This window comes from Salvia splendens, chromosome 16, assembly GCF_004379255.2.
Source record: "Salvia splendens isolate huo1 chromosome 16, SspV2, whole genome shotgun sequence".
In the NCBI taxonomy this organism is placed as follows: Eukaryota; Viridiplantae; Streptophyta; class Magnoliopsida; order Lamiales; family Lamiaceae; genus Salvia; species Salvia splendens.
The window spans coordinates 9,721,709-9,793,797 of NC_056047.1; the positions used below are offsets into that span (position 1 = coordinate 9,721,709).

Genomic DNA, 72,089 nt, shown 5'->3' on the forward strand with positions numbered 1-72,089 from the left:
CTATGAACAGTATTTCCCCTCAACTTATTCACCTTATTAGTTATAACAAACAAAATAGGTGAATGAATTATGAAGGGGTCGATTTTTAAATATAGGTGAATGAATTATGTAAGGGTCGATTTTCAAATAATGCATGACAATTTACTTGATTTAAAACTTAATCTAATAGTATTATAAACTACTTTAATAATGTCTCCATTTTTAAATAAACTTAATTAGTTGCCACTCAAAATCGTGATTCAACATCTTCATGCTAGATTTTTTTTAGGTGCATGCATGCATTGTTCTATTGAAAAATGGAGTACCTATTGATCAAGAAAGATTGTAAACTATATATAAATTTATTTACCCTAAGTGAAAACTTCACCCTTGTTTCATCACTACTTGGCATAACCTTTGCAACTTCGATCCTTCTTGATTTAAGGCAGGCTACATATAGCCATTTCATTTTCACCCAAACCCAAATAAGAAAATATATAAATGTATTTATGTATATTAAATTATACTAATCCAGCTATATGTATTGGTGAGAATATATCATAAAGTAGAAAAGGTGCCCATTATTGTCCTGTGAGCAGCGAGGCATTGTACAACCTCAGTTCCAAATTAAATTATACTAAATGTATTATTTTTCTTTGCAGAGATCATGAAAAAGATGATTTGTTCAATGTTGTTTTGTATCTTTATTATACTTGATTTACATTCACCTTTTCTCGCAGTAAGCTTGGACCATCAGTAGTTGGGAGTCATAAATCAACCACCATATTGCATTTCTGGTTTTCTTTACCTTTTTCTATTTACTTTTTGCGGTTTTAGGTTTGAATTTCAAAGAGAATTTTATTATTTGATTAATCTTTTCACAATAAATTCTTCATGTATCACAGAGAATTCATCATATATTTATACTTTATAACTTATTTTAAAGTAAGCTTTAAGCTTAACCTTCTCCCTCTATATACATTTTTAATGGCTGAAAATCTTTGGGCACATCATGTGATATGGAAATTAAATTATGGTGTTGTATTATTTAGGTTAGTTCATGCACAATTTGTAGACATTGTGGGCCAACACGAAATAATCAATGATGACGTACCCCATTAGGCATAATCTTAGACTATGGATGTTTCGACACGTATTTGATGTTACATTAAACGCAAGCTTAATCAAAATTATATAGTAGTATGACACGAATAAATAAACGGGACATTTTATTCATAACATTTGGTTTGTGCATGCCGAATGAATTAGCAAAGAACGCCAGATTTAAATTGTTTGTTCATGTTGCTACATACAAGGAAATTATTCCTTTTCTAAGTTCAATTATATGGAGTATTTGTCAGTTGTAATAATATGTGGACATATATTTAATGATTATTCAATAAGGTTATGAATAATTCTCCAAGAAATTTAGCACCACTTAGTTTTCTTTAATTGAATCATGATTTGACTAAAACACTACATATACATAAACTAATGGATATGTTGTTGTATACATCCGCACTAGATTTTGTGGAATGAGTTATTTATTTATTTATTTATTTATTTATTTATTTATTTTAATCTATGTATTTAGAAGATGAAGTGAAAGTCAAACATATTTTATTTTTATGAAATTTTTTCTGACAGCAACATTTTACCTTAAATTTTAATAGGCAAATGGCATGAGAAAATCTATATAAAATCCATATATTATTAAATGTTAGCTAGTTTTAATCCTTGTACAAACAATAAGCAAGATCCTTTTCATCTAATTATCATCATTTCTCAATTCTAGCCATCCTTTTCTCATCTACACGAACACACATATATAATTTGGAACCGGCCTTCATCGTGGTTAATTATTACTATTTGGTTGTAATTAGTAATGATTTAACTTGGTGCATGAATTTGTCCAAATAATTGGAATAAAACTTCGCCTAACTAGCTAACTGCATGCTAATTTGTTGGTACACCTACTTCAAGAAATATCCTTGTTCTTTTTTTCCATAATTCAACCAAATTAACACCAAAATCATGTAAAAACGATTATATACTTACAGCGTATAAATAAATAGGATAAACACTAATGGGAGTAAGCTACGAATCATAGTTAAAAAAAGTAAACTCCTATTTGGTTATTTGTTTTTAATGTTTGGACCAATATATGTTTCTTTCAAGGATTCCTTTCTTTTGGAATTAATCCACTATATTTTATCTATAGTACAATCATGGTTGTCTTATTATACATTCCTTTTCTAAACCATTTCCAGATAATTATGCCTTATGTTTATTGTCTTTCGATAATCTCTCTCTCTCTCTTGCACGTGCAGCTCCACCATGTCTTGTATAAATCAGTACCTAACATCCACACTTGATTTTCCTAGTGCCCGTTTAATTTTTGGTAACTATACTCATGTTTGTGATGATGATATATTTTTATATTATGGTTGCTGTTTTAGATGGTAATCTAATATAGGTTTGATTGATTGTACGAAATCTCAATCTTGTGAAAATTATGTGTAGATCTGGAAACATTGAAATGGGACCCACAATTATAATTCATAAAATTAAAATAACACCGAATTCACCTAATTGGGGATAGATGGGTTAATGTTACAATGAAGTTTTTCTGGTTTAAATGTCTCAAGCTCGAATTTCATCAACGTGATTCTACATATCGAATAAGTAGCGTGGGGGTGGGGGGGGGATTCCCAATTACACATCTCACTGCATTTTTTTCCCAAGTAAAAAATGAATGTTAGCATTGATGAAAATAGAAAGCACGATCAAGAACAATCAATCTTGTATTGAGAAAAGAAGATTTTCTATTGAGAGAAAAGTGTGTTTCAAACTTTATTAAGCTGGAACCAAGAAGTGATTACAATCATCTTTCACAAAAGATTAACTACTCTACTTATACCTAACAAGAACTAAAATGAGTGAACAAGTCTTCACTTAAGAATTAGTTACAACCGCCACTTTCACTTTTGAGCTCCAACGGCTAGTAGCCATTAGTTAACTACCTTTTGAATCTTGAAACTTCTTGCTTAGGTGAGATGCATTTCATACTTCACTTCCATGCACTTGCATTGCTTCCTTAGCCATCTATCCATAACAATCTCCACCTTGGATAATGAAGCAATCACTCATAGTGTCACTGCATGCAATCCCACCAATCTGCAGCAATATTTGAATTTTTCTTTACTCGGAGGCTTAGTGAGCATGTCAGCGGGATTATGAGTTGTTTCAATTTTAACCAGCTTCACCCTCCCGCTCTCCACCTCATCCCTTATGAAATGCAGCCTCACATCAATGTGTTTGCTGCGTTCATGGAATATCTGATGTCTTGCAAGGCACAATGCCCCATTGTTATCACAGTGTATTGTTACCCCCTTCTGCTGCACTTCAAATTCAGCCACAAGTCCAAGTAGCCATTTGCCTTCTTTCACAGCTGAAGTTAGGGATATATACTCAGCTTCAGTTGTTGATAAAGATACCACGTTTTGCAAGCTTGACTTCCGACATATTGCTGAACCGAATAGAGTGAAAATGTAGCCAGTCTGTGACCTCCTTGTATCAATGATTGCAGCATAGTCTGAATCACAGTAGCCCATCAAAGAGTCTTTCTCAGCTCCACCTTAATCAGCAAACAATATGGCCAGATTACTTGCACCTCCCAGATACCTCAATGTCCATTTTAGAGCACTCCAGTGTTGTCTGCCATAAGCTGCCATATGTCTGTTTGTTGTACTTATATCTTGTGCTATATCTGGTCTTGTACATATCATTAAGTACATCAGACTCCCAACAATGTTTGAATATGGAACCAACTCCATTTCCCTTATCTCTTCATCAGTTTTAGCTGTCTGATCTTTTGACAGTTTGAAGTGCATAGCCATTGGAGTTGCCGTGCTCTTCATGTTATCAACTCTGAACTTCTTTAGAATTTTCTGAATATACTCAGTCTGAAATATCCATAGCTTATTCTCATTTCTATTCCTGATTATATCCATCCCTAGTATTCTTCTTACATTGCCAAGATCTTTCATTTCAAAGGTTGTCATCAGCTGCTCCTTTACTTTTCTGATTTCATTTGAATCTGCCCCTGATATGAGCATATCATCCACATACATGGGAAGATAGATAGGTGCTTTGTTCCCTTGCTTCTTAACAAACATACAACCATCATATAAAAGATCTAGCAAAGCCCAGATTAGCTAAACTCTCACCAAACTTCAGATACCACTGCCTGCTGCTTTGCTTAAGGCCATATATACTTTTCTTCAGCATGCAGACCTTCTCTTCAGAGTCAGGGACCTCAAAACCTTGAGGCTGAGCCATATAAATTGTTTCTTCAAGATCCCCATTCAGAAAAGTTGTCTTTACATCCAATTGTTCAATATCCCAATCTATTTTTGCAGCTACTGCCATAAGCACCCGAATGGAGTTATGTTTGACAACTGGAGAGTAGACTTCATTGAAATCTATCCCTTCTTCTTGGTTGAAGCCTTTTGCAACGAGTCTTGCTTTAAACCTGATTTTCTCTGCAGCTGCTGACTCTATTTTCTTCTTGAACACCCATTTGCATCCAATGATTTTTCTTAATTCAGTCTTCTCAACCAAGATCCAGGTCTTGTTGTTTATCAGGAACTAAACTTCTTCTTTCATAGCTTGAACTCATTGATCATTCTCTTGTCCATTCACAGCTTCAAGATAGGAATTAGGGTCAGCAGTTTCCAGTTGTTCGGCTATATGTAGAGCATAGTACAACATTTCATAATCATTGAATCTTGCTGGTGCTCTCACATTGTCTCTCCTTGGCCTGTCCATTCCAATTTGATAGTTAGGTGTGCTGGCCTGCTGATGCTGCAGATCATCAATTTCATTTCCTTGAACTTCTAGTGCTCCACCTACTTGATCATTCTCCACACTTATGCTGTCAGACAGAGGGTCTTGATCATTCTGAATCAAAGGAGCATTCTGATCATCATTCTTGTTGGAAGCCTTGCTCAACAGAAGAGGCATATTATCCTCAATGAATACAACATCTCTGCTAATAACTATTCTTTGATTTTGCGGCTCAATGCACCAGAGCATGTATCCTTTCACTCCCTTCTGATAGCCTAGCATGATGCATTGCAAAGCTCTTGCGCTTAGTTTCCCTTGATTTAAGTGTGCAAATGCCTTGCACCCAAAATGTTTTAGCCTTGAGTAGTCTGGTTTTGATATGTACCATCTCTCATCTGGTATAGAGCCTTTTATGCCCGAGGAAGGGCATTTATTAATCAGATAAGCCGTAGTACTGACTGCTTCTGCCCAGAATTCTTTGCCTACACCAGAAGAAGACAGAAGGCATCTTACCCTCTCTAGAAGTGTGTAGTTCAATCTTTCTGCCACCCCATTTTGTTGGGGGTTGGATGGGACAGTCATGTGCCTTCTTATGCCCTTTTCCTTACAAAAAACATCAAACTCTTTGGACAAATACTCTAAACCGTTGTCTGTCCTGAGCACTTTAGGACACAATCCCCTTTCATTGTGCATCTCTGTGCACCAACTCTTAAAAGTCCCAAATGCCTCAGATTTTTCTTTCAAAATGAATACCCACACTTTCCTAGAGAAATCATCTATGATGGACATATAATATTTTCCTACACCAAGGCTCTTGACTGGAGATGGACCCCATAGATCCGAATGAACATAATCTAGAGGTGAAGAATAAGTATGATTACCTGCTGGGAATGGCAGTTTCTTTGATTTTCCAAGCAAGCAATCTTCACATTTCTGCATCTTATCTTGACTGCTTACTTCAATCACCCATTTCTTGATCATTTCTTTCAAGGTGCCCTTAGCAGGGTGTCCTAGTTTGAGATGCCAGGACTTTAGATCATTGTGAATCACAACATTTGATTCACCAGAAATGACAACAGCATCCAAATAATACAAGCTACCTTTCCTGTGAGCCACCATTTTAATCCGTTGTCCCTTGCAGACTTTCATCTCTCCATCTCCAGAAACAAAGCTGAATCCCTTCCTTTCAAGAGTGCCAAGAGACACAAGATTCCTCTTGACTTCAGGGATATATCTCACCTCAGTGAGGATCTTAACTAATCCATCATTTAATCTGAGTTTTATGCTGCCAATTCCTCTAATGCTACAAGCTTTGTTGTTTCCCAGCAAAACTGATCCATCACACTCTTTTAGATTAGTGAACCAGTCCAAATTTGGACATATATGAATTGAGCAGACCGAGTCCATTATCCAAGAGCCTTTTTCAATTCTGTCTATGACATTCATTACTTCAGCAGCCTATTCCCCATCACTGCTGACAAGGTTTGTATGAGACTTATTTTCTGAGGCCATTTTCTTCTTCCAGCCAAAACAGTCCTTCTTCAAATGCCCTGGCTTCTTGCACCAGTGGTAAGATCTAGTTTCTTTAACTACAGAGGCTTGATGCTTTTGCTCCTCAAACTTCTTGTTGAATTTCTTCTTGTTCCATTTCTTAATGTTAAGGGACTCAGGCTGAAACTCAACCTTTCTTGAGCTGCTTTTCTGCAACTCCTTAGCCATTAGAGCAGAATATACCTCATTATAGGTAATAGCCTTGTCTCTGCCATAGAGGATTGCATCCCTCAATTGATCATAGGAGCTAGGCAAAGCATTGAGCACCATGTCTTCATCATTGATCTTGACATCAACTGCCTCAAGATCATCAACAGACTTGCAAAAGTCCTCCAGCTACTCCACAATTGATTTGTCCTCTGAGAAACTATATGAGTAGAGTCTCCTCTTCATATACAAACGACTAGCAAGAGACTTGGCTAAGTAGACATCATCTAGTTTCTTCAGGATGCCTGATGCAGTAGTCTCACCTTGAACTTCTCTCAACACCTTGTCTGATAGGAGTAAAGGCTGATGAACAAGAATATAATATAGAATTTGGAATCATAAATGCTCGGCTTTATTGAAAGAAACTGAATAGCAAAACAAGAAAGGGAAATCCTCCGCAGAGGCCTAATCCTCACGAAGGAGGCCTACGAGAAAAACTCGTCCAATAATGATCTCTCCAAGATGATCTCTCTATTAGGAGACTCTCTCTATATATAGCCAATTCTAGTGCTAAAATAAAGGAAACCGAATAACAAATATTTGAAAAGCATAAAAATAGGAATCAGCTCTCTCCCTTAATCTTCTCCACCCGCTTCCTCATTTCTCTCTGTCGGCCCAACCATCTTTCTCTCTCCCCCTCCTCCAATCCGTATCAACTGCCTCACCCTCAAAACAGCCTTGCCCTCAAGGCTGAGGTCTAAATCTGGACCCTAAGTACTTCGTCTGGTGGAGGTTCAAACTCATACTTTTGGATAGTAGCCAGAGCATTGGACCATAGAAGATGGCCAACTATATGAAGGAATAACAGCATGGCCTGATGGGAGAATGGAGCGTCAACTGCTGCATATGGGGGGTCCGGAAGGGAAACTATCGACTGCATAGACTGGTGGGCAGCAACCAAAACTAAACCACGCAAAGGCTGAAGCTGAATATTGGGGCTGGAGGACAACCGTGGTGTTGACACCATGGTTGTTGTAGGCGGACCAGAAGAAACCAAGAGTTTGGCATGGTCCGCAGTAGCCGCAGGATCACAATGTTGCAACAGAGGCAAGACGGAAGGTTGAAACTGTGGCATAATAGTGCACGAGGACAGCAGCGGTGCTGTCATTGGTGCTAGTGTAGGTGGAGTTGTTGGTGTAGGTGGAGTTGCTGGTGTAGGAGTAGGTGGACTAGAGGGCAGCAATGGGGCTGTCACCGTGGGTAGGATAGCCGCAGTATTATTGCTGGGTGTGGGAAAGGTCCTCAGATGTGCAGCAAGGGAAGCCCGAAACTCCCGTCTGAGTTCATCTAACTTAGTACTCAAATCCTCGAATTGATCTGTCCTCCTTTGGGACCGCCACTTCAACTCTGCTACAGCCTTCTCCAATTCGTCCAATCGCGTATCCGTCCTGGAATTCATCCACGTTCACCGCACCAATTGATAGGAGTAAAGGCTGATGAACGAGAATATAATATAGAATCTGGAATCATAAATGCTCGGCTTTATTGAAAGAAACTGAATAGCAAAACAAGAAAGGGAAATCCTCCGCAGAGGCCTAATCCTCACGAAGGAGGCCTACGAGAAAAACTCGTCCAATAATGATCTCTCCAAGATGATCTCTCTATTAGGAGACTCTCTCTATATATAGCCAATTCTAGTGCTAAAATAAAGGAAATCGAATAACAAATATTTGAAAAGCATAAAAATAGGAATCAGCTCTCTCCCTTAATCTTCTCCACCTGTTTCCTCCTTTCTCTCTGCCGGCCCAATCATCTTTCTCTCTCCCCCTCCTCCAATCCGTATCATTGTCGAATGACAGCACTATGAGCTTTCAATTGCATCTCATCATGCTTGGCCTGAGCTTTCTCATCTAGCGTAGGAGCCTTTCCTTTCCCTTCTGATTCAGCCGAAGTCAGAACCGCAACAAGCCCCTGCTGCACAAGAACAGCCCTCATCTTCATTTTCCACAAGCCATAGTCATTCTTCCTCGAGAACTTCTGTGCCTCGAGCCTTGCTGCCATTATTACACTCTTGATCGATCAATCGCCTTTCCACAGACGACGCCAATTGATGAAAATAGAAAGCACCGTAATCAATCAAGAACAATCAATCTTGTATTGAGAAGAAGATTTTCTACTGAGAGAAAGTGTGTTTCAAACTTTATTAAGCTGAAACCAAGAAGTGATTACAATCATCTTTGACAAAAGATTAACTACTCTACTTATACCCAACAAGAACTAAAATGAGTGAACAAGTCTTCACTTCAGAATTAGTTACAACCGCCACTTTCACTTTTGAGCTCCAACTGCTAGTAGCAGTTAGTTAACTACCTTTTGAATGAAACTTCTTGCTTAGGTGAGATGCATTCCATACTTCACTTCCATGCACTTGCATTGCTTCCTTAGCCATCTATCCATAACAAGCATTATAATAAAACAATATTTCCGTAATAATTGAATTTTATCCTTGTCACTCTCAGTCCGGTAGCATAAAAATGTAGTCTCTACATTTATTTGTCATCTAGTGACGTTTTTACCGAAATACTTGAAAGCCTTGAACATTTAGTGGCACAAGCAATTAAAATTGGCCCCAACTAATTGTTGAGATATTTTTGATTTCTTTGAAATTGAGAAGTTGCCAATTTGGTATGTGGTCCTATTGTCCAATATTGTTGTTACGTAGCCTATATTTAATGGTTGTGATTTAACTTTTCAATGTTATTTTGAGTTACATGGCAAGAAAACTTTATTCTTTGGCTGACAAAATTCGTGCAAATATTTATGACATGAAAATGGAGTTGATGATGGACGTAAGTACGCACCGATGATTTCTCTATTTTATTATTGGTGTATGTCTATGACCTCAAGGTGGTACGAGTTTCGTGGATTCCGGATCCATCGGGCAAAGAATGCATGCATCTTATTTTATTGAATTTGAAGCCCCTATCGGCTGATTCTATTGCCTGCCTGCCGGCCCGGACTCCCACAGGTGCCGGGCAGCCGTGGGGAATCGTGCTGCTTGCGGATGTGGGTTTAGCTGCTCGATTTGGATTGGCGTCTCCGAAAGGATTTGGAGCTCTTTTTCTCTCTGAACTAGGCTTGCATATCTTTGGTTTGGAAGAATGTTTCACGCCCTCTATTTTGTCACATAGTGATGGTAAAATACGTGAGCTAGTTTGCTTCGACATTTTTTGATGGAGTACGTACTAAACAAGCCCAACAGCAGTAAAGCCCATCAGCCTAAAGCCCAAGAAAGAGTATCAGTTCGGCATGACTAAAGAGTATCAAAGTTCAGTTCGGCACAACCAAAGAGTTCGGCCCCAGCCTACAGCTCGGTTGCTCTCAGGTCGGCATCAAGCTCTACTCTCAGATCGGCAAAAGCTGCTCGGCCATAATTCAGCAGTTCGGTCTCAGTATTCGACCGAACTAGGAGATAGTGGACTCATGCAGGATTTCCACCTCCACCACCCACGATCTATTTAGTGGTGTCAAGCAGTCATTAACTCATGCAGGATAGTGGACCCATGCAAGATCGCCACGATCTCCACGACATCCACTACCTAGTAAATGGCTGCATGCCACGATCTAGGTTCAATGTATAAATAGAACCTAGATCAGATAGATAGGGTTAAGTTCTAAATAGACTCTCTCGCTTTCTAGAGATAAAATACAAAATAGCAAGTCTGTATTGTAAGCTGTAAGAAAACAGATCAAGCAATACAACTCTGCCCTTATTTCTTCCCGTGGACGTAGATTTACCTCAGTAAATCGAACCACGTAAAATCTCTGTGTCGTGATCTGTATCTTCCTGCATTCATCACCATCAAAAATTCGCCCATTCATCACTGGCGCCGTCTGTGGGAAACAGAGAACCAAATTTGTGATAAAGCGAGTTTTTGATCCTCTTTTACCAAAAAAATGCATACCAGATCACATAACACCCGTGCCTCCGTTCGTGATAACCATGAGGAAGCTAATCCAGCAGCCCATAGGCCTGGAAAGCAGCCTCGTGAAAAATCTACTTCCAGTTCTCACGGAGAAGGAACAAGCCGCTCAAAAGGTCCACACACCGAGTCTTCCCAGCAGCCTGATTTAAATGAAGCTGTCAAGCTGTTCTTGGCCGAGAAGCAGGAGGAGTTCTTAACCTTCCTGCAGAAGAGCCAACAGCCGGAGAAGACAACGGCGGATTCTCCCTCCTCATCCAGACATGAAAGTCACTACCGCAGTAGTGACGTGTCTTCCAGGAGAAAGAATCCTCAACCCCGACATGTTCCTGTTCCTCCTCGGTACCGGAACCACAGGAGAACTCCATCTCCTCCGTACCGAAGAGATGTCGGGTTCGCCATGTACGGAGCATTAAAGACTCCGTTCTCGGACGATATCACCCGAACTCCTTTGCCGCGGAACTACCGGACACCGTCAATGACTTATGACGGGCTAGAGGATCCTCATGACTTCTTGGGACGCTATCAATATAATATGGCGAACCAGGGTCTCAATGAGGTCCATATGTGCAAGCTGTTCCCCGAGCTGCTCATCGGGAACGCCAGAAGGTGGTTCGACAGCCTTCCTCAAGGCAGCATTAGATCCTACCGAGATCTAATGGATGCTTTCCACAGGAGGTTCTTTCAGAAAGCGGAAGCCCGGATCACTTCGGCTCAGCTGCTTTCTATACGTCAAGGTCGCGACGAAAAGATCAGCGACTTCCTGACGAGATTCCATAAGGAATGCCTACAAGTAGATAATCTCAATGATCTACTTGTCATTTCGGCATTCCAAAATGGAATCCTGCCCGGAGCTCTCTACAGAAAGCTCGTGGAATGCAGTCCGCAAACAGCTCAAGAGATGTGGGACATTGCGGACCAGTTTTCCCGTGCGGATGAGGCAGACCGTCGAAAACGGTCTTTAGACAGCTCATCCCGAGGAGACGAAAAGAAGCCCGATCATAGCGATCAGAGGCTTTCTCGCCGAACTCCTTTTGAAAGAATTCAAAGGGCACCGGTACAAGGCAGATTGGGACCACGTCTCAATCCTGAGAAGCCGCCCGCTCAGTTCGTACCCTTAAACAAGTCAAGAGCGGAAATTTTCGAACTACATTCCGATATGTTCGAAAAACCAAGGCGGATGACGAAATCGGCCGCGCGCCGACCTCAGGATCAATATTGCTCCTTCCATCAAACCCACGGTCACGATACCGAGGAGTGCCGAAATTTGGCTGCAGGTATTGATGTTCTTGTGAAAACAGGAACGTTAAAAAAATACCAAAGCAAGCAGCCGAAAAAGAACAAAAGGCAGAGAGGTGCGAACTGCAATCCTCAGGATCCGAAAAGGCATGAGGATCCCGAAGACGACGACGAGCCGCAATATGATGGAGTAATCCTGACTATTGATGCTCTCCCTGCCGGGAAGACTAAGTCGTCCCTAAAAGCAGAACGCAGAGGTTCCAATCAAGAGGAGCCAACACATAAAAGGCTGAAAAAAGACGAAGTGATTACATTTTCAGATGCCGATCCCGTCCCAGCCATCTCTCCTCACCAAGACGCTATTGTCATTCAAGCCGGAGTGGCAAACAAATTGATCCACAGAGTATTTGTGGATACAGGAGCGTCAGTCAGCATTCTTTTTAAAGAATGTTTCGATAAAATGGAAGTGGATCCAGCTCGGCTCAGTCCGGCTCCACTTCCTCTGAAAAGTTTCGCCCAGGAGGACACCCGCCCTGAAGGTATTATCAGCCTTCCGATCACGGTGGGAAAAGCGCCTACAAGCTCCAATACGATGATCGAGTTCTTTGTGGTGAAAGCTCGGTCCCCGTACAACATCATCCTGGGGAGAGACTGGCTCAACACAGTTCGGGCCGTTTGCTCTACTTATCACCTCACCATCAAGATCCCCACTAAAGGTGGGATAGCGGTCATCCGAGGTGATCAAAAGAGAGCAAAAGAATGTCTGCAGATTGCGCTTAAAAGTGCCGAACAATCAGTTCGGCACCATCAAGCATAGCAATCACAGCAACCGGAGTCAGAGGCAAGCGAGATGACCGAAGTCACTTCAGAGCCGAACTCAATGACCGTTCAGTTATACGAAGATGATCCATCCAGAACGGTCAAGATCGGCTTCGCAGGAACGCCTCTACTCCGGGAAAAGACCATTCAGCTCCTCAAGGAGTACAAAGATGTCTTTGCATGGTCTCCGTTGGACATGACCGGAGTGCCCCCCGAGGTAATCACTCATCGGTTAAATATTGATCCTTCAATCCGGCCAGTAAAACAGAAGCAAAGACTCTTTGCGGCAGAAAGAAGCCAAGTCATCCATGACGAAGTCCGCCAATTACTAAAAGCGGATGTACTATACGAGGTGAAATATCCTTCTTGGGTGGCCAATCCTGTGATGATCAAGAAAAAAGAAGGAGGATGGCGGATGTGCATAGATTTTACCGATCTAAACAAGCACTGTCCTAAAGATTGCTATCCCCTTCCGAATATAGATAAAAAAGTAGAAGCTTTGATCGGCTTCGAAATTTTCTGTTTTCTTGATTTATACAAAGGATATCACCAAGTGTTGATGGATGAGAGTGACGCTCCGAAAACAGCTTTCATTACCGATTTCGGCATTTTCGCTTATAAAAAGATGCCATTCGGTTTAAAGAATGCCGGAGCCACTTATCAAAGGATGGTAGACAAGCTTTTTCGGCACCTAATCGGAAAGCAGGTTGAAGTGTATGTTGACGATATAGTCGTCAAAAGCAAAAACACTTCGGAGTACGAGCTCAACCTCAAGTCCACTCTCAACGTGCTCAAGAAAGCCAACCTCAAACTTAATCCCCAAAAGTGTACCTTTTTGGTAGATTCGGGAAAGTTTCTGGGTTGTTGGGTTTCAAAGGACGGACTCAAGGCAAACCCCTCAAAAGTTCAAGTCGTTCAGAACATGGCAATGCCGAAGTCCATACATGACGTGCAAAGGCTAACCGGATGTCTAGCCGCACTGAATCGATTCCTTTCCCAAGCAGCCGAAAAGCAACTGCCGTTCTTCAAGGTGTTGAAAAAGGCACCAAAATTCGAGTGGGGAGCCGAGCAGAAAAAGGCCTTTGACGAGCTCAAAAGTTATCTAGCCGAGCTTCCTATTCTCTCTGCTCCAACCGAAGCCGAAGTAATTTTCTTATACTTAGCGGCATCCGATCAAACCATTAGCGCGGTGCTTGTACGAGAAGAAGGCCTAAAGCAGTTTCCCATCTACTTTACAAGCCGAGCATTAAGAGGTCCAGAAACAAGGTATCAACCTCTGGAGAAAATTGCTCTGGCGTTAGTAAATGCAGCAAGGAGACTGCGGCCATACTTCTATGCTCACAAGGTATGCGTCTTAACCGATCTGCCTCTTCGGCAAGTTTTGACCAAGCCAGAAGCATCAGGCAGAATCGCCAAATGGGCCATAGAGCTGGGAGAACACTCAATCGAGTATCTACCTCGGAAAGCCATCAAGGGACAAGCCTTGGCAGATTTTCTTACAGAAGCAAAGTTCGATCAAGCAATTCCTGTTATTGCCGAACAGAAGAATTCTGCCAATGCCGAACTAGCACAGCCCTTGGAATCCGAAGTAGAGCCGCCGGACTGCTGGAGCGGATTCGTAGATGGAGCTTCAAACAAGATGGGAAGTGGAGCTGGTATTTTACTTGTCGCTCCCGACGGACACGAGGTAACCTACTCACTTCGGTTCCTATTCCCCACTACTAATAATGAAGCCGAGTACGAAGCCCTCCTGGCCGGACTCCAGTTAGCGCAAAGTCTGCTCGTCAAATCTCTCAAAGTCCATTGTGATTCACAAGTCATAGTAAATCACATGTTGGGTACAAGTGAAGCTCGTGACGAGAGAATGAAGAAGTATTTGGACAAAGCGCAAAGCATCAGCCGAAGTTTCTCCTATTTTCGGATAATCCGCATTCCCAGAGCGGAAAATAGCCGAGCAGATACCTTAAGTAAGTTGGCATCAGATCCGAGCTCAAAGGCGGAAGAATTAATGCATCAAAGCATTGATGAAGCCGAGGTACATTCAGTATCCAGCTCGCCGAACTGGATGACGCCGATCTTGCAGTATCTGGATCAAGGACAATTGCCCGAGGATAAGAGAGAAGCTCGGAAGATCACGTGCCGAGCACTTCGGTACGAACTTCATGAAGGAGTCCTCTTTAGAAAGTCTTACCTCCAGCCGTTATTGCGGTGCGTAGGACCAGAAGAGACGGACTACATCCTCAGAGAAGTTCATGAAGGATCGTGCGGCAGCCACATCGGAGCTAGAGCCTTAGCTAAAAAAGTTCTAAGATGGGGATATTATTGGCCAACCTTGGTACAAGAAGCAGTGCAGCTCGTCAAGACCTGCCCGAAGTGCCAAATCCATGCAAATATCCCAAGGATGCCGCAGACCGATCTATCCACTATGCAGAGCCCTTGGCCTTTTATGCAATGGGGCATAGACATAGTGGGACCACTTCCTCAAGCTCCTCGGCAAATGAAATTCCTAATCGTTGCCGTGGACAACTTTACGAAGTGGGTGGAAGCTGAACCATTAGCTACGATAACGAGCTCGAGGGCATTGGATTTCGTCTGGAAGAACATAGTGTGCCGATTTGGCATACCCCACATCCTCATCTCGGATAACGGGACTCAGTTCACCGACAAGACGTTCAAGAATTGGTGCCAAGAGCTGAATATTCAACAGCGGTTCACTTCGGTCTCTCATCCACAAGCAAACGGACAAACGGAGGTAACAAATCGTATCCTGGTGAAAGGGTTAAAAGCTCGGTTAGAACAAGCCAAAGGACAATGGGTAGAAAATCTCCCTCAAGTCCTATGGTCCTACCGAACTACACCCACAACCTCCAACGGTGAAACTCCGTACAGTCTGGTGTACGGCACTGAAGCCGTAATTCCGGTGGAGATCGGCGTACCCAGTCCCCGAACTCTAAATTTCTCCTCAGAAATGAATGACGACGGACTGAGAGCCGAGCTAGATCTTGCCGAAGAAAGAAGAGAATTGGCATGCATAAAAGCAGCCAAGTACAAGGAGCAAGTAGCCCGGTATTACAACCAAAGGGTGAAGAAGCTGCAATTTCAAGTGGGAGATCTCATCTTGAGAAACAACGAAGTAAGCCGAGCAGAAAAGCTGGGCAAACTCGAACCCACATGGGAAGGTCCGTATCGGGTGTCAGAAGTCCTCGGCAAAGGGTCTTACAAATTGGCTCACATGTCAGGAGAACAGGTACCCCGAACATGGCACATTTCCAACCTCAAAAAGTTCCATTTGTAAGAGACAGTCCGGTCAGTCAGTCTTGAGTCCTGTTCGGTCAATGTGCTTTATTTGGTTTGCTTGGTCTTTGTCTCTATGTGCTTTTTATTTGTCTATATGCGTTTTGTCTGTCTATGTGCGTGTCGTCTCTTACAAATGTTACTGAGGTATCTTGTTCTTCGAAGGCTGATCCCCTTCTTAGAACATATACAAGCCAACAATTGTGAGTCAAAGCTTCTAAAGAGGATACAAGCCCACAATTCAGCTTAAACAAGCAGTTCGTCTGAAACGAGCTGCAACAAGCCAACGATTGTGAGTCAAAGCTTCTAAAGAGGATACAAGACCACAATTCAGCTTAAACAAGCAGTTCGTCTGAAACGAGCTGCAACAAGCCAACGATTGTGAGTCAAAGCTTCTAAAGAGGATACAAGACCACAATTCAGCTTAAACAAGCAGTTCGTCTGAAACGAGCTGCAACAAGCCAACGATTGTGAGTCAAAGCTTCTAAAGAGGATACAAGACCACAATTCAGCTTAAACAAGCAGTTCGTCTGAAACGAGCTGCAACAAGCCAACGATTGTGAGTCAAAGCTTCTAAAGAGGATACAAGACCACAATTCAGCTTAAACAAGCAGTTCGTCTGAAACGAGCTGCAACAAGCCAACGATTGTGAAGTCCAAGCTTCTAAAGAGGATACAAGACCACAATTCGGCTTAAAAATCAAGCACTTCGTCTGAAACGAACTGCAACGAAAGTCCGATTCTCGCGATAAAACTTGCCTGAATTAGGACAAGGGAAAGTCCGATCCACGCGATAAAACTCGCCGAATTAGGACAAGGGAAAGTCCGATCCCCAAATTAGGACAACGGAAAGTCCGATCCGAGCGATAAAACTCGCCAAATTAGGACCAAAGACGAGTCCGGTCAAAGATGTTTATTTCATCAGCCCAAAGACGAGTCCGGTCAAAGATGTTTATTTCATCAGACCAAAGACGAGTCCGGTCAAAGAAGAGTTCACTTCATAAGACCGAGGACAAACATCAACTTACCCCGTACCTTTTTCCAGAATGCCGAAGTAATTCACTTCGCTTTCCGGGGGGGGGTAGTGATGGAGTACGTACTAAACAAGCCCAACAGCAGTAAAGCCCATCAGCCTAAAGCCCAAGAAAGAGTATCAGTTCGGCATGACTAAAGAGTATCAAAGTTCAGTTCGGCACAACCAAAGAGTTCGGCCCCAGCCTACAGCTCGGTTGCTCTCAGGTCGGCATCAAGCTCTACTCTCAGATCGGCAAAAGCTGCTCGGCCATAATTCAGCAGTTCGGTCTCAGTATTCGACCGAACTAGGAGATAGTGGACTCATGCAGGATTTCCACCTCCACCACCCACGATCTATTTAGTGGTGTCAAGCAGTCATTAACTCATGCAGGATAGTGGACCCATGCAAGATCGCCACGATCTCCACGACATCCACTACCTAGTAAATGGCTGCATGCCACGATCTAGGTTCAATGTATAAATAGAACCTAGATCAGATAGATAGGGTTAAGTTCTAAATAGACTCTCTCGCTTTCTAGAGATAAAATACAAAATAGCAAGTCTGTATTGTAAGCTGTAAGAAAACAGATCAAGCAATACAACTCTGCCCTTATTTCTTCCCGTGGACGTAGATTTACCTCAGTAAATCGAACCACGTAAAATCTCTGTGTCGTGATCTGTATCTTCCTGCATTCATCACCATCAAAAATTCGCCCATTCATCATTTTTCGTCGAGAATGTCGACTTACTTTTCTAAAAATAAAAATTTAAGAGAAAATGTCAATTTTCACATGAAAAGATTGGGATGTAATTATGTGGACCCATGGTTTGAAGTTGCCTGCTCCACACCCAAATGTGGACATTTGTTGATTTCTTGATTTCTTTTACACATTTAATTTTATGTGAATATATGATGATGATAATAATAAACAATATAAGTATAAATTGGTTGGTTGATGTCGCTTTACTATATTATTGTTTTTTATTGCGTAAGATGTAGCTAAGTTTAAATATAGTGCCTGTGGTTGGATGGGCTAGGCCTGTTCTTATATTTGGGTCAATTGGGCTAAGGTCTAATATTGTTTTTATAAAGAAAAGAAAAAAAATCAGACATTTCATACTTAGTTGAATTTGAATATCAATATTAATTATTCTTTAAAATAATAATGCATACTCGTATTACTAGCCTTATTAGCGTTTCAGAAGAGAAAAAAAAACGCACACTGGAACTTATTTATAAAATAGACCGTGATGTGTAATTTAGGTAATGTAAATATTGATTAAAACGTTATAAAAGGATTGGGTCAAATAAAAAATTGGAGTAAAAATGATTTATAAAATTAAAAGTTAAAACATTGTACACGGTTTGAGGTGGTGGGTTGGTGCCCTCACCAATTTTGTCATATTTTTTTATTTCTCACCTTTTTAAATTTTTATTTGTCTTTTCTTTTTTCTCAGTATATATTTAAAATTTTGCTAGCATATTAATAAAAGTAGCATATGGATGTAAGATAGATTTTAATTTAGATTATGTAATGTGTTCAATAAAATACTACATACGATTTTAATTATGTATTTTTTAGTTTTTAATCAAATGTATATTTAGAATTTTAATAAATTTTGTATTTGTATTAAATTGGAGTTAATAAATTACTATAAGATAAAAATAACTATAAAAAAATAAAAATAGATGGAATCTATCAATAATTAAATGAAGGAAGAGTGTGTTGTGGGTGTTGTTTTGAAATAAGATAGAACTACCTCAAAAGTTCTTAACTTTTCGGTTTGTGACACTGCAGGTTCCTAACAAAAAAAATCGTCAGATGACACTAACTTTAAACATAATCACAAATCATGTTTTTAGCCACTTTTCGGACGAAAATGCCCAAATGGCTTGAAGGGCATTTTTGGCAATTCCTAAATTCGCTGACCTATGAATTCTGTCACATTTATGTCAACAACTTTTTATGTGATATCCTAATAAATTATGATACTTCATACTTGATTAAAATTTTGTCAATATTTGTACACAAAAAAAACTTCTTATATTCCTCTATTTCTAGTTAGTGGTAACAATATACTAGTTATATCATATAGGAAATTCATTGAGAAACAACAAAAATATGGAAAAGTGAAGTTATTTATGAAATAACATCTGAATCAATAATACACAGAATAAAAAATATTTCATATTTAATTAAATGATACAGTATTATTTTCTTGAAACATTGACATTTAAAATATTTTTTCAGTATATATCATCGAACTAATTTGTTAATGTACTCCCAACTTTAAGAAGATTTTATATTTATTAATATTTTATTAAGAATTTTAATTTAGCTCAAACTGAAATGAATATTCAATCTTTATATATAAATTTGCATAGTTTCTTGTCATTCATGATAAAATTGAAACATGAGTTATAATTTGAAAATATTCAAGCATGTGGCATTAGCAATTTAATCCTTGTAGATTTTTTTTATTAAAAGTATCTTAAATTAAGACAATGTAAATTTATAAATTAATACTGCAAAATTGGGATACAGTCATGATAAATAAAATCGATCGATAAATCAAGGTAAAAAATAAATAAAAAATAGTGGATATAGAAAACATTGAAAAATACCTGAAAATGAGTTTTATAAGGAAGAAAGAGTCTCATTTTATTATTTTCATATTAATTAATGCAGATAATGATAAATATGTATATTATAAAAAAATAGAAAGTGTAAATAATGACAAAATTTTAATTACGTATGAAGTACTAGAATTTATTAGAAAATTACACAAGAAGTTGTTGAAAAAAATGTGGCAGAAATCACATGTCAACAATATAATGAAGTGACAAAAATGCCCTTTTAGGGCCTGAGGGTATTTTGGTCCGAAAAATTATGATTCGTGATTATATTTAACATTAGGGTCCTCTGGCGTTATTTTTTTTTGTTAGGGACCTGCAGAGTCACAAACCGAAATGTTAGAGACTTTTGAGGTAGTTCACTCTTAAAGTATAGAGTAGTATAAAAAAACTATAAAAAATACTAATCCATGTCTAAGAAGAATTTTAGAAGGGAGTTTTTTATATTTAGTTGTAACTTGTAAGTAAGGGCAGAACTCTCTTTCTCCAGTTTTAAAAGTAGACTCTTTAAAAGTTATTGAAATATAATAGAAAAATTAATCAAAATAATTCAAGTCCACTCAAGAAATGTTCTAAATATAACACTCTTTAAAAGTGTTAAAATATTTTTATGTTCCATTTAAAATTACAAATAGTAAAATTTTAGTTTTTCATAAGATAAACCCTTCAAAATATATATATTTCATTATTAAACTTCTTTTATTCTAAGTTAATTAATTCGTATTCTTTTTCTGAATATCTCAAGTAAAATAATTAATTTATTTTTTACATAGACAAAAATATTTTTTATTTCATTCTACTATTTTATTCTATTTTATCTCTTCTATTTTATTCTTTTCAATTTTCTCTTATTTTATATCATCTCATACTTTATTCTCTCTTATCTCTGTTAATTTATTTTCAATTTTACTTTATTATCTTCTTATTATACTCATTCAATATTTTTTACTTAATACCTGTACTAGGGCTGACAATTTTTGACACGACACGATAACACGACACGAACCGGTACGAAATTAATGGGTTTGGGTCAGAGCTTATTGGGTTCGTGTCCTTATCGGGTCGATCCGTTAAGGACACGAAAATTTCGTGTCGTGTTCGTGTCGGGTTCGTGTTATCCATTAAGAAATAATATTATAGTATTATTAATTCTTATTATTTTCATTTTTGTTGGATTTTTGTTGGATTTTGTTACTAAGAAATTTTTGATGTTTTATGTTTAGATCAGATTTTGTAATTAGCAATTGGATATTTTTAATAGGTTTAACCGTTATCAGATCGTGTTGTTATCGAGTCGTTATCGTGTCATCTCATGTACGTGTTGTTATCGTGTCGTGTTAACCCGAAGTGGTTCGTGTCGTGTTCGTGTCTGAGGGTAGCGAGTCGTGTTCGTGTTCGTGTTTGGGATTTTCTTAACAAGTCGTGTTCGTGTTTGTTGTTATCGTGTCGACACGATAACGACCCGACACGCACAATTTGCCACCCCTAACCTGTACCAAATTAAATGCGTCGTTTAAGTCAAACGGGTGCGGGTGGAGTAACTAATTTTTGAATTGATGATTAATATTTTGAAGAGTCTGTTTAAATTTTATATAGCTTTAGCTCGATTAATTTGCGAAACATGAATATTTGGGATTCTATAGTACTACTAACTTAATAATATGTAAGTCCAATTAATTGCATTTGATTAGCTTGCAATCTAAGCAAAATTAAATTGAAATTTGATGGCCTGAGCTGAAATCTATTTGAATTGGTATTGAGTAACGTTGAAGGTACGAGGATCTCGCATTTTCAACTGCAAAATTAATCAGCAAGTTTCCTCTAATCTTCTCTCTCTGTGTGTCGCCCCCTTTGCTAATCGTTAGGTGCAATGTTGGATTAATTTCCACATTAAATTATCAATTTCCACAACTTTAGTTTGTTGGATATGAAGACGACAATTGCGTCGCCTAGTGGCTACTATATAAATGTCAAATATTTGCAATTGGAGCTGGAGACGTGTTCGAGTTTCACTACTAGAAAATTCTATTACTTCAGAGGTGATCAAAGCAAAGTTCTTTCAGGTACCGCAATATTTTCATACTTGAAGATCGAGTTTCCAAGTGCTCAACTTTGCATACACTTATTGATAAATGTTACAAGAAAATCTAACAATTAGATAAAGTAAACTGATTAAAATATGGACATAGGTTGCTTGATTTTACTATTTTATCAAATTGAACTTTTTGAAAATTAATCACAATGTTGTAGTAATTGGCAGTAGCATGAAGAAGGGACTTGCTTTGGCTGTATGATTTTACTTACTTTTCTCTCACTTTGTACATCTTGTACTAACTCACCAACTTGATGACAGGCAAACATGAGAATTCTGGTCACCGGTGGGGCTGCATTCATTGGCTCCCACTTAGTTGATAAACTGATGCAAAATGCAAAATGTTTTTGTTTCTCATTGTGTTTGTTGCGCAGGTGATTGTTGTGGATAACTACTTCACTGGCTCGAAGGATAACTTGAGCCGATGGATTGGCCATCCAAGATTTGAGCTTATTCGACACGGTGAGCATTCTTTATGGTTCATTAATCATACATATCTTAAATAAGGTTCCATGATTCGATTAAGTTTAACAGCTAAGTAAACTTTTAAGCACCCACTCCGGATCAAATGGATATTTGTGTAGATTCTGAATTGTTGGGCTTCGTTTTTGTCCAAATACGTCATATATACGTCTTACTCCTGAATACAGTTTTTATTAATAAGTTTATACAACTAGAAATCATATTATATTGTTGAGAAATTTGTGCATGGTATTATGTCTCTTAGACCACCCTATCCTATTTTGTGGAGTACTTATCAATGTTTTCGTCTGCAGATGTGACAGAGCCTTTGTTAGTCGGATCTACCATCTTGCTTGTTCTGCTTCACCGATCTTTTACAAATACAATCCACTGAAGGTCAGTCAACTGTCATGCCTTACTCTCCTTCTCTAATTATTTCCCTATAAAGTTCATGTCTTTGCCTTTCCCTACAAAGTTGATGAAGACATCTAACTAACTATCTTTTCTACATTTTCTTGAATAAGACCGTACACATAGTGTCTACATTAGTTGCATAGTAGAATTTGTGAATCAATGGTTGGCAAATTTTGTGTTATTTTCTGATAGTTCTTGTCCCTGCCATGATACACAACAGGCAATAAAGACTAACGTAATGGACACACTGAACATGTTAGGAGATCATACAGGGCCAATCAACATTGGCAATCCAGGTCATATCCATTTACTTTGATTGTTAAACTTTATTTCTTCTGTTTCATATCACTTCCATCTCGTTTCTTGGCTCCCGAATATCTAACTCCTCAAGAGATATATTATATCAGGTGAATTCACAATGCTTGAGCTGGCAGAGACTGTGAAGGAGGTTCTGCATATTTTTTACACATAGTTTAACGCTGATGCTATCTCTATACTGTAGATGATAAACCCGAATGTGAAGATCACGACCGTTGAGAACACCCCGGATGATCCTCGCCAAAGAAAACCCCTTGAATTTTTTTCGACGTTCTTCGTTACCCAATGCCCGAAATCTTGATATCATGAATCTAAGGTTATCAAGGCATTATTGTTTATCGATCAATGTACTCACTTAATTGAATCTAGGTTTTTGGTTTCAATAAAGGTTGAGTTTTTTTTTCTTCTCCTGCTCTCGATTTTGTGGAATTTGGAATCTTTCATGATGAAATTTATTCTAGTGTCTTGGTGGTTGGTGCTTTCTTTGACGAACTAGATAAATATTGATCTCTGGCAAAAATTGTCAATGCATCATTGCGGGGGTAGGTTTGATAAGAATCTCAAACAAATTTGAACATGAATGTGTATGAGACAAGATTTGAAGTGGAGATTGAGGTGGTCGATGAGAAGAAATTTTTTTTAGATGATCGACAATAGTTCTTCATTTATTTCAAACATAACTCAAACCTCTCTTGCCTATTAGATGAATGAGAAATATCTTGATAAAAAGAATTCAAAGTAGTTTGACTAAATTTCATCACCTCGATTTAAAGACAATCAAATATATTTTCAAAACTTAGTTTTATGAAAGCAAGCCTAATGCAAGGGAACTATGATCGTGACGGTAATTTTAATGATACAGAGATTTGAAGTGATAAGAGTTCTCTGAGATCAACAATTGCCTCCGTAGCATAGTGGTAGTGCGTTCGCTTCGTAAGCGAAAGGTCGTGAGTTCGATCCTCGCCGGGGGCTTTTGGTGCTTTAATTTCATATGTTTTCCTTTTATCACGGAATTGATACTCAAATTACATTGACTAAATGAAAAAGACATCTAATCTGCTGAGAAAATATAGTGAAAACTAGGAGTGTATAGGTAAGTTCTAGAAATATATACTCACAATCATTTACTCATATCTATGCTTATGATTAAACAAATAGTACTAACTAATTAATACCACAATATGTGTTACTCCAAATCCGATTTTTAACAAAATCCCCAAAAAGTAAATAAACAAAAAAGTAGAGAATTGATTGGAGACTAAATATTGAGAAAAGGGAGAATAAAAGAGAGCATATATATGGAGTAATTCATATGATGGTATGATTAGAGAGAGGCGCATGCACATCGCATCACCGAAAAGAACAAGCCAACCAATTTCATTTATCCTTGTTTGGGAATCCACTACTCAAACTACAATTATAAGTACTTAACTTGCCCTTTTTAAATATTTGTTATCCTATAATTTTATTGATCTTAATTACTAACAATCGCTTCACCATATACCACCTAGTACTGAGCAATCACTAATTAATAATCTCCCAGTCCTAAACTTAATTCACTTTACCAATTTGAGTTATTCTTTAAAAATAATCTACTTTATTTAGTACTCCCTCCGTCCCTAATAATTCGTCACCATTGACCCGGGGTTTTAAGAAATGTAATAAAAAATGGGTTGGAAAAGTTGGTGGCATGTATGTCTTAATTTTATATATTAGTTTTATACTCCATCTGTCTATGAAAAATAGGACACTTTTATTTTCTGCAGTTGTTTTAAAAAAATGATAATAAATAGTTAAAGTGGAGAGAAAGAAAAGTAAGAGAGAGAATAATATAGACAAGAGACTTCTCTACATTATTCTCTCTCGTACTTTACTTTTTCTCCACTTAAACTATTTATTAGTATCATTTTTTTCAAAACGAATACAGAAAATGAGAGTGCCATATTTTTCGAGGACGGAAGGAGTAATAAATTGTGAGTGCCAGTGAGTTAGTGATGAACGAATTTTTAGATGAACAAATATAGTGCCAGTGAGTGCCAGTATGGTCTACTACCAAAAATAGTAAAAGTGAAATGTGATGAATTTTTAGGGATGAACGAAAAAAGAAATAAGTGACAAATTTTCATGGACGAATGTAGTATTTTTGTCTAATAGAAAGGATCACATGTTCTACTAACCATACTAGTACTAATATTTACTGTTCAAAAAATAAATGAAAAGAAAACCTTGTGGTCCATAGATTAAGTAATAAAAAGAAAATGGTTTAAAGTAGTCAATAAAGTAAGCAAAAAATAGTAAAGTAGGGTGAAATTTATTTAGGAAAATTGACTCCAATGATTAGTATCACACATCAGCATGGAATGATGATGATTGCAGCATGCATCATTTACAAGCGCAATGCATTTCAATTTATTTTCGCCTTTCGGTAATTATTTTCATTTCATTTACCTTTATTGTCATAATAATTAGTTAGAGCATCTCCAATGCCGGCGTCAAAATCGCGACGCCGATTTTTTCGCCGACGCCGGTTCTGACGCCGAACCGATTGTGGGTCCCGGATCGGCGTCAAACCGGCGTCAGATTTTATTTTTTATTTTTTTTTCTTTTGAAAACACTATATATATGCGCTTTGAACGTCATTTTCATTCGCACCACTTGTTTTAACGAGTACTCTCTCTCGAAGATGAAGGTGTACAACTGACTGATTGGGCCAACATGATTGTCGAAGATGAAGGTGTACAACTGACTGATTGGGCCAACGACGATAATGAGACCGGTCCAAGCCACGGCGTCGCCACCGCCAACGTACGAGGTGGGGTACCTCACGATGAAGAAGCCCTCCTCCAAGCACATGCCGACATGCGTCAGACGGAGGCTCATATTCGACTCCAAAAGGATTTAGTTGAAGAGTTGTTGGCGCGGAGGATTGCAAGACGTTAGTTTTTATGTAAATTTATGTAATTTTTTTAAATGTATTTTTTTTAAATTATTGTACTTTTTGAAATTTTAATAGTATTATTCAATTTAAATGTATTTGTCTCGTAAATTAAATTCTGTATGTTGATACGATTGTAAATTAAATTATATAATTGTTATTAGTGATGTGGATATGTAGTGTGAAGGCTATGTGAGGGCTATTTGATGTCCAGTTGATGTGGCAAGCTGATGTGGCAGGAGAATTGTAGTGCTGATGATGTGGCAGTGTGAAGGCTATGTGAGGGCTATTTGACGTCCAGTCTTACTGGATATGCTCTTAAATAGTACTACCAATATATTTCTTGACAAATGCGTGATCGGATGACCACAAATATATTTCTTGATGAAAGGAATACTCCTTCCGTCACATAAAAATATGTGCACTTTTTATTTTCCTCCGTCCCACAAAAATATGTGTATTCTATTTTTAAAAAGTTATATTAATTTAATAATGTAGGTTCTACTATCCACTAACACTACTTTAACTATCATTCTCCTCATCTTTCTTACTTTACCATACCATTCTTCTCATCTCTCTTATTTTATCATACCATTCTCATCATCCCCCTTACTTTACCAATTTTTTCTTAATTTCCGTGCCGTCCCAAATGAACATATTTTTCTGGGACGAAGGGAGTATGATTTTATGACCAAATAAAGACCTTGTGCCAATCACATATTGATGCTCACATGCCAAGTGATGCAATGATTGAATAATTTTGCATTTCTTGAATTGAAGTCAGCCTGAAATCTGATTCAGAATTCTTAAACATGGATTAACTTCACTTTCAATATACAAACATGTCAATGTATAAAGTTAATTCAGAAAAGTGGACCACACTTGAAATCTCACACACACAAGATAAAGAACATCAGTTAGATTTAAAATAAACCTCGAATCTATTATAAACTCCATTCCATATCGATAGTGACTAAGCCATAAATAAGCAATTTTACTCTTATTATCCATAAATATTAGATTTGAAACTAAATAAAGCAATGAATCTTGCTAAACAAGATTTTTAGTACTAATATTTTTATCGCAAGTTTTGAAAGAAACACTTATTCAAGGAGGGATAGATTACAAATTTCAAATACGGCAAGACCTTAATTTCATAAACTATTGCACCACTATTCCAACGCGCACACAACAAATATAAACATGTGCTCTTGCCATAAAGCAACTACTCTACATGCATCACATTAAAAGAGATGAGTATTCTACTTCCATCTCTCTTTTGCACTCCCTATAAATTGAGATGCAAACCAAATCTTTCCTCAACACATCTCCCACCACACTTGAAACACTAAACACACACACACACACACACACACACACCAAAAATGAAGAGCAAAGTAGGGTGTGTGGCCATATTTGTGGCAATAGTGGTGGTCCTTGCAATTGGTGAAGTTGAGGTAGCAAGGGCTGCAGTGACGTGCAACCCACTGCAGCTGACCCCCTGCGCGGTGGCGATCACAACGGCCGGCAGCCCTTCCACTGTTTGCTGCACCAAGATAAAGGAGCAGAGCCCATGCCTCTGCCAGTATATGAAGAACCCTAATCTGCAGAAGTTCATCAACTCACCTGGTGCGAAGAAGGTGGCCACCTCTTGTGGGACTCCTTTTCCAAAATGCTAATTTCTCTATATGCATCTCATATGTTTTGAATTTTAAGTTGTGTTTGAGTGTCCTAATGTAATGCACGACTCTGTTGTTTAATTAAATAGTATCTACTCCGTATGAGTATTTAAATGCTTGTAAACTTGCTTATGTTTAATGAAAATGTGTCAGTGTTACTGTGCTTCCAGTTTTGTTCTTTTACAACATTGCTTTTGGTTTTATTTTAGCAGATCAATTTCTTAACAGTTTGACAAGGTTGGAAACGGTATATTTGGACTTGATGTTTAATAAAAGAAATGAGAAGGAAAATTACCAACATCCAACTTTGTTTACCAGCAAATTACAGAGTATGAACTTTATCTGCATTGAAATGATGAAGCCATGAGATGAAGACATGATTTGTCAATGCCATAAATTATAAGAATGTTAGAGGATAAACTATAGGAAGAGGAGGAGTAACTCTATATATTTATAATTCCAATATCAGCTTCAAAAATCTTTAATCAATTTGGAATTCCAATATTTGGTAAATATGTAAATCTCAACTTCAAATTTGAAAAAGAAATTAGAGGGAATGAATTTGCAACAAAACGAGAAATTGAGACATTCTTCGAATTTAAAATGCCTTAAAGATCTAAATCTAAATTGCAATTTGCGCAGCTCAATTATAGGAGATCAAAAGTAACAAAAATAAAATAAAATTCTACAACAGATATTTATATACTGCACTTAAGTTAGCACATTACAGTGCAGACATCTTTGTATCATTTCAGACATGACAAACAGTACTTAAAACCTTTGTTTAACAATCAAAGATTACGCTGTCTCATTCACCGGTCTTCATCTGATGCTGATTCTCGGCAAAATGTGAGGGGGTTAATCCGACTCCTTCATTTTGATGCTTTTCCCATCCACCAGTATCAGCCTTGGTGTGCATCCAATAGTAAAAAGTGGTTGCCGTCACTGCTAACAATGTTAAGGCAGCACCTGCAGCAAACACACCCTTACGAAGAGTGGCACAAGATAAGTGCTCTACGTGAAAAATTGCTCGATATTTCGTGTGGTAAGCATTCCGAGCTGATCCTGCCAGCAAGCATGCCTCCGCAGCTAGAAAGATGACCCTGTTGTTTTCCCCATTTTAATCCAAATAGAATAGAAGATTTACGAGTAAATCTAATTGTATGAATCCCACAAATATAAGAATACAAATACCTCGTGTATGCATTAATGTGTATTATGGTTAGCCAGTCCATATGAATAATATTACAGAAAAAGGGCATAAGAAATTTTTTGTAAGAAGCTTCACATCATTGAAGTTTTTACTTACTTTACATTGGGGAGGGGAGAAAGAGTAATTTGAATCCTACACCCTTTACAAAAGAGAGGACACATATATTCTAGAGAACAATTAGAAGCAGGGGGTTCTAGAAATGAGACAAGTATGTTCACCAATTATTGTCATGTCGGTGACTATGTTTGCTAGAGTAATGGGTGGGTACTGATTTCATTGCTTCTTATTATGTCAATTAAATGATAGGTAGTGTACAAAACATAGCTCCATGAGTAGGACTCTCCGCTCTTACTTGGTTTTCATATATGCAAAGGGGTAGTTCTCGTAGCCAGTCTCAACTCCTACTTGGCTTGTTGTTGTTGACATTTCATAAATTTCATGCCATGTGAACTTCCAAAGTTTCTTGTTTTTAGGTTAGATAAACTGGTGAAGGTACTTGCTTGTTCCCCATCTAGGTAATCTCTAATTTCTTATTTTACAATAGTTCACTCCTACAACTATATGATCAATAGTTACTATCGCAATTTGAGCACAGTAATGAGATACTATACTAAAAGAAAGCCTTTACTCATGCAATGATCAAGTAATTATGCTCTAAGCATTTAACCAAGAGATCGAGACAATTAAGAAAATATACAAATCTAGCCACTCTTAATAAGTTCAAAGAAAATCCTAATTTCAATACTCGGAATCAAATTGCAATGCAGTATTCAGTTAGTTTCTAAAAGGTAGATTAAAGCTAAGAATTTCACACTTTTGTGCCGAAACCTGGAAGCATGAATTAGGAAAGCCAAGTGATGTTAAATGAAAATAGGGAATGTATCGAGTAAGAATGATAGATGAGAGTGAGACCATGGTTGCAGTTGGATAGTACATGAAGGTGAACTTAAATCCATAAGTAGGAAATCTGTTGGTTGAAGGTTTGGATTGCGTAAATTTCTTGACGTATTTAAATTCCACACTTTACTTCAAGTCAGGGTACATAATCAAAAGTCAGGGATACTTGAAGATGCAAATAATGGATCATTGAAATTTACAGGGTCCTTGTGCAAGACTGCAACTCATCGCCCAGATTTTACACAGAACAGATGGTGATATACACTCAGTTGAGTTGATAGTAGAGAATTGTGGCAAAACTAAGTCCAAAACACCGGATAATAACTTCAATTTCTGTTAGCAGTAAGCTATATACTCCCTTTCTAGCCCTATTAATAGGAAATCACGGATTCACAATAAATATATTCCTGTAGTTGAAAGGAACTTATAACCATCAAACTAACACTGACAAAAAGAAGCAACAATCTCAGGCGCTAAATAAAATAAATGCCAATTTTGCTACAATTAGAACACACAACAGAACTCTATCAAAATTACCACCAAATTCAAATTCATTAACTCAATCACAACAGAATCCACCACGTGTATAGGACCTACAACACACAGAGAAGCACATCTGCAGAAGTGGTAGAAATGGTAAATAAGGTAGCTGCAGAAGGAGCAGGAAGTAAACTCACCATGAGAGAACAAAGAAGACGACCGCGCGAGTAGTAGAGCGGCGGCCGCCCATCATCCCTCTCCCGAAGCAGAAACACTTGGTAACGCCGTGAATCAACGCCTGCGCAATCAGCAGCAGTCCAAACGCCGCCAGCCCGTACACCGTCGATGCGTCGGTGTCGTACGCGCAGTAGGTTCTCTCGTCGTACTCATCTGGCTTCACCGTCGCCTTCACAAGCACAAAAAAAAATTCGAAATCAAATCAACCGCCGCTAAAAAAAATAAATTAAATTAAAATTAAAAAGGAATAACACAGAAATGGATAAATAGAGCACCGTGCTACGGCGTCGTTCGGCGCCGACGGCGAGCACGAAGGCAATGAGGTGCAGAGAGATGGCGATGGCGAGAATGGGAACTGAAATCCCCATTTTTTTCAGCTACTTCTTACTGTGTATTTCCAGTATTAGTTGGTGTGAGAATGTTCCAGCTGTGTGAACTCAACTTTTAACTGATTGCTTGAGTCACAAAAGCAAGTATAGGAATTTATGGCTTTACTCCGCTTTAATACCATGGAAATGGAAAAGAGAATATAGAAAAAAAAATTGACACCTGCTTTAAAATTAAATAAATAAAGCATACGTGTTATTGCGATATTTGAGTATCACATTATTTAGTGCATGGTGATAAATCAAAAATGAAATAAGGTCGCTTCTTTTAATTCTGGATATAAAAAAATGATTAAGCATTCTGATCAGAATGATTGGATTGCAATTAGTGGGATGATGATATATTTACTAGCAGTATTATTCAGTGTCTTAAAACAAATTTCAACACACTTTTTCCCAACACATTCCCAAAATCTCTATCAGACATTCCCCCAACTTTCGCTGGTAAGAGTTGCGTCAAATAGCATAAAGATGGAAGAATATTATAAATAAAGAACATCTTTTGATATTGGACATATTTTTTAGTACTACTAATATTTTAATAAATAAAAATTTAATTTTAAACAAATAAAAAGAAAGAGGAAGCTCTAAATAGTCACACTAATTGTGCTTGCTGGCCATCTGTCTGATTCTGTTTTCAATTTCACTATATACGAAATATTCATATTTTGCTGAAAACGAAAAGGAAATGAGAATATTACTTACTATCTTAAATTTCCAATATTGAAAGCTATAATAAACTAAACACCACTTTCTATATATGTCAAATATACATAACATGAAATTATCTACCAAAATCCTCATGTAAATAACTCCATCCTACAGTTGATCATCAGCACACCAAAATACCCTGCTCTGTCTTCTTAACATTATCAACTACACCCTTGTCTTTCTTTTTTCTATTTTTATCACTTTCTTTAAATATTCATCTCATACATTATTATAACAGAGCAAAACAACCTAAGGTTAAATGGGCAGCATAGTTATTATCTGCGGCAGAAGAAGGAGAAATCAGGGTGATTCACTCGGAGCAAGTTTAGCCAGTTATCCGCAGCTTGCAGCAGAGAATTTTCCAGCTGCCGCTGATGCCCTGTCAGCGGAGTCCACAGCGATGCTTTGTATTTATATGAAGCCAGCCCGAATACCGGAAGTGAAACTTGAGGGTCATCATCGCTCCCATTAGGGTATGTCACAACTGGGGGATGCACAACTTCACTTCCTGTGACAAGCAAAAAAGTGAGTCGGGCTCAAAAACTGAAATCATTAGATATGGCTGTGAGCCTGTGACTGGTTTAGCTACCTGTCATGGGTGTGTGAAGAGAATGGAAGGTCAAGAAGCAAGCATCCAGATCTCTGAGAGTTGGACCTGTAGGTATTCTGTAAATCGGGTACCTACAGTAACAATACTCACCATCAGAGAAACAAAAAAATAAGCAGAGTCAAGAAGTAACGACGTATTGTCTAGAAAAGATACCAGGCAACTGAAATCCAGCTTGATGGAAGTAAATCACAGCTCCTCAACGTTTTTAGTTCAGGGCAATGGAGAGCAAGATCAGATATCTGTGAAAAATGAATTGTTAAGTCCTCTCTCAGTGAATTGTTTACCAAAACAAAGCTCTTGACACGATATGACAAAAAATATTCATGATTAAATAGACATGGGACCTTGTTTGCCAAAGGCTCCCTAGAATATGGGGGGTCACGTTCGAGATACTCAAACAACAAGCATCCCTGAGAGCTTCCAGTTTCACCTTCGTCACTAGAGAAACCTTCTTGAAATGCCATTTGATCTACTGTGAGAGGACTGTTACTGCTCTGGAGGTAACTTGGTTGCTCTCTAGAATAGTTCAAGCCACCCCTCTCCTGTTCACTATCACTGCTTCCATCACTACTAGAATCCCTAAAATATTCACCATCACCATCTTCACCAGATCTCCTAAAAATAAACAAAAATCAGACTTGGAAGAACATAGCTACAAATAGAATAAAAATAGTACCTAATGAATTTATACAGTTAAGACATTGAGTACGAAGAAAAATTCCCTACATGGCTAAAACCCAGACAGAAAGATGATAACATTGATATCAACTTAGTCACAAACACAACAGTTTTTCATCTATCTTCATTCTTCAGCATATAAAACAATATGGTAGTGCTTGAGTTTCCAAGCAAACACTTTAGATATATAATTTTGTGTGTGCATTCACAATTTTGAGCATTTACCCAACGATCCTTTCAAGGTTAAACAGGCTAATAAATGCATCCATTTCAAAGGAAACAGGTATGGCAGAGAGGTCCGTGTTCTTCAATTATTGGAGACGTTGACATCTCACTATAAGAAAATCACTACACTAAGGACATACCAACACCAAGACATTAATAGAGAATGAGCACAGAGCAGACCAAATTGTTGCAAAAAATAGCAAGGAGTCTGATTTGATAAGAGCTTTTGGTAACTGACAGAAGTGCATCTCCCAATCGTGAAGATAGTGCATAACACTCAATGGGAAATCCCCAAAGTTGAAATTTTTCCATGATGAAACCAATTAAAATACATCCATTACATGAAGTAATAACAATGCCCTCCAAGTTACCTTACATAAAATACATTATAAGCCAAAAGACAGATACCTCAATTTCGCTGTGCTCTTTGAAAGGTCAGCGTACAATTGAATGCCCGATAGGTAGGGCACATAATACTGAACAACGCCATCACAATCATTCAGTATCAAAGGCACTCCCACACCATATGCACTCCATTCTTTAAACGACTCCCACAGATCACTTAGCACAAAGAAGGGCTGAGATTCTGCATTACTTGTTCTCCAACTCCTCACTTTCATCTGTTACATTTGACAAAATATTTAAATAAGGAAAAAAAACAAAACTTTTTTGTAAAAGCTCAATCTTTTGTAGAATTTCCAACAGTGTGATAGCAGAAAGAGTAACCAACACAAGTAAAGGAACTAAGTATATCTTCGAGATACAAACTACGCTGTATTCTATGCTCAATCAATAACAATATTATAGACTGCAGTCTGTAATTCTGCATCCTAAGTATAATATCTTTGCTACCAAATGCAGGAATAAAAAAGGAAAGTATGTATTTATAATGATTTCGCATATGAAAGCATAGCACCATGAAAAAATTAAAACTGCATATTGCCGACCTAGCACAACATTGAATTGACAACTTAAAAATCGTCAATCACAATCCTCAAAGAAAACTCAAACCTTCATCTTTGCAAGTATTATTCGGGCAAGTGAAATCAGCCTCCCCCAACCATAAAGTAAAATATTATTCATCATCGGCAGGTAAAATACCAAAATAGCACTAAACTCAAAATTTGCTCAAATCGGCTAAATTAGTAGTAAATAATAACTCCACGACATATAGAGAACAACAAGTTAGGGTTTCTCCCAATTCAATCAAACCCATAGGTCTAGAAGAGGCAAACCTTGGGTAAATACTGCGCCGGTAAAGATGGCGTGACAGATTCCAAGAACCTCTCCAGATTGCACAAAGGAGAGAGCTCCGACGCCGGAATATCTTCATCCGACTTCTCCGGCAGCGGCTCATCTGGTTGACTCTTTGAACGGCTAGGCGTGACATCACTCTGAGCCCTCCGCAAATCTTGACTCAGTCGAGCCTTCGCCAGGCTGTAAAACCGATCTTCGCCGTTTCTACTCCTATTGAACTGCAAGCCTGGCCCCAACATATTTCCGAACCAAAACTAAAATAAGACCAAAAACCCTAATTTATCGAAACGCAATTATCTGCGTTTATCAAAAAGGAGGTCACAGCTCTATCCACGGAAAAACCTTTTCCTTTTCCTTTTCCTTTTCCTGCGATATATATCCGTCGATTTTATGGAAATTTCCGAGTTTTATCTTGATAAAAGGCGGATGAGTCAATGTCGCCGATCAAATCCCGCTATTAACGTCGACGAAATGCTGAGATGCCAACTGAGATCAAAATTGCTACGCAGAATGTATGTAAATGGGGGTGTAGGTTTAGAGAGAGAAAGAGATGGGAGGAAAATGGATGGGTATAAGAAGAAAGGAGGAGGAGAAGAAACGCTTAAATTAAAATAATCGATTAATTTATGAGATAATTATTTGAAAAAAAGGGAAAATGGTGGTGTTTATGGGGAAAATGGTGGTGTTATTGCGCGCAGCAAACACCACGCTGTTTTTGGTGGAGATGGGCGACTCAAATGACACATTTGCCACCGGTTAGATTTTTTAACTTTAATGACGGTTAAAGGTTAAAAACAAGCCTTCCATTAGTGTATTACACTGGATTATGTATTATGGATAAGAAGGTAACGTAAATTAGATATGGTTGAAGTAAATCGCTAATATTTCTTGAATAAACATCAATTGACATAAACTTACATGTATGTAATACTCGTATATTTTAAATTAAATTGGATTAGATTTATTGTCACGATCAAGAGGGAAAGTATCAGAATTTGGATTACGGCGACAAATATACAGTTTTTTATTATGATAATATTATTATGTTCTATGTTGCAAATTATTTAATGATTAAACTATATTTAGCATACACCTTAAAGCAGGAAGTAGAAACTACTACGGTTTTACGTGTCATGATATCAAATTTGACTTTAACGATAAAAAAAACTCTCACTAAATTGACATATAATTAGTGCATCCACAACAAATCTTCTCCATTGGTTGTTGGCCATTTCGCGCGGCTCGTCAACATTCATTGTTGGACTTGGCTGCACTTGCCGCTCATAAGCCATGTTTTTTCCGTTATTTTCTCTTTTATCGATTTTTTTTCGTTTTTTTTATATGAATATGTTATATGTATATTCAATAAGTACACAATAATAAAGTTCTTTCCTCTACACGCTCTAAAGGTTGAATTAGCTTCCAACATATCTGAATTGCATATGGTTTCTGCTAACAAATCTTGGTCACCTTACATAAATTCTTGTGGTCTAATGTATAATAACAATATATTGAGAAGTTATATACTCCGTAATTTATATGAACATCGGTTGTGAGTACTACTCTTAAATTTACGTTAATATTAATATTTATTGTATTTATACAGTTATTTTGATATAGATATCTTAAAATTATTCGCATTATCTATCTTAAAAATTGCATAAAAGTCGAAGTTCAATTTATTATTTTGACTTTAATATTGGCTAAATAAAAGTGATATTTGCTGATGATGCTCATATTTGATTAGATGTTTAGTATTAAATAATTATCTATTCAGTTATTTTGTTTATAGCAAACTCAGTCACGGGGCATAATAGGGTATTTTGTAATGTGAAACCCCACCTTTAGATTCGTTCAAATAAAGCCAAACGCTATTAGTAAATTCTTAGCTTGGTCAAAACTCAAGAATTGCTTTTCTGGAATTCTTCTAATTTAATCCAATTAGCAGGTATTCCATCACTTTTAATATGTACTTAAAGAAATGTCTCTTCTTTATTTGTCAAAATCGAAAACTAAATAGTTTGACAACCTACAATCAAGGGAAATTTATTGATTATAGAACCTAGTTTGGCTCGCATAAACATTGACTGAAACCGTGCAAATATATGTCTACCCAATGCGTCTAAAATAGATCACAGCCACGTATTTATTTGATATAGCCTATAGGCTAAATCATTAATTTAGTCCTGATCCGAAACCACAAATAATATTCATGAATATTGGGCAGCCTACACAATATCTATTGATTGCATGTAACTATATTCAACATTCAAAAAATTGATTACAATATTGTGCTAATGTTAATGCAGAGGTTAGAAGAGGTGTTTGTACTTTGGTTGGAGTATTTGAAAGAAAACAATCACAATGTATTCAAGAGTTTATTTTAATATCCTAATTAAAATGTGACCTTATGGTTTGAAATCAATTATTCCAATGACCCAATATAAGCTGGGATGTATCCTTCAAACCGAACCTAACCACTTAGAATTGACCCCTTCATAGCTATGTTGTCAATTTATTGATAAAGACATTGCTATAAAATATTCAATCACGTTTAGAGTTTTGTTTTCTTAAATTTGAATTGGTGATACTGATGAATCCATTATTATTTTAGAAACTACTATAAAATTTACTTGTATTTTACATAAGGAAATGGGCTATAGTAGTACAATTTTATATATATAAAAAAAGTTAAGTTTCTTTAAAAGAGTTTTGTATGAGATAACTGACAAATCTTGACTCGTTATGCAATCTATAACAATTCAGACATAAACTTAAACTTAACTATACTTGATAAATACTAATCCCTCTTACAATCTTACACACATTTTGATAGCATATGTCTGTCCGCATCCATGTTGGTTACATTATGGGATACTTTTCTTTGGCCATTCATTTTGGGAAGCTATTCCTTAATTAGAGGTTAATTTCCTAAATTTAATTGTATTAATTTAGCAGAGATGGTATAATGATATGTATATGCGGTATGTATGACACTGCCGAGTGCCGACCGATCATTAATGAGGAGAGCAACGATTGAAGATTAGCATTAATTAATTGATTTAAATGAAATGCACCATCCTCATCATTCATGCATCATAGCGGAGGGTAATTATGTAAATATCATAATAGAGGGTAATTATGTAAATTACAAATCTGAACGGACCACTTGGATTATGAAAACATTATCGGATTGAGGAAGCATTGAATTCAGACTAAGCGCGAACGTGATTGGTTCCCAGGAGATTAGTCAAGTGAGAAATCTCACGTAACTAATCACTTAGGGTGACACGTGTATGGCTGGATTTAGAGGAGGCGTCGCATTCTTATCGAGATTGCGATCCGTGAGGTGGCGCGTCGGGTCCGAAACAAGTTGGGTATGTGGCTGTCTCGCCACACGTTGATACCTGTCTTTGATTCGTGTCTTCATCACACCATCTTCAAGGCGCGTGTCGTTTACTCTTATTTCTCAATTTTGTGTTGTTTATTGGGTTCTTTATTTTCAAATTTTTTATTTTCTTTTAGTTCATCAATATAATGGTTGAAAATTAGGGATTTTCTTGGTGTTATTGGTTTTTATAATATTACGGTTAATATTTTCTATTTCAAGGTTTGGTCGTTTCTTCTAGTTGGATTACAGTTTCGATTCAATTATTATTTATTAGTTTAGTAGCATATGGAGTAATATTTCAATTTCATTTTCTGATCAAAATCGGAGGCCTATTTTTAGGGCAAAAGATGTGCATCTATATGTCGCGAATCACATTGATTAACTATAATTTGAGTTGTGAATATCTAATTAAGTTTTATTTATTTCAATTAGTGTTAGTTATTTAGAATTATCAATCGCATTCGGATGTGTTTTTTTTTTTGTATATAAAAAATAGTTAGTTAGCAGCCAAAATTGTGCATTGAATTCAGAATTGAGGTGATTTTTTTTTTGAATTTCCAAGTGAATAATTCCGTATACAGTTTCGCATATTTTTGGATTTTTAAAGTTTGGCAATAGCTTTCAGTAAGCAAAGCGGTGCATCAGTGCATGTCGTTTCCTATTTTAAAATTAACTGCTGGACCATTTATGCATGTTGAAATTTTCACAGGTGCATCTCATTTTAATAGTATTAGAATTTATATTTTCCTTATTCTATTTTTCAAAAAAAAATCTAATGCTGGGCCCACCGACGTTTCTGAAATAATGGCCCACGACTGCTAGTGGGCCATTGACAGTGAGAAGTGAGAATAGAGAATAACGATCGAATTAAATAACATGAATAGGACGCAATATATAAGGTGTCATTTAATGATAATCGTCGATTTGGGAAATACTATTTCGTGTAGGGTTAAGGTGCTCGGGTTTGTTAGTTTTGATTTGGCTCATGATGTATAAAAGGAAATAATCTCATTATTAATAAAAAAAATAAAGGACCAAGTAAAAGAAGTGGTGTCAAATGTGACATTGAGTTGTGGTGCTACACCACAACCACAATGTACAAACCAACTTATTTAAAGTGGAATGTAACATATCCACAAAGATTATTCCACGTTCGAAGCGCGAGTACAACTCATAAGCGACATTAGTTGTTACAACAACAAAATAATTATACTAATAATAATTATAATAACCTCAAAGGAAAGGGAAATATGAAAAATAGTACCAGTAATCATAGTTTGAGTGATTAATTCTAAACGATCATAAATTATACGAGCCTACATGTTTCAGTGTCAAACCTCTAATTCAATGTTGTTCAAATGCGACCAAATATGGATAAGAGCATCCGCAATGGGCGGACGATGTCACGCCCAATGGTGCGCATCGTCCGCACCCATTGCGGGTGCGCGCCATAGGGCGCGGACGATAGTCCCGCCCTATACTTCGGTCGCGAAGGATAGCGCGGACGATGTCCATCGTCCGCCCCATTGTGGAGGTCGCGGACGATGGCACGCAACGACGTTTTTTTATAAATACCGTTCATTTGTAACATTTCATTTCACACGATTTCATTTTCGAAACTTACATTTACATAATTACTACGAAATGGATTCAAGCCCCAATAGACCCCGACGAAGCCGAATATCTCCGGGCGTTACTCGATGAGCTGCGTCGGAAGTTGGGAATTAGTCCGACTTAGTTTTTTTTTTTATTAGTTCAATGATGTAACTTTTTTTTATTAAAACTTCGCCGTTTGTTATTTAGACCGTTTTTTATTTACTTGTTACTTGTTATTTGAAAACAGTTAAATTAATTAAACAAAACAATAAAATGATGATGTGGCGCGCCTTAGGGCGCCCCACTGCAGGTGGGGAGGTAGGAGGATAAAACTGCTGACGTGGCGCGCCTTAGGGCGCCCCATTGCTAATGCTCTAAAAATGATTTGTTTCCCTTGAGACCATCCATAATGTCGCCCAGCCGACCGCCCAGCCGAGCGCCGGCGCTGGGCGGTCTATTGCAGTCGCCCAGCGGGCGAATGGAGAGAGAAACTGCGCAGCGCTGGGCGGTCCGCTCGGCGCTATTGCAGCGCCCGGATCGCCCAGCGCACCGCCTAGCGCGAAATTTAAAATTTTTTTCCCGAAACACTATATATACGCGCTTTGCTCGTCATTTTCATTCGCACCACTTGTTTTTAAATTAATGTATTTTTTAAAATTATTATACTTTTTAATTTTTAATATTATTATTAAACTTTTCCCGTATATGTCTCATAATTTAAATTTCGAATATTGTGTGATTGTTAATTATTTCATTTTGTATATATTTGTTAATAGTGATGTGGATATTATGTGGCTAGGCTATGACTGGGCTATTGCTGGGCTATTTGTTTGTTTTGATGATATGGCAGGAGGATTTTTAGTGCTGATGATGTGGCAGTGGCTAGGCTATGGCTGGGCTATTGCTGGGCTATTCCTATTGTGGATGGTCTAAGTATGCAACAACTATAATATACTATACCTTAATTAATAGCCTGCTATAGGTAGAAAATCCGTCGAGTGCAGCTTGTAGAAAAGCAATTTATTTTAGTGCCAAAATAAGCAATTTCATGTTAGAAATTTTTATCATCATCTATTGACATGCAACAGAAAACAACACACAAAAATATATATCTAGATTCATAATGAATAGTAAGTTTTATATATTGAGATATTTTAACACAGTAGTAGAAAAGCATGTTTCGTTATTCGTTTCAAACATTTGATCGAATTTTGCAGGTAAATCCAGTATCCCAATGTTCATGCCACAACTCTTTCAATTGCGTCTTGAATTCTAATATTTTGTTTGGGTGGGCTATAGATTGGAGCCAACTAGACTTCTAAATCCCAAACCCATATGGTTATAATCCAGTTAAAATTTCCAGGAAATGGATAAACAGGCCCACATATGTGAAAATAGGTATAACATTTTTTAGTTAATGGAGTACTATTGAACGGGATGTAATCAATTCACCTACTAATTAGCAATCCAAAATTCAGATCAATTTTTAACTATTAAATTATATTTTAAATTTAAATAACTATTAAATAAATCTAAAAGATATTAATGTCAATTCTTTCTTATTAAAATCATCTAAAACTTTAAATTTACATAACTCTCTTTATTTAAATTATTATTTTAAAAAAATATATCAAATTAAAGGTAATTTTATAAGTATTCTAACGAGATTTCAATTGCATATGTTCCGACGATGTCTAAATGATGAAATTTGATGATTTTTATTTCAGTTTTCATATATGTTGATAAGCAGATTTTTTTATCAATAAATACATAAAAAAAACTCAAAATAATGCATGTAAATCTCAATATAATGCATGCAAAATCTCAATAAAACTGTGTTGATATTTTCGTCTAATGTTTAAATATTCATGTCATTGTGTTGATATTTGTAATACACTATGTTAATATAAAAAAACACAAAAATTATGATATGATAACAGAATGACTATCTTACCATTTTGTTATATTTTAACTATTATTTATTGAAATTCATAAGATTTAATCTCATCCATTCATTTTAAAATCTAAGGGTGGAGATTTGGTCTTGATTTTGGATTATGATGCTATAATCAATATAAGAGGACCCCGATTGAACTTCCTCCGTCCCTAAGGGTGTCCACTATAAGGCGGACACCCCAACAGCCCCGCCCCAGTTTTTGTCCATAGCCCCAGTTTTTTTGTCCATAGCCCCAAAATTTTGTTTCCGCCACTATGGTGGACACTTCCAATAGCCCCAAAATTTTATAATCAATTTTCATATTAAAATGTTTTTAGTTTCAATCAAGTATAATTAAAATCATCGCAATGTAAATAATTGGAAAACGATGTAATTGGGGCCGAATAATCGTTGTATTGCAAAAGGGTAAAATTATATAACGAAGGGTGAAGCACCGGTAACGCTCCGCCAAATTCGTCGCTATATGGTTGAACAGCCGTAGTGACATCCTGAATCTCCGGCGGAATATCTCGGGTGGATAACGGGGGTTATCCACAAAGTAATCAGCCATTAGACGTTTGTGCGCACCGATGTGGTCTCGTGGGATGGTCCGCCAATGAGTAATCGCACGAGAGATCGCAGCCTCCGCCTCTTCCGCCAAGTGCGCCGCATCCTCCTGTGCGGCCTGGTGTTGCACCTGTTGAATCAGAGCATTCCACGTGTCTCTCCACAAATTGTCCATTTCTGACCACAAAGTCTAGTGAGAGAAATTTTTAGTGATGAAGAGTTGGAATGATGTGAAAATAATGAATGGAATGAGGTATATTTATAGGTGAATTAAATTGAATTAAAAAAAAAATCGCCGCCTATAGCTGCGCCGGGCACCGCTCCACTATAGGCGCCCTGCCTATCTGCCGAGTCCGCCCCCGAGTCGCCGCGTCCTCGCCCCCCCGTCGCCGCATGCCCGACCGCCCCCTACCGCCCCCACACTCCTCATCCGCCCCGGGGGCGGACAACACCTCCACTATAGACCGCCCCGGGACCGCCCCCACCGGGGCTATAGGCGCGGCGGTCCCATAGTGGACACTCTAATAATTCGCCACCATTTGACCCGGTACGAGTTTTAAGAAATGTAATAAAAAGTGAGTTGAAAAAGTTGGTGGTATGCGGGTCCTACTTTTATATATTAGTTTTATAATAAAATGTGAGCGTGAATGAGTTAGTGGAATGTAGAGTTCATTATCAAAAATGAAAGGTGACAACTTTTTAGAGACGGATGAAAAAGGAAATAAGGGACAAATTTTCAGGGACGGAGGGAGTAATTTTTTTGAGTTAACAGTACTCAATCCTAATCATCACTTAAAATATAAGCCTAGAGACCAATAAAAGTTGACTCCTATTCGATTTATGCTTTTCGTAACTAAGATCTTAAAATTCCGATTCATAATTAAGAGTAGATACATAGAACAATTAGAAAACAACACTCCATATGAAAGGTAAGAAAGTTAATGATGTTTAAAAATAACATAAGAGTAAATGTTGTCGTGATTTTTTTATTAAATATTTTAGACTTCAAGAACTCACACTTGAATCAGTTATGAGTCTTATGACCAACTTAAACTAATTTGGATTACCAATGAATCGATCCATACGCTTAATCTATTGAAAGTAAAAATGAATTCACGGACTTTTGAATATTTGATACTCAAACAACCTGCAGAATAACTTCTTAGAAAGACTTGTGCAAAAGTTTTATTCCGAAACAAAGTAAATAAATAAAATTTGTTGACTTTGGAAACTAAGAATATGAAGAGGATCAATTGGTCATAAGCTTAGAAATCAAAATTATGAAGTCAGAACGAAAATGGACGGTAGGTTTGAACTTTTTTTTTGTTGAATTCATACGCCATGGATTAAAAAACTATTCATGTTCCGTTTACGGAAATATTGCTCTTTTTGAATTCATTTGTAAAAATAACATATTAAATCGTAATCTTGGGCATACATTATTAGTCTACCCTTCGATCCAAACTTTATATTTTTGCAATTTAGATACTATTTTGTGAACTGTAGCAAATTAGACTAATTTTTAAGTGTCATGTATTTTATAATTGGGAGAAATCATTTTAATAATAACTTTTGAATTATTTTTGACAATATTCCTATAACTTTCAAACAATGTGAAGTACTCCATGCATGTGAATGCCCGAATTGGAGTTCGAGAGTTGTAAACCTTAATGCGGCTTCTACCCAACATTGAGTTGCAAACTGTAGTTGACTAGTCATGAATTGCAGTCCCAAACTTCCGACGTTGATGTCGCAAATTAAGAATAAAAGCTCTAAAATTGATTAAAACATCAAAAACTGCATCGTTTATGATCTACATAGACGATGCAGAACCGATTTATCTACTTCAGGAAATCTAGCTAGCTTAGCTTTTACGGAACCGCTAATTTTTTAATAGAAAATGTAGTCACATGATAATTGCGGATGATAGCAAAGTTATAATTCAATTTACAATATCTAAAAATTAGAGATTAATCATAAATCAATGAAAGTAATACTAATATTGTGGCATGAAAGATAAATAATTAATAGTACCACCTGAATATTAAATTCGTAAAGAATAAGTTCAATCAACTTACTCCCTTTTCTATTCGAGAAGATATTCAACTCTTATTTCCATTCAATTCCACTATTCCCAAAAAATGAGGTCGGTCAATTCTTGCAACTCTGAAACACCGTCAATCTTATTTTCTTGGCAATGCATCCAATTTCTCCACACAAATCATTATAATTAATGTCTATATTCTTCTTCTTCGACTGCTCTCATCCACTTATATTCAAACACCAAATCGCAGTATACTAGTTGAAGTAAATCCAATTAATTCACAATAGTATTAATTTTTATTACTTCAAATCCCCATATATCATGCATACTTTCGTAATACATCTCAATATATACACACTCTGGTTTATATTCATATCAAGGAGCTCTTCAGCTATCGATTACCGATACGAGGCTTGCGGGCCGAGAAGCTGCGGCAACGGCCCGAACATAAGCTTCCCTTTCTACATCAAAGGCCTCCAAAAACCTTACTGCGGCTTCCCCGGATTCATGCTCAACTGCACCAGCAACGGATTCCCATCTCTTCACATCTCCGAAACCAAATTCATAGTGAAGGAGATTTTCTATGAAACTCGATCTCTCCGCGTCGTCGATTCTGCAGCGCTGAATTCCGACAGCAATGGCTGCGTTCCGACAATCAGAAACGTGTCGATTCCGACAGCGCAATTCGATTACGGTGAAAACGTGACGAAACTCCGCTTCTTCTCCAACTGCAGCGACTCGATGTTTGAGGGTGGTGTTGGCTGCGATGGAGGGGGGAGGATCGTGCCGATGTATGAAGGGGATGAGTTGGTGGGAGATGCGCTCGGGAGGTGTGGGAGGAATACGGTGGCGGCGGTGGAGGGTGGTGGGGAGGTGGTGGAGGTTTTGAGGAGAGGTTTTGTGATGAAATGGAGAGCGAGTGATTGCAGCGAGTGCGAGCGGAGTGGGGGGCGGTGCGGCTTCAACGAGACCATCTACTTGTTTAGGTGCTTCTGCCAGAACCGGCCGCGATACCGATCGTGCAGATCCTGTGAGTTGGATTTTGGAGTAGAGTGGAGGGAGTGTTTGATTTTGAATTACTTTTTCTTGAATTTGAATTTTGTGGCCTCATATCATGTGCAGATAAGGAGAGGTCGAGATGGTTACTTCCAGCTGGTATGTAAAAGCTCTCACTCTTGTAATACTCATTTGTTGGGATTCAAACTATGAATCCGAAAATATGCAAATAATATATAAACACAACCTCTATTCAATTAGTTTGGGCGTCTTAAGAACACAACTATAACAGTTTAGTCCAAAACAGACAATATTATACTAATATGGGTTTCGAGTGTGCGCCTCACAAGATTCAATTGGTGACAGCTATATTCGGAGGTGCAGTGTGCCTTCTTGTCTGCATGTTAATCGCATTCTTGATCTGGCAATGCAAGAAGAGAAGATCGAAAAGTGGACCCCAAACCCCAAATTCAGACATTGAGGAATCTAGAAGCTTCTACTTGGGCGCCAAGATATTTTCCTATAGAGAACTAATGGTGGCCACAGATTCCTTCAGTTCATCAAAAGAAGTTGGAGACGGAGGCTACGGAACTGTATACTACGGTAACACTAAAAAAATTAATGTCTTAGGTCAATTTTTTAAATCAATTGAAAATGGTAGGAGTAATTTATATTTCTAAATATATCATCTGAATATCTCAACTACAATTAGGGGATACAAACAAAAACTTATTAGAAAAGCAAAATATTAAGGTTCAAGCGACCATTTAATCTTCAACTTAAGGACGTTTTTGTCAGGCAAACTCAGCGACGGGAGAGAAGTGGCGGTGAAGCGGCTACACGAGCACAACTACAGAAGAATGGAGCAGTTCATGAACGAGATCAAGATCCTTACATCGCTGCGGCACAAGAATCTCGTGTCACTGTACGGATGCACCTCCGCCTCCAGCAAGGAGCTACTACTCGTCTACGAGTACGTCGCCAACGGCACAGTCTCCGACCATCTCCACGGCGGCAGATCGCCGCTGACATGGCCCGACCGGATGAGGATCGCCCTAGAAACGGCCGGAGCCCTGGCCTTCCTCCACAAGTCCGACATCATCCACCGTGACGTCAAGACCAGCAACATCCTCCTCGACGCCAACCTGTCGGTCAAACTCGGGGATTTCGGGATCTCAAGGCTGTCCTCCGTGGACGCCACGCATGTGTCCACGGCCCCGCAGGGGACGCCGGGGTACGTGGATCCCAGCTATCAGAGGAGCTACCATCTGAGTAGCAAGAGCGATGTTTATAGTTTTGGAGTGGTTCTGGTCGAGCTGGTGTCGTCGCGGCCTGCTGTGGATATAAGTAGGAGGAGTGATGAGATTAATTTGGCGAGCATGGCTGTGATCCAGATTGAGAGAGGTGCGTTTGTGGAGCTGGTTGATGAGTTTCTTGGATTTGGGAGTGATGGGGAGATTGCGAGGATGATTATGGCGGTGGCGGAGCTGGCGTTGAGGTGCCTGCATGTGGAGAAGGAGATGAGGCCGTGCATGGATGAGGTTTTGAGTGTTTTGAATGACATTTGTGAAGGCCATTACCAATTTCGAGATGAGATTCTCTCTTCATCTCTACAGTTTGAAAGTGAATAAAGTTTATACTACTACTACTACTATATATGATTCTTGACCGGATCTATACTATATCATATCACGTCTTGTTCTTACTATCAATTGTATTGATGATTACCTGTCGCTTTGAATTGAGATTGAAGTTGTACTGTCGGTCCAATCTAGAATCAGCATGCCATTTTTTTCCAATGAGCAATACTATTATAGTAGTACTACTAAATATAAACAAAAATGTTTGGCCAAACTAATTGAGGCGCGTCAACATCTGTAACGAAACTAAGCTGCCGGCGTCTACATCTAGTCTTTTACTTCATTATTTGCTCATTTTGTAAATAAAATTAATATGTGTAAGTTGGTGGCAAACACCAACAATATGAAAAGAGTACTTAATTGTTTTGAAGAAGGTTACAGCAACACAATTATCAAGGTAATTGTGTGCTGGATAGAATATGGCGTCAATGGAGAGACTTATGGTTACATAGCCAATATTCACGCCATGTAAGATGTGGGAGAGAGCTTATTGAATAAATCCGAAGATGGTATGATATAAAACAAATAAAAGTTCGTGAAAAAATCAACAAGTCTCAAGGGAGAGTGAGATTACCATCTTGATTATTGATGTTTATAAGCTAGCTATAACCATTGGACTTAAAATTGTATCTCTCTTGGGCTTAGGGTATCCCCAACCATACTGGAAAACCTATTTTTGGGGTGGAATTGAGCTCCAACCATACTCCATAACCCATTCCAAAGTCGTCATTTTTTGAGTTTTTGAACAGTACTATGCCATCTTTGGAGTAGCACTGTAGCACGACGCAAAACTCATCCAAAATTGCAATTGTGCCCTTCCTTTTTATGATATTCGAAGAAGACAGAGAGACGAGAGATATGCAGAAACGGAAAAATGGAGGAGAAGAATAAAATGAAGAAGACGACGGCTCAGTTTTCATTAGGTTTTAAATGGACTTCAAAGTTGGGCTTTTGGACTATCCAATTAAATATATTTATTAAAATTTTAAAGATTAATTAAAGATGTTTTTAAATCTTAATTTGCCAAATAAAATGTTATCTTGAAGTGAATGGACTTAATTCAATGATCACACACGATATATTTTACTTTAAATTGAATATGTTTTCAATTTTTCAATTTTGACATATTAATTTTTATTGATAATTTATTATTAATTATTTTGCAATAAATTTTATATAAGATCCATTTTATCTTATATAAATTATTATTATTATTAATTATTTATTTTGTATAATTTGTGATATTATATATATTTTTTTATTGAATGTATAATGTACGGAGAATTTAATATATATTAATATATCAATATAAACAATTGTATTAAATTATTTATTTATGTTTGAGAAATTATTGATAAAGTATCGTGGAGTTTATGTGTAATTTAAATAAATATGTAGGTAAGATTGAAAAGGTAAAAAAGTAGGTGAACATGGAATATTCTTTTGAGTTTGAGTTTGGTGTAAATGGCTGCAGTAGAATTACTGTTTGATGTGACAGAACTGGAAAAATGAGTTTGAGTTTAGTGTAAATGATTGGAGATGGTCTTACGTTGATTTCTCATATTGGGCCGAGCTTATACTTAGCCCAATTATAAAACTGGATGCTTCAGAGTGGGCCTAATAGTTAGAATGTAGCCAATCTGGTTATAAAATCAAATTAAAAAGAAATATAGAGTGCTTTTTGAAAAGTGAAATGATTTAAAAATATGCTCCTAGTTTAGTTTAGGCTTGTTTCGAATAAGCACTTTTGATATTTGAATTTAGCGTGTTGCATGAAACTAGGAATGATAAACTAGCAGAAAAATATTCTATTTTGCCATTTTTAGTTGTTCATAAAAATAATATTATTTTTAAAAATAAATTTTTTTTCTCTTATACTTTACCTACTTTTCTTATCTCTCATATTTTATCCATTTATTTCTCCGTCTATTTCTTACTTTATCCAATTTTCTCATTCTCTTTATTACTTATCAATTATCTATTAAAATTCGTATCATCTACAAATAGGACTATTCTTATAAATGGAGGGAGTATTTATTATTATTACTAATTACTAACACTATATTCTTATAAAACTATTTCACTACTAGCAAACGTTAATCACTTTAAAATTCAATCTTTTCCTAATATACCAATTTTATTAAAACTCGTATCAAATCAGATCATATAGACACTAAATAAGCTATCCACTACAACTAACTTTCTATATTTATTATTTTATTCAGCAAAAGTTGGAAAGAATATATTGCAGATCTCTCTATTAAGCTATCTTCTTCATGTCTTTTGACCGGTTTCCCTCCATATTCTCTTCTTCAATTTATTTCAAAATATGGGACGTGGGAGAATCTTTTGTCAAAGTGAAGTTGCATGGAGATTAAAAAAAAACCTCATACGTTAAAATTAAAACCATTAAATGCATGTAAAAGATAAAATGTAAATCTCTTAGGAGTCGGTCAAATCAAATTAATAATGTATTAATGTGACACATATTTAGATATTCTTGCAGGAGTATTAGAATTAAAATAGAACTTGAATTGTTCTGCATGAAATTAAAATGTTGTTCGTTTTATAAAATACTAAGTACATATAATCACGTAATTCAAGTCCTTTTGAACAGTTTTTAATTCTGGAATAAATTAAATTATCATCATTTATGTACACAATTATTTTTGTCCGCAAGTAATTATTAAATACTCCCTCCATCCCGCTTCCCTCCGCCCCACTTTAGCAGTCCCAGTCACTTTTAAGCACTCATTTTGTAAAAATGATAATAAATAGTTAAAGTAGATAAATGGTAAAGTAAGGGAGAGAATAATGTAGAGAAGAGTCTTATCTACGTTATTCTCTCTCGTACTTTACCATTTATCCATTTTAACTATAATTTTTACAAAACGAATGCTTAAAAGTGACTGGGACTGCTAAAGCGGGATGGACGGAGTACTTTATTAGGGGATAATTAGCTATTCTCTCATCCTACCGAGAGGCTCCCAGACAAACATACTTATGACATTGCTTTAATCCTCAAAATTTACTTCCGTTGGAAAACGTGCTTCCATTCAGACACAAATTCTTCTAAAATCTTCTTTTTTTCCAATTACATCTCTTTATAACTTTTAATCTTTTTTTAATTTTTTTTTGAATAAATATAACATTACTAAATAAGAAGGAAATGAGTATTCAAACAAGATGGCACCTTTTGAAGCTACTATAGAAGAAAAGAATGACATTGAAAAACGCAAAAGATATTCCTGGAGAAGGAGAGCTTCCTTAAGAATCTCATCATTATATTCGCTTTCATTACTTCTTTCAAACTCTTTCCTCTAACAATATTGTTATAATTTTGCTTATTACCTTGAGTTTATTCATTGCATATATACTGTAAAAAATCATACACTATATATCTATAGGCACCTTTGCACTACTAGAAAAATTGCCTATTACTACATCTTACTTATGACACTTTTATAAAGCTGTCATTATACAATATCAGTCACTACATCAACCTTTCACTACGTTTTTGTTAAATACTAATACCACGATTATATATAAATGCCATGATGACACACATTTAGTGACACTTTTATACAATGTGGCATAAAATTTGTAATCAAAATCATCATTATAATTTTATTAAATATAAAAACCAGTTGCACTAAACATTTTTTTTTAATACAGCAAAAGCATTCATCGATTTTCATTAACATAAATTTCCAATACACATCAGATCAGAAAACCACCAAGGCTATGCAACTACATATTTCCAAGAGCCACAAATCAAAATAGCAATTAACAATTACGCCCTCCCTCCCCTAATTCTCCTCGCGAGCTGGATATCCTTAGGCATAATTTTCACTCTCTTAGCATGAATAGCGCAGAGATTGGTATCCTCAAAACAATCCAACGAGGTACGCCTCGGCCGCCTCCTGAAGCACCGCCACGGCGGAGCTCTGGAACCTCAGATCGGTTTTGAAATCCTGCGCAATCTCGCGAACAAGCTTCTGGAACGGGAGCTTGTGGATCAAGAGCTCGGTAGACTTCTGATACTTACGGATCTCACGAAGAGCGACGGTTCCGGGGCGGAAGCGATGGGGCTTCTTCACTCCGCCGGTGGCCAGAGCGGATTTCCTGGCGGGTTTGGTAGCCAGCTGCTTGCGCGGCGCCTTGCCGGTGGTCGATTTGCGAGCGGTTTGCTTTGTGCGGGCCATTGCTAGCGCTAGGTTTTGGAGATTGCAATTTGTTGATGGCGATATAGGCGATTAAAATTTGGGATCAGTTGCACTAAACATAGAACCGCTAGCTTTCCCACAATCCACAACTATTTCACTTTTCCCCCAAAAATTGACGTCCCTCTCCCCTTGATTCCAAATCCTCTCCTATCATAGTTTTTCATTCCCTCAATATGCCCTGCCCAATCCCACCGGAATATAAATTTCCTTCTCATATCAGAATTTTGTTGCAAAGAACATCTTTAGCATTCCAGAGAATGGATTCTCAGTGACCGCGGCTACCCTGGAGTTCGAGGTTTGATTTTTACGTAATTAAGGAAATATCTCATTTCTTATTCCATGGATTTCCTAATTGGCCGTGAGGTACTGGAGAGATTAATAATGGAGAGAAATAGGTATTTTTATGTAGGTATTTCTTCTGATTTATCGTATTGTCTGTAATAATTTTGTGTTGAATTGCAAATTGGTGTGTAAAATTGATAACAATCATGCTTGCATTTGCTTTAAGATTGGGCGTCTTTGTTCGTTGACTGCAAATTACTCGATTGCCCTGATTCTGTTTTATGATTTTTTGGTAGGTCTAATTAGGTGAGTTACATGATTCTAATAATGAGCTTTCTCTTAATAGCCATAGTTCTTGTGCTGAACTTTGGTGTAATATGTGCCACAGAACCTTAAAGTTAGAAGGTTGCTTGAAAGATGCAATATGTTGCAAGAATGGAGAATATGGAGATTGAGCTTCTTGAGAAAACACTCTCTGATGATTAATGGAGTCTAATTAAACAAGATACAAAGCAAAGAGTGAGTGCAAGACTTAGAATGCTAGCAAAATTGTATTTAGCCAGTGCCCTTCTACTCAATTGTTACAATGTTGTGTTGTTTATAACTGGCAATAAGTTAGCTATGGATTCATATCTAGCTGGAGTAAAATATAATATTCTAAAATATGCTTTTGTCTTGTCATTGGTCTTTATGAGATCAGTCAAGGATTATTTGTTTTCAGGTGTAGGCTTGTAGCCAATGTTATGGTCATAACAAGTTCTAGTTGGACATATACATCTTCAATTCTTCAATCTTCCCAAGTGTATGCTACACACAGTTGTGTGTATAAAGTTGAGGTTGGTGATACTCTTGATGAAGCTAATGCGATGATACCCAATACTCTATCAATATATGAGTTTAAGGTAAGGTCAGTTTATGTTAGATGTTAGAAATTCTGTAATGCTTAGAAGGAATCTTATCAAAAATAGAACATGGTATAAAATCCAAGGCCATAAATCAGCAAAAGATGCTTGTATTTATTTTGTAGAATTGCTAAAGTTTAGTATTACAGTGACTGCACTTTTTGGAATTATTTTGATTAGATTTCTATGTGCTTTAGTATTTAAGGATATAAAAGTTTTTTGCTTCATATTAGAGCCGAACTTAATAGTGAGACTTATGTATATTTTGTTTCCTATTGCAAGAGCCTTGCTCCTGTAAGTGCAGTACTACCTAGATAATTGTACTTCATGACTCATTGGCTCTAGAAGAGTATGAAGGTACTTGGCTGCAGAAACATGAGGTACATAATGACACTCATCTTATGTGTGTGAAAGCAGCTTCTTTGTTTGTCTTGTTTCTTTGCTTGTTTATACATGCATCATGTACTACAACTCCATCTTCTGCTCTTCCCACTCAAAAGGTCTCATCACTTTTTCTACTTCATCCAATTTTTTAGTTATTTTAGGCTGATGTCTGTGTTGATTAGTGCAGGTTGAAGAAAAAGTTCAAAAGTGGAGAGATTACACGAGGAAAGTTGCTTAAAGAGGACATCTGCAAGAAAAATAGAGCCACTAAAGGAGGTATGGAAGAATTACATATTGATAATTTCTCGATTACATTCAGATGCTAAATACTGTAAATTTAATTAACCTATATATTATTTGTATGACCAGTCTTGCTTTATGCTTTTTATTATGTTACTTCTATAAAGGATTAATTTTGACTTTTACTTTTCTTCCCATATTGTACTTTGACTATTGTTTTGTTAGGATATTATGGAAATGAGGACCATAAATCCAATGTCGTGTGTATTGCATTATTCCAGTGTACCCTTTCATACGTATTTCATATATGACTTGGAATATCTATAATTTGGAGTGCTAATATTATTATTTGTTTTGTTCTTTTGACAGGTAGAGGAGGATCACATATTTAGGGAAACAAACAATATACCTACAAATGTTATGTTCTTTTGGAGAGATTATGATTAAATTTATGTACTAGCTAGTTTTGTTAGTGCGTAGTTTAAGAAAAAGATGACTAACACGTCATTGATTGGGATGCTTGTTCAAAGCACGTAACATTGTGATATGAGACCTTTAGACTTATTTATATTCCAATATGTCATTTTATTAGTACGAGTTTTTGTTGGATGATTAATAATAGTTTAATATGAATTTTGTATGTCTGAAGTGAATATGGATTATATATATTTTAAAGAATGTAGATTTTAATTATTTAAAGGATAAAATCTAATTTATAAATATTTGAAGGTAAAAGTATAAATTATAGAAATTTGTAGGTGGAAAATATATATTATAGACAATTGTAGGGGAAATTGCAATTATAAATATTTATAGGATGCATTTTGTAAATTTTCAGCGGTAGAAAGTTAGTGTACTTTTAAACAACATGTTACTACTCTTTCCAATGTCATTACACAAGGATTTTCCTGACATTTTAAAGTGAAGTAATAGTGGTTCTTTCCTTACGTGTAGTCTATCATTACACCCACTCTGTGTGACATTGGTATTAAGTGCCACTAAAGTTGAAGTGCCATGTGAATACGTTTTTCCTCACATTTCCAAGTGCCATGAAAGGTAATTTTTCTAGTAGTGTTGCTTAAGACTTAAGATGAGCATATCAAAAGTTGTATTCTCCACTTGTCTAAAAAAATAGAAATAGTATTATGGAAATACAGGAAATGTACGGTTATTGAATGTACCCTGTATGTGTATAGCTTTAACCATAGGCATTGTTTTAGTATTTATTTGAGCTGAACCATAATGACTGTACGTGACTGCAGTTCAAAATAAGAATACGAATTTCAAAAGTTTGAATCATTTTTAAACATTACTCCATAAAGTATTTATTAGTTTATCTTATTGCTGAAAATACAGTATTAAAATGTGTGAGTGATTTGTTCGGGGAATATAGGTGTTTGTAGAATTGTAGTGTAAATGTGTCAAATTTGCATCATTCAAAAATCGTTATTATTCGAGTTCAGCTCATCAAATTCGTTATTTACCTTTCTCATGGGCGACAATTTATTACACATAAAACGAATTTAAGACTGATTAAATGTTATACACATGTTTTACATAAAAACAGCAAAAAAACAAACAAGTATGTGAATCACTATCTTCACTATACCGGCGCCAACGGTCCTAAATTTGCTGTTGGCATTTATTATGTCCTACATTCGATTGCAAATATGCCATGCGTTCAACCTTATTTTATATTCTCCTACTACCTAATTCTTTAATGAGTTCTAAGTTGCTAACCGAATTTATGTGTGTCTTATGATCAATTATGTGAATTTATAACATTATTAAACATTTTAATATTATAAATACTCATGTATAAGATCAAAAGAAGCTGCATTCCATACCTTCTTCACATTCACTACGCTTCTCAACAATGTCAGTCTCAAAATTAAAGTATACGACCACCGCTCTCTTCCTCCTCGTCCTTATCCAGTACGCCGACGCAGCGGCTCCTCCCAAACCCGACCTCCGCTCCCTCCTCCTCTTTAAATCCGCAGCCGACCCCGACAACGCCGTCCTCACCTCGTGGAACGCCTCCACTGATCCTTGCACCGCCTCCTGGCTCGGCGTGACCTGCCTCCGCAGCAGCGTCTCCCGCATAATCCTCGAAAACCTCGGCCTCAGCGGCAGCCTCCCCCCGCGCTCCCTCTCCACCCTCACCCAGCTCCGCGTCCTCAGCCTCAAGCAAAACCACTTCTCCGGCCAAATCCCCGACCTCTCCAGCCTCACAGCCCTCAAGCTCCTCTTCCTCTCCCACAACCGCTTCTCCGGCCCCTTCCCTTCCTCCCTCACCTCTCTCTCCGGCCTCTACCGCCTCGACCTCTCCTATAATACCTTCTCTGGCTCCATACCTGCCTCCCTAAACGGGCTGACCCGTCTGCTCACGTTGCGGCTCGATGGAAACGGGTTCTCGGGTCCCCTCCCGGGTTTGGTAATACTAAACCTGCATGATTTCAACGTGTCTGGAAACGGGCTGGCGGGTCGGATACCCGACTCACTTTCGGCTTACCCGCCCTCCTCGTTTGCAAACAACCGGGCTTTATGCGGCCCGCCTTTGAAAAACTGCGCCAGCCCAAATACAACCGTTTCCTCATCCCCGACCGGAATGGCCGCGGAGATAAAACCCGGCGATACTCAGCGAGGGAAATTCGGGTCGCTGGCGATAATCGGAATAATAATAGGCGATATCTTGGTTTTAGGACTGGTTTCCATGCTTCTCTACTGCTATTTCTGGAGAAATTACGCTAACGAGCTGGATTCCTCGCCGTCGGGGAAGAGCAGCGATAAGATGGCCTACTCGTCGAGCCCGTACCCGTACCCGAACCCGGCCCAATCGTGCCACGAGAAGGGGCAGATCGTGTTTTTTGAGGGGGCGAGGAGGTTTGAGCTGGAGGATTTGCTGAGGGCGTCGGCGGAGATGCTCGGAAAAGGCGGATTGGGAACGGCGTACAAAGCGGTTCTGGACGACGGCAATGTAGTGGCGGTGAAGCGGCTGAAGGATTTGGGGGCCACCGGAAAAAAGGAATTCGAGCAGCAAATGGAGGTGTTGGGAAAGCTGAAGCATCCTAATTTGGTGGAACTCAAAGCTTATTATTTTGCCAAAGATGAGAAATTGTTAGTCTATGATTACATGCCTAATGGCAACCTTTTCTGGCTGCTCCACGGTATTGATTTTTTTTAATTACTCCGTATTTCCTTTTTTTATTAATTAATTAGTAGTAGTAGTAATTTATTTTGGTCATAAAAGTCTTTTTTATTAACTAAAAATAAATAATGTGTGGTCGAGGATCCCCGACAATCCCCGATCCTAACATATGATTGACAATGTTTTACAGGAAACAGAGGGCCGGGAAGAAGGCCAGTAGATTGGGCAACACGGTTAAAAATTGCAGCCGGGGCCGCGCGAGGCCTCGCTTTCATCCACAACACCTGCAAATCTCTGAGGCTCGTCCACGGCAACATCAAATCCACAAACATACTCATCGACGGGGACGGCAACGCGAGAGTATCCGACACCGGCCTCGCCGCTCTCTCGGGGAACCCGAAGCCAAACGGCTACCGCCCCTCCGAAGCCTCGGAAGGGCGGAAGCTGAGGCAGAAGTGCGACGTGTACGCGTTCGGGGTGCTGTTGCTGGAGCTGCTGACGGGGAAGTTCCCGGCGACGGTGGAGGGCGGGGCGTCGGAGCTGCCGCGGTGGGTGCAGTCGGTGGTGAGGGAGGAGTGGACGGCGGAGGTGTTTGATTTGGAGCTGATGAGGTATAAGGATATTGAGGAGGAGATGGTAGGGCTGCTGCAGATTGGGTTGGCTTGTGCGCAGGCTTCGCCGGAGCATAGGCCTAAGATGGGGTATGTTGTCAAGATGATTGACGAGTTGCGACGGGGGACGGCGGAGGACTCGCCGGTGGTCTCTCACGTAGAGTTGGCGAGTGAGTGATTGGAGGTTTTTGTTATCATATTTTTTTTTGTGATTGTTGATGGAATTCGAATGTTTCATAGTTTCATTTGGGAGAGCTATTTACTTGAATAGCTAAGGGGGTTGTTGAGAATGAACTGAATTTAGTTTCATAGATTGTTGATGGAATTCGAATGTTTCGTAGTTTCCTTTGTGAGAGCTATTTACTTGAATAGCTAAGAGGGTTGATCTATTTCGAACGCAGATGAAATTATTACGCAAATATAGAGTGTATTACTACAAACATACTGTCTAGCAAATAGAATTTGTATATTCGTAGTCCCGATGAATTTTATTACTCCATTCTTGACAAAAAAAAAATAGTCCTATCTGTGGACGACACGAAGTTGAATGAGAAATTTAGCAATTTAAAGAGAAAGAGAAAAAGTAGATAAGATAAAAGAGATACTTACAAAGAAAAAATAGGTAAAGTAATAGAGTTGTGAAGAAAAAGTAGATAAAGTATGTGAGAGAAGAGAAAAAATAAGTGAAGTATGAGAAAGACTTTTCATTTAAAGAAATGAGACTATTTTTTATGTTTTTCTAAAATGATAAAATAAGGCTATTTTTTTTCCGGACGGAGGAGGGTGTAATACTAAGGGGTTGATCTGAACGTATAGGTAATATTGTCTAATTGAAATAGATTGTTTTGAGATAACACACATAAGGTAAAATATAAGATAAAATTAAAAAACATAATTGAAAGAAATTAGTAAAGAATACAGCCCATCACATTAAAGATAAAATTAATAAACAATATTTATAGGACAAAAAATGAAAAAATATTCATTTTTATGGAACCGATTAGTTATATTTTCATATACTTTTCTCATTCCGCCATTTATATTCGCATTTTAACTTGACACAGATTTTAAGAAATTATTTGACTTTGTTAAGAAAAACGACAAAATAAATTAGTGGAAAATGAACCTCACTTTTATGTATTAGTTTTATAATAGAATGTAAGTGTAATGAGTTGGGTGAATGGTGAGTCCCCTTACCTAAAATTGAGAAAAATAAATTGAATTTTAAATTATGGACATCCCAAAATAGTAAAATAAGACATGTTTTCACGGGCGGAGGGAGTATATGGTTATGCACTTTTTGTGACTCTTTTGCCATTGTAATTTTAAGGACATTTTTGTCCATTGATGATATTTGAAATAATATTACTCTCTATTTTTTACCCATGAAAAATATTTTCTTTTTTTCTATTTGGGTTACACACCAAAATTAGAAGATATCTATTTCTAGAAGTATGTAGCTTTAATGTGGTGGATCCCATTAAAATATGAGTGGACTATTTTTAAAGGGAAAATTGCCATAAAATCATTAAAGTTTGGTCAATTTCAGTCAATCTCTTTACTTTAATTAAATAGATAATTATATAATAACTTTGAATTTTTTTAATTGTCCTAAGATGAGTAGTTTTCCTTCCACTTGAGTTTGAATTGCCAGTAAATGTTCGATAGTCTTCGCGTATTGAAAAAAAAGGACAACAAATTAGTTTTTTATGGCATGAATCACTTAATTCGAAATTCTCTACTTTTTGATGGCATGAAACAATTAATTCCAAATAAAGAGAATATTTGCTTTCCCGATTCGGAAAAAGATATTCAAATATACGATTCAATACCAGTTAGTAATAAAGAATAATTCATTTAAAAACATGAGTACTAATTTAACAAAAAGAATAGTATGTAAAATGCAGGGGCCGGCATCCTACCAAAGTACTTCCTCTAATTGCTTAAATGCATAAGCATAGGTGCAAACCTCAACAGCCTATCCAAAGCATTTACAGTGAATTTTCTTGCAAACAAAAAGCAAACATTTGTCTTCCTCCCATTGTACTCGCAACTACTCCCACTCCTCAGCCTCTCCAAAAACATTTGTCTTCCTCCCATTGTCACATCCGGCCTAATGAACTTTGAGGGGTGGGGCCTGCCCCATGACCAGTCGACCCAAGTCAACGCCCGGTTCGCGTTCCTCTCCCCGAACTTCATGCTCACAAAAGTCGGCAAGTAGTGCTCGTCCGCGTAGAACGAACCGTTGCAGTAGTATTGGAAAATCGGAAAATACGTCTTATCTGAAACTACCTCTAAGGCAAGACTTCTGTCCATCTGGAACCACTGGGACCCTTTCCTCCGGTTGTCCAGCGTGATGGTGGGGCCCATGTCGTGGCTGTAACGGCCGCGCCCCACGGACCCCTCTAGATCGTAAGACTCCACGAAGTTGTGGGTTGAGTTGAGTAAATAGGAGTATATAGTAGAGAAGTTGTAGAGAGGGATACATGATTCAGAGAGGAGGACTGATACGAGTATATCTTCAAAAATATCTCCCATATCTTTATTATTATATTATCATATCTTTTCCATATAATTGTTATCTTTTTCACCAAGTTAGGTTATTCGTAGGAGTATTATAAAGAGGGACTTTGTTATTCCTTTCCATCATTCAAGAAATATCAAATTATCTTATTTTCCTTTTATCGTGTTTTACTTTCTTTAGCAATCCTAAATCTTGATTTGATTGACGGGCAAAGCTCCCGCGACTACCGTTTATCCTGTTAAGGGAACTTCAACCTTAACAATTGGTGCTTTCATTGATGAACTCATGTCCGATTTCACAGCGGGAGTAAGGCGCACAGACCCTATGTGTTCGCTGCCCTCTAAATCAGATTCGGTGTTGCAGCCGGCGGTAGCAGCCTCGCAACCCATGGATCCAATTCACATCATGTTCGAGCGTCTGATCGCGCTGGCATGGCCAGGATGGAGGCGAGGATGGACGATTACGTTCGTCGGCCTCCCTCGCCGCGACAATCAGCGCGCCCCGATCCGGAGCCGCCCTACAACCGCGCGAACGTGCATCAATTGGAGGTAGCCATGCCCTACATCCCAGCGTTCTTGACGGCGCCCGTCACTACGCCGTCTCTGCCGGCGACCGCTCCTTTCTTGAATTTGAATGAAGGGTGTCGCTCAAACCCTAGGGGTGCATCGAACTCGATGCGTTCAAGGGAGGCACATCGCCTCTAAATGAAAGCACCAATTGTTAAGGGTGCACTCCCTTAACAAGATTCCGGCGGCGGCGAGAGGTCGACGACGGAGAGATAAAAGTGGACGTCTCGGACTTTCCCCGGGATCAGCTCCAAACTAGGGTTGCGAAAAGACAAAAAAGATAGGAAAAATATGTTATTTCATTGATTGAATAAAAAGAGAACAAAGAGTCCTATTTATAATACTAATTTTCTAATACCCTAACTTAGGGATCAAGAAAATAATCATAAGCATATATGGAAAGTTATGGAAAATAATTGATAGACAAAATAATAGAGATATTGAGATATCTCGTATCAAGGACAAAGTATTGGTTTGAGAAATCAAGAAGGGCATTTGCTAGTAGTCTTCGCTCAACTTCAACCATGTTCACATTCCCCCACTCTACCTCCTACATCAGTCAACATCATAGTCCATAATTGTCACGACCGCCCTTTCTAGGGTCAATAAATGCGGGAGGTCGCGACCAAAGGGACTTTATGAAAGGAAAATTTTCTAGGGTTTCAATAAAGAGTTTGACCAAAATATTTAATATTCAATAACGAGGGAAAATCAGAGTAAACTCTTAACATTTGAATCTGAAGTCAACAATTATCAAAACTAGTAGTCCAAGAATGGAAGAGGGTTCAGTAACATAATTGAGGAAGAAGCAGTCATAATTCAGCGGAAACATTCAAGAGTAAGAGTGACGCCATGTATGAAGACACGACGCCCCTCGGAGTTCAAAATAAATCCAACGAGACTTCAATTTAAGCTCAACACCACCCAGCTCGTCATCGCTCAACCTGCACATAAGGAAAACACATGCAGGGCTGAGTACTATAAAATACTCAGTGGACTTATGCCGAAAATAAGTTATCAAAAATATTTATATTTTATCATGCCATTGTTAGGTAACCATCGGGGTTTTAGCTTTTGAAAGGCCCGTGGCACCAAAATATTCCATTGTTCAAAAATCACGACTGCGCAGTCATTTTCCCATAGACGTCAACCATATCTGCTCATACATGACTTGGAATGTGGCCACAAACCAAGTCACTAGACCGGCCAACCCGTACGCTGGCACACGGTGTACCATAGGTGTACACTAATCCAAGTAGGGTTTGCGGCCCTACAAGGACCCGAATTCGATTTAAATAATAATGGCAAGGCCATTTCAGATAGGCGCGTTAAAACCAAAATTTTGGCATGATAACATATTCACATTTCATTCCCATCGATAAAATAGTTAGGACATTGTCCTTATTTAAAAGAAAGTCCACCTTGAGTGCTTAATCCGAAATTATTTTCTTTCCCTTGCGATCACGATTCCCTTGCGAGATATCACCTTTAGAATTTACATAACACATAAATCAACACACTTTCAAATTAAATAAATAAGATGCATGCATCCTATGTCTCCAATTATTTTGCGAAAAGATAAAATGAACCACGAGGATTTAATTAGCTCGATTCTATTCACCAACAATTAGTCCAACAACAGAAACAGAAACTTCCAAGCCAAGCCTAAAGATTTAAATAGGTACGGCCACTTCCAAAAATTTACAAGAACTAGCCCAAACTTTAATTAAACAATCCACATCCCTTTTACAAAACAAAAAAGAATTTAATAAAGAATAAAAAGTATACTCCCATTCCCAACATGCACACATACACGAATACTCCCTTTTTCCAACACAGTACACTTCCATTTTAAATCAAACATTAACCAAGAATTAAAATATTCTCATTCCAACAAAAGCTGCCGGTCCCCTCTCTCGTTCAATTTCGTTCAGAGTTCTTCCAAGAATACGCCCAAATTTCTCAAATTTGAAACACTCAAATTGGAGATTTCAAAAGCACACACCAATTCCCTCTCCCTCTCCCACTCGATTTCTCTCACAAGAAGAACAAAACAAGATCCTTAAATTGAAGAGAAAAACCTCAAATTAAACAGAAATCCCTAATCAGATAAATCCATGTACTCGTCGGAGTCCGTCGCTGCTTCGAGGTCGCCCGGCGCCGTAGCAGCCGCTACGTCGCTACCCGGCAGCCCCGATTACAACTCTGCAAGTTAAGTTCTAAATTTTGATTTCGTGCCCTTTACAGTTCGGTTCTTAGATTGTTCGATTGCTTTGATTTAATAATTTGGTTGGGTATTACGTGAGATGCAAGGTATGAGATTTGATGTTAGAGAAAGGTTATACCTTTAACAAATCGATCTTCAACGAATTGGATATAAGAGCAACGGATGAAGGGCTTCTGCACTCGAGTTTGGTTCTGATTGCTAACGGAGAGGTTCAGTAAGTTGGTTAAAAAGGAACTTGAGAAAGAGAGAAGGCAAGCAGTTACCTTTGTTCAACAGAAAGCTAGAAGGGTAGACGGGCTGAATTCTCTTCATCGGCTCCTCTTCTTCTCTCTAGCCTTCTCTGAGACTTGTTTGTTAGGTTGAAGAAAGTGAAGCATGTTGTATATAGGATGGAGGCGGACTGAAATTTGGAGTAGGGCTTAGAGTAACTGCCTTGCAGTGAGGGTAACTAATTTGGGTTATTAATTTCCAATCGATTCGGAATTTAAGGATGATTGGTGCTTCATTTTTGGAGCAGTTAGAAGATTATTGAAGAGTGGAGGAAAAACCTTGTGAATTTTATTATTGTGTATATTTGATTTCATAATTTAATTTGAGATTTAATTGCTAATTTTATTTGGTAAAAATTAATTTGCAAATTGGGAGGAATAAACACGGTAGAGAGATAGAGGAGATCTGTGCTGGGATCCTTTGTTTTCTTGGAACCCTTTGTTTTTATTTAAATTGTGTAGCCCACAATTTATTTTTCCACAAGATTGCACTTGTTTTATTTATTTAATCTATTGTACTCACACGGAATTGGGTCCAAAAATATTCCTGACGGAAAGGATTTATGTAAAAACAACTGTGATTTCATCATTACCATTTCGAGCTCATAATTCAAGTTATCAAATATTCAAAAAATAAATGAATTCACCCATCATCAATTATTCAAATAGCCATGTTACATCATCAACAAAGTTGACTCGGTCAACGCACAGTCAAAACTTCAACTCAAAACTAGGTCACAACAATATGAAATAACTAAAATTACTCGCCAATTAATCTACAAATTTCACGACATTAAAAGCATTAAATGCAAAAATTTTAGGGTTCGAGAATTAGGGTTCAAAAAGTGGGGCGTTACATCCTACCCACCTTAACAAAATTTCGTCCCAAAATTTGCTACGCTCAAGGAAAGAGTTCAAGGTACAATTCCTTTATCTTATCCTCATTCTCCAGGTACTTTGGCGCAAGCTATAGATTTATTTCTCACTTTCTGGATCTTTCGGTCCAAAATAGATTCGGGTCTCTCCTCGTAGCTCTAGTTCAGGTGCATGACGACATCTTCGTAATGGATCATGTGCTTTGGGTTGAGATCGTATTTTTTGCAATTGCAACACACGAAAAAAACGTTGTGCTCATTTCCAAGGTTGGGTGGTAGCGCCAAACGATAGGCAACGGGGCACACTCCTTCAAGAATTTCGTAAGGCCCAATAAATCACGGCTTCAATTTGCCCTTGACGCCAAATCGTGTTATCCCTTTCTACGGAGATACCTTCAGGAAAACTTTGTCGCCAGCTTGGAATTGTAAGTCAGTTCGTCGGACATCCGAGTATGACTATGTCTGTCTTGAGCTTTTTTTATCTTTTTATGAATTTGCCGAATAATTTCAATAATCTTCTTTGACTGCATCGGGTCCAAATACCCTCCTCTTGCCCAATTCGTCCCAGTAGAGTGGGGATCTACTCTTTCTTCCATATAATGCCTCATACGGCGCCATGTTGTAGGCGATCTCAATCAGTGGAAGTGCTGCCTCCCAACTTCCTCCTCAGTCGAGCACTACGACTCTCAACATGTCCTTAAGAATTTAGATTGTTCTCTTAGACTATCCATCAGTCTACGAATGCAACGTTGTGCTAAAATTCATTTGAGTTCCTAGCTCTCGCTGTAAAATTATTTAAAATCTTGAAGTGAATTTCGAGTCACGGTCAGACGTGATTGTCACTGGCACTCCATGTAGTCGAATTATCTCTTCTGTGTAGATTGGAGCCAGCTTGTTCAATCCATAGATTATGGAAATCAGGATGAGGTGTGCACTCTTGGCGAGTCGGTCTAAATTCACCCAAACGGCAGTGTTCCCTCTTGAGAATCTCGGTAATACCGTAACAAAATCTATGGCAAAGTGCTCTCATTTCCACTCAGGAATTTCTAGTGGTTGCAACTTTCCATACGATCGTTGATGCAAAGCCTTCACTTGTTGGTACGCTAAGCATCTTTCAACAAATGATGCTATGTCCCTCTTCCTACCATTCAACAAAATTGACTTCTTCAAGTATTGATACATCTTTGTACTTCCTAGGTGGGCGGTGTAAAGAGTTTCATGTGCTTCTCTCATGATTTCATTTTTGAGTTCCTCGTCATTCGCTATGCATAGCCTTCCTTCGAATGTGGGAGCATTATCAGTTTCTTCACTGAAATTCCCAGGTTCGCCAGTTCTCACTTCTACACGAATTTCCTCCTATTCTGCATCTATCCTTTGTGCTTCCACAATTATTTTCCTTAGACCAAGGTTAACCACTAAGCTGACGATTTGGCCTTCCACTGTTTCAGGTGCTCTTACCACTTCCAACCACATCTTACTAAACTAGCATATTAGACTTCCCTCTTCGGTGAGAAAAGTGGCTAGTTAGGGTTGGTTCTTCCTGCTCAAAGCATCTACCACTATATTTGCTTGTCGGGGTGGTAGTTGATTCCACAATCGTAGTCCTTCACCAATTCGAGCCATCTCTGTTGTTGAATGAAAAAAAAGGACTCCAAGCTTTTGTGATCCATAAAGATTTCACATCGGACTCCTTAGAGATGATGTCTCCAAATCTTTTAGGCTTGTACTACCGCTGCTAACTCCAAGTCGTGGGTTGGATAGTTCAACTCGCTTGGCCTCAATTGTCGGGATGCGTAAGCAATCACTTTGTTGTTTTGCATCAACACATATCCAAGTCCCACCTTCGAAGCGTCCGTGTATACCACGTAGTTCACTCCAGGCTCTGACACGGCTAGAACAGTTGCACTAGTTAGCTTCTCCTTCAAGAGTTGAAAACTTGCCTCACACTCAGGGTCCAATTTACTTTTGCCCCTTTCTTGAGTTGTTGGGTCATGGGTCTCGCTATCTTGAAGAATCCCTCTATAAACCTTCGGTAGTATCCTACCAAGCCTAGGAAACTCCGAATCTCGTTTGGTGTTGAAGGTGCTTTCCACTGTTGTACTGCCTCAACCTTGGTGGGATCCACTCGAATTCCTTCTACCGACACAATGTGACCAATGAAGTTTACTTCCTTAAGCCAAAACTCACACTTGCTGAATTTGGCGTACAATTTCTCACTCCTTAACGTATCCAAAGTGATTCGCAGGTGTTCCTCGTGTTCCTTCTCATTCTTCGAGTAGACGAGTACATCATCTATGATGACCAAAATGAATTTATCCAAGTATGGGTGAAATACTCGATTCACCAAATCCATGAATACTGCAGGTGCATTCGTCAATCCAAACAGCATTACCACAAACTTTTAGTGACCATATCTTGTGCGGAAAGCGGTCTTCGGTATGTCTTCTCTTCGGACCCTCAATTGATGGTATCCGGACCTTAAGTCAATCTTTGAGAACACACCGGCTCCTCGTTGTTGATCGAATATGTCATCTCTCCTCGGCAGTGGATATTTATTCTTGAGGGTCATTTTGTTCAACTCTCTATAGTCGATATACATCCTCATCGACCCATCCTCCTTCACAAATAGCACAGGTGCGCCCCACGGTGAAACACTGGGTCTAATGAACCCAAGTCCATAAGCTCTTGAAGTTGTATCTTGAGTTCTTCCAACTCTTTAGGCGCCATTTGGTATGGGGCCTTAGACACAGGTGCCGACCTTGGCTCTAGGTCGATTGTGAACTCCAATTGTCGATCTGGCGGTGGCCAGGCAAAGCTTCAGGAAAAACGTCTGAAAATTCTCGTACCACAACAACATCCTCCATTTTCCTTTCTTTCTTCTCATCTCCTTGTAGATAGACAAGATAGGCAGGACGCTCTTTTCTCAACATCGTAGTGGCTTGGGGTGCGGAGATTATGGACGTTTTTCGGTTCGTCATGATTCCCTGGTACACAATTGGTTCCTTTCCAGGGGCTTGTAATAATATTTGTTTCTCCTTACAACGATTAGTAGCAAAATACAAGGGTAACCAATTTATTCCCAAATTATATCAATATCCCCTCTTAACTGCTAACGGGGTCCTTGATTGTTCTCCCTTAACTCCGTCCCCACCTTTTTGCTTGGACACTCTCTAGAAAAGTGATTATGTCTACTACAGTTAAAAAAAGGCTTGATAGTATTATGAATTCTACACTTCCCAAAATGATAGTACGAGTAAACGATGCATTGAAGGGGTTTGGGTTGGAAATCACCCATCTGACTCGATGCAGCCTGTACTCCCCTATACTTTGGTTGGTTTTGGATGGGCTGGTATCCCTTGTTTTCATAGGGAGCCTTATTCTCATCCCACTTTCCCTTCTCTCGAGAAGAATGTGGTGGAGGCAGTGCCAGTGTAGTGTTTCACATCGCCCTCTCCTTGGGCATAGCTTCCTCCACGTCTAGTACGCGGGTCAACGATCCAGCGCATGTAAGTCTTCCAAGGTTGGCAAATGCTATCCTTATCTCATGCCTTAAGCCCGAACGGAACTTCTCAGCCATCTTCTTATTGGTATCCCTTGTTAGGGTGCATGCCGAGCCATGTCGCAAGTGTGCGGCCATATTCTGTCACTGGCATGCACCCTTGTTTGAGATTGTAAAAGTCAGCTGTATTCGCCTTTCCGTATAATGTCCTCCCATGTCATTGTATCTATTTGCTCAGTGGTCATGGTCCTTTGCTTGTCCTACCAAAATTCGGCCGAATCCGTGAGTTGGTAGGTTACACAAATCAACGCTCTTCCTCAGTGCACTTGATGAATTCGAAGCTGATCTCCAATGCGCGTATCTAAGTCTCGGCCTTTGCTGGCTCTCCTATCCCATCGAAGATAGGAGGATTTTGCTTTAGAAGAATTATTCAATATGTCATCCTGGCTTAGGTGGAGGAGGTGATGGTGATGGTACTAGCACGCGTTCCTCCTTTTGATTGTTTCCCATTTTAGTTGATTCATTTTCGCCACTTGCTGGACGATTTCCTCTCGTCGACGACCTTCGTTCGTATATCTTAATCTATCAGGGGTGCTCGTATTTTCATTCCAATACTATCGTACAGTGACGATCTTATGCGATGATCTTAAATACTCTGACTCACAACTTTCTGTTGTTATCCGCATATCCCTTGATCACCACTTACATAAATTTTTAGCAGAAAAACGTGATCATTTGGTGTACACGGCTTCTCTCAGCTTTTTATTTCTCAAGACCTAATATCTAGGTATGGCATAACGTTCGATTCTTCGGCTGCTTGCTACAATTAAGTATAGATGCATATATATTTGACTCCTCGTGTTGTTGATGTATCTCTTTTTTTTGTATGTGTCTCTTGACACTTATTCCCCATATTTGTTTGCAGAGATCGAGCCATTGTCTTTCTTGAGAGTCTTGTATCAAGAATTTAGAAGTCTATTTAACAGTCTTACTTGGATCAGAATGGGTTTCAACATGAGGATCACTATTGAAATTGCCCTTGATTTAAAATGGCACCGGAATTGACTCAAGAGGAACAAGAATGAGTCACTACTTTCATTAAGGAAACAGTGATGCATCACTTGCAAATTGCGGGTCAATCAAAAGTTTTAAGTGCACGAAAAGAATACCATTGTCAAGGAGCTTCATAGAAAGAAATTTCTGAGAATCCAAGTAAGTACTGTTAATTAAATTCATCCATTCTAGCTACAAAGGTGGCACTCTGTCGTTTCCCGAAGATAATAGAGGCGTTCTCGAAAACTCTAGGTTCGAAGTCAAGATTCTTGGTGTCATTACAACAATTAACTGTCCTTGCATGTCACATCTTCATATTGTTTTTGGCACGCCATAGCAGTCATTCTCATTAAAACATGCTAATAACCCTCATGGCCTTAACGTGTCATAAGAGTTGTCATATTTGTAACGCGTCGTAGCATTAACATGTTATGCACGATTGCATTCACTTTATTTGATTGCAGGCAGAATTTCTTGTCGTTGTAAGGATACATCACCTAACATTTCTTCTTGTCTTGATCTCGTTAGAAACTTCTTTTCGTTTTGTTCTTCTCATCCAGGGAAAACAATAGGCAGTTATAATAATCCGTATAGTTCAAAGTATATGTTTTCGTTTGTCCCATCACTCAGGAAAGTGATATTGCAGTTATCAATTTACAACTATGTTCGAGCACGTTCAGCCTAGCATACTTCTTAGGCACCCTATGTTTCTCGGACATAGTTCATAGTCTCATACCTCAACACATATTCGATTGTTGCTTAATTCAAGCTTCATATGGATTCTATGTTTGCAATAAAGTTCAAAATTCCACATTTCACTGTCATAATGATTCTATACGATACCTCGTACTTCATCAATCATGAATTATCATCACATGAAAGGTCATTCATTCATTGCGCAACCAAACATATTTATCCATATAAACCATTTGGCATTCCATAGCATTTCATCCAACGTATATTAATATTTAAAAATAGTAACTCAGACAATCCATCGACCATGGAATCACATTTCATAAATCATACAGTTCATGGACATCTGTATCACAATCACAAAATTGCAACTATGCACTCATCATGCTTTGAATTCACAGTTTCGTAATCATGCAATTTCGACCACAGAGGCATAAAAAAAATTGCCGCTCAAGTAATCAACATGTATGTCCTTCAAGTTAAATTCGCAGTTCAAACATATGAAATAAAAAGTCTCCGCCTCAAGCATGCGATTCATATTCACACTTCAATATTTATCACATTCAACACCTTCAATCACATACTCCCATAGTGTCTCACGTCTCATATGACCACATCATTTTCCAAAAGCCATAGCATTTACTTTAAATTTCCAATAGGCTCAAAATTGTCATTTTCACAAGGAACCATTTTTCCATTGAATTTCAAAAATTTTAGTAATTCATTTCAAAAGTCGCCAAAATATTCTTACCTCTTCTTTCGTGGTTGGGCGTGACGAGTTGTGGTGTTGAGCCTTTGACGTTTAGCACTTAGTCAATCAACACAAGGGTAGACTACAACTCAATGAGGCTCTTGAGTCCAGAGCGGAAAGAACTAAGGCTCTGATACCAAACTGTCACGACCGCCCTTTCTAGGGTCAATAAATGCGGGAGGTCGCGACCAAAGGGACTTTATGAAAGGAAAATTTTCTAGGGTTTCAATAAAGAGTTTGACCAAAATATTTAATATTCAATAACGAAAGAAAATCAGAGTAAACTCTTAACATTTGAATCTGAAGTCAACAATTATCAAAACTAGTAGTCCAAGAATGGAAGAGGGTTCAGTAACATAATTGAGGAAGAATCAGTCATAATTCAGCGGAAACATTCAAGAGTAAGAGTGACGCCATGTATGAAGACACGACGCCCCTTGGAGTTCAAAATAAATCCAACGAGACTTCAATTTAAGCTCAACACCACCCAACTCGTCATCGCTCAACCTGCACATAAGGAAAACACATGCAGGGCTGAGTACTATAAAATACTCAGTGGACTTATGCCGAAAACAAGTTATCAAAAATATTTATATTTTATCATGCCATTGTTAGGTAACCATCGGGGTTTTAGCTTTTGAAAGGCCCGTGGCACCAAAATATTACATTGTTCAAAAATCACGACTGCGCAGTCATTTTCCCATAGACGTCAACCATATCTGCTCATACATGACTTGGAATGTGGCCACAAACCAAGTCACTAGACCGGCCAACCCGTACGCTGGCACACGGTGTACCATAGGTGTACACTAATTCAAGTAGGGTTTGCGGCCCTACAAGGACCCGAATTCGATTTAAATAATAATGGCAAGGCCATTTCAGATAGGCGCGTTAAAACCAAAATTTTGGCATGATAACATATTCACATTTCATTCCCATCGATAAAATAGTTAGGACATTGTCCTTATTTAAAAGAAAGTCCACCTTGAGTGCTTAATCCAAAATTATTTTCTTTCCCTTGCGATCACGATTCTCTTGCGAGATATCACCTTTAGAATTTACATAACACATAAATCAACACACTTTCAAATTAAATAAATAAGATGCATGTATCCTATGTCTCCAATTATTTTGCGAAAAGATAAAATGAACCACGAGGATTTAATTAGCTCGATTCTATTCACCAACAATTAGTCCAACAACAGAAACAGAAACTTCCAAGCCAAGCCTAAAGATTTAAATAGGTACGGCCACTTCCAAAAATTTACAAGAACTAGCCCAAACTTTAATTAAACAATCCACATCCCTTTTACAAAACAAAAAAAGAATTTAATAAAGAATAAAAAGTATACTCCCATTCCCAACATGCAAACATACACGAATACTCCCTTTTTCCAACACAGTACACTTCCATTTTAAATCAAACATTAACCAAGAATTAAAATATTCCCATTCCAACAAAAGCTGCTGGTCCCCTCTCTCGTTCAATTTCGTTCAAAGTTCTTCCAAGAATACGCCCAAATTTCTCAAATTTGAAACACTCAAATTGGAGATTTCAAAAGCACACACCAATTCCCTCTCCCTCTCCCACTCGATTTCTCTCACAAGAAGAACAAAACAAGATCCTTAAATTGAAGAGAAAAACCTCAAATTAAACAGAAATCCCTAATCAGATAAATCCATGTACTCGTCGGAGTCCGTCGCTGCTTCGAAGTCGCCCGGCGCCGTAGCAGCCGCTACGTCGCTACCCGGCAGCCCCGATTACAACTCTGCAAGTTAAGTTCTAAATTTTGATTTCGTGCCCTTTACAGTTCGGTTCTTAGATTGTTCGATTGCTTTGATTTAATAATTTGGTTGGGTATTACGTGAGATGCAAGGTATGAGATTTGATGTTAGAGAAAGGTTATACCTTTAACAAATCGATCTTCAACGAATTGGATATAAGAGCAACGGATGAAGGGCTTCTTCACTCGAGTTTGGTTCTGATTGCTAACGGAGAGGTTCAGTAAGTTGGTTAAAAAGGAACTTGAGAAAGAGAGAAGGCAAGCAGTTACCTTTGTTCAACAGAAAGCTAGAAGGGTAGACGGGCTGAATTCTCTTCATCGGCTCCTCTTCTTCTCTCTAGCCTTCTCTGAGACTTGTTTGTTAGGTTGAAGAAAGTGAAGCATGTTGTATATAGGATGGAGGCGGACTGAAATTTGGAGTAGGGCTTAGAGTAACTGCCTTGCAGTGAGGGTAAGTAATTTGGGTTATTAATTTCCAATCGATTCGGAATTTAAGGATGATTGGTGCTTCATTTTTGGAGCAGTTAGAAGATTATTGAAGAGTGGAGGAAAAACCTTGTGAAGTTTATTATTGTGTATATTTGATTTCATAATTTAATTTGAGATTTAATTGCTAATTTTATTTGGTAAAAATTAATTTGCAAATTGGGAGGAATAAACACGGTAGAGAGATAGAGGAGATCTGTGCTGGGATCCTTTGTTTTCTTGGAACCCTTTGTTTTTATTTAAATTGTGTAGCCCACAATTTATTTTTCCACAAGATTGCACTTGTTTTATTTATTTAATCTATTGTACTCACACGGAATTGGGTCCAAAAATATTCCTGACGGAAAGGATTTATGTAAAAACAACTGTGATTTCATCATTACCATTTCGAGCTCATAATTCAAGTTATCAAATATTCGAAAAATAAATGAATTCACCCATCATCAATTATTCAAATAGCCATGTCACATCATCAACAAAGTTGACTCGGTCAACGCACAGTCAAAACTTCAACTCAAAACTAGGTCACAACAATATGAAATAACTAAAATTACTCGCCAATTAATCTACAGATTTCACGACATTAAAAGCATTAAATGCAAAAATTTTAGGGTTCGAGAATTAGAGTTCAAAAAGTGGGGCGTTACAATAATTCTTTACTAAACATTAAATAATAAATATTTAACTCAAAATTAACGTGTATTAGTATTTAGTAGGATCAGGCATGATGAATGCAGTCATTGGAGTAATTTACATATAATCTCACATTTTTGGAAATTGCTTCTAACAAATAATCAGAATAAGAATACTATTAAGAAAGAGGAAATTACTAAACATGATACAGTTATGATAGTTATCATTATTTCGACTAGTTAATTTGTCTTAATTGTGTGTTTGGTAACTAAATATAATAGGGAGTTATCATAACTATATGTTTGGTACAATAATTCATAAATAATGAAAATTATTATGATAGCCTAGCCTAAATTACCCTAATTATGACAGTTCAGAATTATTTGAACTAACCTTACTAGCAATTCTCCGGCCACGAAACACCGAACCCTCCGGCTCCGATCCATTAAACGATGGATTGGAGTGAACGTAAATCGAGTAAAGCCCTTGGCTCCCCTTGAAGAAGCGCTCCCAAAGCGGCGCCAGCACCACCAGCCCTCTCGTCAAGAACATGAACGCAATCTTTGGCAAGCGCGATTGATGGATTTTAGGCGCCATTGATGCTCTGGACAGCAGCTCTTCATCGCTCAGCCCATGCACTAAGCTCGGCGGCGACGACTGCGCG

General features: G+C 37.9%; 4 protein-coding genes, 2 long non-coding RNA genes, 1 other non-coding gene and 1 pseudogene across 8 annotated transcripts; 4 read left to right on the forward strand and 4 right to left on the reverse strand.

Moving 5' to 3' along the window:
- Nucleotides 1-8,046: 8,046 nt before the first annotated feature.
- Nucleotides 8,047-9,875, reverse strand: LOC121771088. The gene is made up of 2 exons (XR_006043930.1): nt 9,387-9,875; nt 8,047-8,974 (listed from the first exon to the last, which is right to left on the reverse strand). It is a non-coding gene; the product is annotated as an uncharacterized LOC121771088 (long non-coding RNA).
- An 11,549-nt stretch (nt 9,876-21,424) lies between these two features.
- On the forward strand, nt 21,425-23,199 carry LOC121770813. Its single transcript, XR_006043865.1, has 5 exons — nt 21,425-21,571; nt 21,975-22,062; nt 22,377-22,458; nt 22,697-22,772; nt 22,884-23,199. It is a non-coding gene; the product is annotated as an uncharacterized LOC121770813 (long non-coding RNA).
- A 495-nt stretch (nt 23,200-23,694) lies between these two features.
- On the forward strand, nt 23,695-23,766 carry TRNAT-CGU. Its single transcript has one exon. It is a non-coding gene; the product is annotated as a tRNA-Thr (tRNA).
- Nucleotides 23,767-28,025: 4,259 nt separating this feature from the next.
- LOC121772348 lies at nt 28,026-30,723 on the reverse strand. Its single transcript, XM_042169411.1, has 3 exons — nt 30,511-30,723; nt 30,196-30,404; nt 28,026-28,511 (listed from the first exon to the last, which is right to left on the reverse strand). The coding sequence occupies exons 1-3, from the start codon at nt 30,601-30,603 to the stop codon at nt 28,217-28,219; spliced, it is 597 nt and encodes a 198-aa protein (XP_042025345.1). The 5' UTR covers nt 30,604-30,723; the 3' UTR covers nt 28,026-28,216.
- Nucleotides 30,724-31,357: 634 nt separating this feature from the next.
- Nucleotides 31,358-34,747, reverse strand: LOC121770084. Of its 2 annotated transcripts, none has more exons than XM_042166889.1 (6): nt 34,081-34,747; nt 33,254-33,465; nt 32,287-32,554; nt 32,096-32,181; nt 31,922-32,013; nt 31,358-31,840 (listed from the first exon to the last, which is right to left on the reverse strand). In XM_042166889.1, the coding sequence occupies exons 1-6, from the start codon at nt 34,339-34,341 to the stop codon at nt 31,608-31,610; spliced, it is 1,152 nt and encodes a 383-aa protein (XP_042022823.1). In that variant the 5' UTR covers nt 34,342-34,747; the 3' UTR covers nt 31,358-31,607. The 2 variants fall into 2 exon arrangements, with proteins under 2 accessions (XP_042022823.1, XP_042022821.1); XM_042166887.1 differs by having other exon boundaries at nt 32,287-32,557; nt 34,081-34,743.
- A 9,210-nt stretch (nt 34,748-43,957) lies between these two features.
- On the forward strand, nt 43,958-46,298 carry LOC121770149 (LEAF RUST 10 DISEASE-RESISTANCE LOCUS RECEPTOR-LIKE PROTEIN KINASE-like 1.2). Its single transcript, XM_042166940.1, has 3 exons — nt 43,958-44,683; nt 44,983-45,235; nt 45,431-46,298. The coding sequence occupies exons 1-3, from the start codon at nt 43,958-43,960 to the stop codon at nt 46,261-46,263; spliced, it is 1,812 nt and encodes a 603-aa protein (XP_042022874.1). The 3' UTR covers nt 46,264-46,298.
- A 3,692-nt stretch (nt 46,299-49,990) lies between these two features.
- Nucleotides 49,991-52,247, reverse strand: LOC121772008 (annotated as a pseudogene).
- A 1,751-nt stretch (nt 52,248-53,998) lies between these two features.
- Nucleotides 53,999-56,405, forward strand: LOC121772665 (probable leucine-rich repeat receptor-like protein kinase At1g68400). The gene is made up of 2 exons (XM_042169854.1): nt 53,999-55,473; nt 55,645-56,405. The coding sequence occupies exons 1-2, from the start codon at nt 54,183-54,185 to the stop codon at nt 56,241-56,243; spliced, it is 1,890 nt and encodes a 629-aa protein (XP_042025788.1). The 5' UTR covers nt 53,999-54,182; the 3' UTR covers nt 56,244-56,405.
- The last annotated feature ends 15,684 nt before the right edge of the window (nt 56,406-72,089 follow it).

Coding starts and splice junctions, on each gene's coding strand:
- LOC121772348 (XM_042169411.1), bottom strand. CDS start 30,603: ATGGGGATTTCAGTTCCCATTCTCGCCATCGCCATCTCTCTGCACCTC. Junction 30,405..30,510: donor CCGAACGACGCCGTAGCACG/GTGCTCTATTTA, acceptor GTGCTTGTGAAG/GCGACGGTGAAGCCAGATGA. Junction 28,512..30,195: donor GTCTTCTTTGTTCTCTCATG/GTGAGTTTACTT, acceptor GGAAAACAACAG/GGTCATCTTTCTAGCTGCGG.
- LOC121770149 (XM_042166940.1), top strand. CDS start 43,958: ATGCATACTTTCGTAATACATCTCAATATATACACACTCTGGTTTATA. Junction 44,684..44,982: donor CCTGTGAGTTGGATTTTGGA/GTAGAGTGGAGG, acceptor GCGCCTCACAAG/ATTCAATTGGTGACAGCTAT. Junction 45,236..45,430: donor CTACGGAACTGTATACTACG/GTAACACTAAAA, acceptor CGTTTTTGTCAG/GCAAACTCAGCGACGGGAGA.
- LOC121770084 (XM_042166887.1), bottom strand. CDS start 34,341: ATGTTGGGGCCAGGCTTGCAGTTCAATAGGAGTAGAAACGGCGAAGAT. Junction 32,182..32,286: donor GGGAGCCTTTGGCAAACAAG/GTCCCATGTCTA, acceptor CATTTTTCACAG/ATATCTGATCTTGCTCTCCA. Junction 31,841..31,921: donor TCTTCACACACCCATGACAG/GTAGCTAAACCA, acceptor TGCTTGTCACAG/GAAGTGAAGTTGTGCATCCC.
- LOC121772665 (XM_042169854.1), top strand. CDS start 54,183: ATGTCAGTCTCAAAATTAAAGTATACGACCACCGCTCTCTTCCTCCTC. Junction 55,474..55,644: donor CCTTTTCTGGCTGCTCCACG/GTATTGATTTTT, acceptor AATGTTTTACAG/GAAACAGAGGGCCGGGAAGA.